We start from the raw sequence: 70,520 nt of genomic DNA, 5'->3' as shown, positions 1-70,520 counted from the left end.
CAATATGTTTATGATTTTTTCGATAATTTTCCATTGAATTTTGTATGTCAGAGAAATGCAAAACGTCTTTTTTTTTTTTTTTTGTCAAAGAAAGAGCATCATTAGAGAGCAATACAACTAGCAAAAATACACAAAAAGCAAAAATTTACTAAAACCTTCCTTTTTTGCTAGCAAATATACTAGAATTTTGTACTCTTTTTAGGCTAGAACGTTAAATGAAGATAATATATGGCTCTGTTTATTTCGCGAAAATGAATGATTTAGAAAGTATCATTCTAAAAATGATCATTTTTTATCATGTCCAAACACTTACTTAGACAATGGAAATATTTTTAGTCTATTCATTTTTAAAGCGATACAAGCAATCATTTTAAAAAAAATATTTTTCAAATCATTTATTTTTGGTAAAACAAACGGCGTTGATATACTTATAGAGCTGTAGAAGATGATTTACTTAGGGAACTCTTAAACGTGTCGGGAACTCTAGATTTGACGATCCGATCCTTTGGGGTTGACCAATATGACCACGTGAAACATTAGATTTGATCAAGCTTGTGAAGCCCCATTGCTGCCTCTTACGCAAAAGCTCTCGTTACTAAGGCTTCATTTGTTTCATGAAAAATGAGTTGTTTCTAGAAAATATTTTTCAAGAAGTTAATTTCCAAGAAATGACTATATTTTTCGGTGTTTGGTTGAAATATGAAAAAGATCAGGGAAATATTTTATGTTGTTTGGAATGGGAAATTGAATTTAATTTTCCTCCATGCACTTCATTTAATAATATATTGTTTTTCCTTTTTTTCCTTTTTTATTTTTTAAAATCAAATTTTAATATTTTTAATTATTTATCTTTTTTTCCTTTTTTTTCTCCTTTCTCTTTTCTTTTTTTCTTTTTAATGTTTTTTTTCTTTTTTCAATTACAGTTTTACGCCGGTCGGCGACCCCGACGACGGCCGGCGACCGGCCATGAGCAAAGCCTGGCCTTGAACAAGGCCCGCGACCGCCGGCCCGGATTCACGTGAGGCGGGTGACGGTTCATTTGGCCTCGCCGGATCCGGCAAGGCCTAGCCTTTGTCCGGGCTGGTGGCCTCGGGCCCGACCTCGTCAGATTTGGCGAGGCCCGGCCTCCATCGAGGTTGGCAACGGCTCGCTTGGCTTCATGCGAGGCGGCCGACGGCCGGCTTGGCCTCGATAGAGGGCGGTGGCGGCTAGGCTAGCCTTGCTCAAGGCCGGAGATGCTTGGTCGGGCCTCACTCGAGGCCGGTGAAGCCAGGCCTCACCTAGTCGCCCACCGGCTATGGTTGTGGCTGGCGACCGATGAAGAAGGAATACTAAAAAAAAATAAAGAAAAAAAGACGAAAAGAGGAAAAAATAAAAAAAATGAAAAATAGAGTTTCGAATTTTGAAAAAATAAATAAAAAAGAAAAGAAAAAAAAATAATTAAAAAGAAAAAATAGTTGAAAGAGAGGAGGAATGAAAAGTGTGAAAAATATTTTCCTCTTCTCAAAATGAGGAAATCATTTTCCTTAATTTTAGAAGGTTTTTTTGTTGACTGGAAAATATTTTCTGTTGACCGTTCATTTTCTGCCCCCCAAACACTAGAAATTGGGGAAATTGTTTTCCGGAAAAATATTTTTCGTGAAACAAATGGAATATAAATGGGAAAAGCATATATCCTTTGCCTTAGTCAACGTTTACATGATGCACGAATTAGCCACCAAACTCAATCAAGTGATACGAGGGGGAACGCAAGTTCCGTGAGCAATTTTATTGAGCTGAGCCGAAGGTGACTATCGCCAATCTAGTTGACTCAATCACAAGATGAATTACCGGAAAAATACATGGAGAGGTTCAGGAAGTTACAAAGGACGTACCAAGATATTATGATTATTAGAAAATGCGTCGTAATTATCCCGAACAGGCTGAATTTCAGGAAGAGAAAGGCTCTTGTTAACGAGGTCCACGGGACACTTGTCAACCATACCTAATAAAGAAATAAAGAAAGGTTACAAGACGCGACACATATAAATTCTCAATTAATACTGCATGATTAGTTATTTAGTTTCATTAGTTATCTATTTTTCTTTGCCATAAAATTAGCCTATGTGAGGGATAAAAAATTTGGAAAAGGCAGATCGTTGGAGAAAAAATAATTCCTCTATCATGTCCTGGTAATATCGAACAATCTATAATTAGTAAAATGTCGTTTCTGAATCAAGAGCTTAAGATAAAATTGTGCAAAGCACGGGTAAGACAACTACTTGGCTCTAAAAAAATCATGTCCTAACGACTAAAACCTCGTATGTTCCGACATAATTATGATGTAAATCGTGCTTAATTTAATAAAAGTATACTTTATTTAATCCGGCAACATGACCAATTAATCCAACGCTTGTCCACAACAAATCAGAAGTTTATCATCCATTGACGATTACTTGCATATAACATTACCATTGCCCTCGTTTAACATCAACAGAGGCAGCCGGGTTTGGCTCCACCTGCACACTTCTTCTCATCCTCCGCACCGGCGTCTCGCTCGAGCCTCCGCCGGTCTCTGATGAACGGCAACAGAGAAGGGTCCTTGCGCCCATCTTCCGTGTCAAGATAGATGCACGAGCATAACTTGAGAGACATGAAAAAGGCAGCGGCGAAGCCACGAACGACCAATGAAGCTACCCCATCAAGCATCTCGCAGGCAGGGGTACAGGCGATGAGGCTCGAGTTCCAGGCCTTGGTCAGTCTGAGCCATTCCGCCAGCGTGCGACGGCCCGGGCAAGAGCAACATCCGCCAGCGTGGCTCCCACTCCCAGGATGAGGACGATGAGAATGAGTACTAATTGAGGTTAATGTTATATGGAGTGCATGATGGCGCTATAAAGGAGAACTAGGGGAATCTGATCGTAATTAGGTTTTAATCCGACATTTTGATTAATTTCGGTATTACCAATGATGTTCTCTCCTTGTATTTTCGAAACCGTCATAAGCATACAAAGTTTGATATTACCAATGCTATTCGTATACGATGATTACCCACGTTCATCCATAGATTAAGACACCTTTCTTAGGTAAACTATAAAGGAAGCTGCTAGCTTGAGATAATACCATCAGTTATTCTTGATCACACGATCTCCTAATCAATGAATGCATTTTGCAAAACACGCGATGATGGTGTGTGAGTCTACGGTTGAGATTGTATCACCTTCGACAGTATTGTCAAGGAAACATTTCCCAACTATAAGTTAGTTCGAAACGAGAACACTATGGTCGGCCCAAATGCTAAAAAGAAAAGATCCTTACTTTGGGCAGTGGCCAATTATTATTCAGAGATATAAGTAAAGGAAGGAATTTTTTTTTTTTAGAAGCTTATGGATAGGGTCCTAACAAATGGCGATTCTAAATCAATACAATAATCAAGCGACACAAATAATATCTTAAAATTTCAGCGCTTACTATGAGAAATTTGGAACAAATTAGATATCATGTAGCAGAAATTATGAATAGCCAGTTTCAAGATGGGTAGGTTTCAGACTATAATTTTGGAAATGCTATCCTTTCAGAGTCGGTTCCCTGCCTAGAGCCAAACCGGCATGTTCCAAGATCAATCTAGGTATAGGTATAAGTCTAAGTAATATAACTATTATTTGGAAAAGTGTCCGTTTGAATGTTTTGTAACATAGCGGTTAAGGTGTTATTCGATTTTTCAGACTTTCCAAATTCAAATCCCTTATCCAACATATCTATTTTTTTTGTCAAACAAATGAAAAAACTTGAAAAAGATTAAGGCCGTTTCCCCTATTTTTCATCCAAGAACACACCCTGTTCCCAGGTGAACCTACCTAGGATCGGTCAGGTAAAGGACGGTTCGGTTCGATTCCCGGATTAGTCCGGCCCACTTGCTAATCCCAATAGAAACCTTTCGAACATCAAATCTGTAATGATTTTAATATGTTAAGCTATGGTAAATCCATTTATCGGAAAGCAAAAAGACATTATTGGCATTAAACACATCATATAGTTTGTGGCATTACTGTTGATAATGAAATGATTAGACCATTAGACCATTAAATAAGTAGGGGACAAAATTCGGGCTCTTCTTTTCTTAAAGGTAATTCTCCAAAAGAAAAGGAACACACCCGCACTCAACGTTTCGCAAGGAACAAAAGATCGAAGAGAGAATCGGGTAAAGAATGGCTTTTCGTCGTCGCAAGGATAAAATAGAGATGTTTGCTTACTAATGGAGCGATGCTTCGCCTGTTTTCCAATGTAGGAATTGGCAAAGATACAATAAAATAGAGAATTTCCTAAAAACTTATAGAGAATTGATTATGTAACAATTTTCGGATGACTCTAAAATTAACAATATGCTTTTGGCCAAAAAAATAAATAAAAATTAATTAACATTTATTGTGGGGCCACTCTTTAAGAATTTATATCTCATAACATATTATTATTCTAAAAAATCATCCAAATACCGCTACGTGAGCAAAGCCCAAATTTATAAAGCAAGAAGTGAAGGAGGAGGCAAAAATACAGGACATGACATCACTGGATGAACAGAAAGTAGGCATATAGAAAGAAAGGCCTTGCCAACTCACATTCCTTACAAGAATAAACAAATGATAGAAGGGGTTGATTGATGGTAGCGGAGCCCTGACCGGCCATTGGTAGAAAGAGAAGGAAAAGAAAAAAGGAAAGGAATAAAAAGAAAAAATTCATCAAAAAAATTATTAAAAAAAGTATGTTCACATTAGCGCCGTGGTCCTAACAGTCATGCTATATAGGGCTGTCGACATTCACATAAATGATTTTCGGCATAAATTGATCATTTAGACTCAATTGGCAAAATATATTGCCAATTTAGTTCTAAATCGAGGTGTCAAATCAATTGCAATTTTGTCAATTCAGTTCTAAACCTTATAATTTCGTCAATTAAGTCCTAAATCTTTTGGTGTTTCACAATTGGGTGCATTCAATCAAGTTTGACGAAAATTGATGATATGGACATCGACCGGCATGGATGTCGACAAGTTTTAATGATATTGTAATAATTTTTTATTTTATTTATTTATTTCCTTTTTTTCTCATCTTTGCTTTTTTTTTTTTTTTTTTTTTTACAACCGTGGCAAGTGAAGTTGATAGCCAACCATTCCAGCCACGGGCGAGGGTCATTAGCCCTCGGCTAGTGCGGGGGAGCGCATCACGGCCTTTGCTGGCCACGAGCGAGGGCCTATGTGCCCTCGACGGCCATAGGCGAGGGAATGGGCCCTCACGTAGATCCAAGTGAAGGCCGAACCCTCGCCTATTGGCTAGTGTTGCTTAGCCATAGGCTAATAGCTAGCGACCCTCGCCCGTGGTTGGCGGGTATTAAAAAAAAACAAAGAAAAGAAAAAAAAATTAAAAATAAAATGAAAATGAAAAGTATTATAATATTATTAAAAATTATCCACGTTAGCGCCGACTTTCCTAAGCCGATCATGCTACGTAAGATGACTAGCATCTATGTTAGTGATTTCGGGTCAATTTTAGTCGGATGGTCTTAATTGACAAAACATGAAAAAATTCAGGACTAAATTGGCAAAAATGCAATAGGTTTAGGACTTTGTGGATAATTTTTTCCTAAATTGATCCAATAAAAGTTTTAGGACTGATTTGGCACCCATGCAATAGTTTTTTATTTTGTTTTTTTTTTTTTTTGTGTGTGCTTCTAATAACAAGTTTCTTCCTGCCTCGACAATGAGTCCTCGACCACAATTTTTCCCGTACTAGTTTCATTTGCTAACAGGGAATCTCTCAAATTGGAATTGCTAAAGAGAAAAGAGAAAGAAGAGGAAAAGCAGGGTGTACGGAAACAAAAACAGAACTTTGTTGACCAGCAGTTTTTGTAATTCTACTTTCTTGCAAGTCTTCAACTCCAGCAAAGCACCATCCTCTTTGCGGTCCGTCCAACGAGGAAATGTCCACCGCATTCCTTTCAAATTTTCGTATAGTCAATCCTTTTCCTAACATAGTAGTACTCAGTCCACACAACCTTTTTTTGAATATGTGGATAGATTGCCATGTAGCCGTGAATAGAAGACGGTCTGAGTTGAGGTCACCATTTTGTTTCGTGAGAGTTGCTATCATGACAGTTTGATAGTACTGTTAGTTATATATGACCACACGATTTTACAATAAGTGAGTGCTTTATGCAAAACACGCGATGATGGTGTGTGAATCTACAGTTGAGATTATACCGTCTTTGACAGTATTGTCGTGGAAGCATTTCCCTTGTTCGTATTACGAAGATTTACCTCAAGTAATGCAGAATCTTATCTCTCACAAGTAGAAGAGGTAATCTAACTCACTTCGAGTTTGTTATAAAAGTAAAACCAAGCAAATTGAAATACTGAAAAAGAAAAAAAAAAAAACAACAGAAAACGAAGTATACAGATATAAGATTTATGTAGTTTGGTCGATGACATGTATATCTACTCCCGGAATGACAGAAAGTGTCATAGAGATAAGTGGTGTGGCAGAGATTAAAGCTAATTGACTGATCAACTGAACGCTACTAGCATCTTCTAGGTCCCAATATTCTCACAAACGAGCCCTTCGAAAGAGTTCTTACAGAAATTCTCTCTAATCACACAAGGAACTCTTACAAACCCTCATAAAACAGCTTTAAAATGAAGTTAAATTAGAGAAAAAAGAGTGGGAAGAGATTGCTGGATCCAGAGATCATCGACCATATGCCTGCGAGCGTCCTGGCAGGAGAATAGGAGCCTTGGGAACATTGGCCTAAGGTCGCTAGACCTTGGCAAGAGGCGACACTAGGCGACCAAAGGTGAGGCAATTACGAGAGGTGACGGGAGGCGAGGCAAGGCGAACCAAGATGAGGCGAGGCGGACGTCGCGTGATCCTAGGCAAGGCAATGCCAGTGTCTCGCGACCCTAGGAGAGGGCCGCCATTGTCATAACCCCAAGCAAGGTGACGGTGAGGTCATGCAATCCTAGGCGACGGTGTGGCAACCCCGGGTGACAAGAGGTGATGCAAGGCGACGTTGAAGTCACGTGACCCTAAACGACGGGCCGCTGAGGTCGTGCGACGCCATGCATAGTCGCTGGTCAGATTTGAGCTAGCTCGAGCCTTTGCGTCAATGCCTTTAGCAGCCGATCAGACCTGTTCAGCTTTTGAGGGTGAGGTCGAAACTCGAATTTACTTAGCTTTTGGGGGGTAAAGTTGGAAGAAAAAATCATTAACCCCCCAAAGAAGCATTTTCAGGTGTAGCCCAAAACCGGTTGCAAATTGCCTTGAACTTTGAGCATTTTCAAAGCTCACTCGAGATATCGTTAGGAAACACCAAAATTTTGGCGCAAGACCCTTTTGGAGGCCCGAAGATCTTTGACTATTTTACGCTAAACACAGTGTTAGATACCTTTAAAAAAATTATATTTGGTATGTTTTTATTTGAGCGACAAGAATATAGCTACCGTATTACCGAAATAGAGACTCAAAGGGACTCTTCTAGGGTCCTCTAATACCCGCATCCACCTCGAGGTGCCTGGATATTAGAGGTGTCAAATAGATGGCTCGAGTCAAAGCTGGTCTCGTTCATATTAACCTATTTTCATATAGCATAAATCTAACGACTCATATTCAATTCATTCCCTACCCGATATGTATTAGTTAAATACTTCCATATTTAACCAAATCAAGGGGTACTTACTTGTTTCTTATAATTTGTTAAAAAAATGATATTGCTAAAATATTTTCGTGTAGTATTAGTTTAGTGGAAAACTTATATAAATTTTTTTAAAAATAATTTTTAATTTTATATTATTCTTTCCTTTTTTTACTTATAAAAATACAAATTAAAAATGCTATTTAATATACCTGAAGTCCCCAAGCCAAGTCCAACCCAACCGATGACTTAGTGGGTTGAAAATGGGTTCAACCGTGAGACCCATTTTATTCAACTTTAACTTTTTAGACTTATTTTCATTGGGCCCTTTAAAAACTCACAATCCATATACAATCCACTTGCACATAATATGAGTCAGAAAACATATCATGAATCCATATTGACGGCTGATAGTGTAAGCTTTTAGAACATGCAGCAATGGTCTCACAAAAGTTCGCATGGTATCAAAGAATGAGGTCTTGAGTACAAATATTTCCCGACCCTATTTGCCTACCTAACTAGAATATTTACACCCTTTATGATAAATTAGTAAGCCTTTAAACTGTAATAAGTATGAGAATAAAATTAAATTTTCACATGATGAAGTGAATGAGGTGAATTTAATGAAGGAAGAATATATTCTACTACTTATATTTCACTCGGGAAACTAATGAATAATTCCAATCATTTTATTTAAATGGCAAAGTGTGCGTGAACGGATACTTACATTTTTCAAGTATGGCTCAAAGTAAGAAGTTAATGAAAAGGGTAATCTCCCTTTTCCTTCCCAAGAAAATCTTCAAAGATATAAAGATTTTGCTGATTATTTTTGCCCTCGACATGTATTTTCCCGACGGTAACGTCCAAAGTTCTCAATTAAGATACCACATGTTTCGTCATTTAGTTTCATTATTTATCTCCTTTTCTTTGTTGTAACAAATTAGCCTACGTGAGAGACCAGAAATTGGAGAAAATGTAGGTTTGATTGGTATAAAACATTCTAGATGATGTCCAGGTGATAAAATGATCTATGATTAGTAACTGAATATCGTTTATTAATCCAGAACTCACGGTGAATTCGTGCAAAGCACGGGTAACTTGGTAAGGCAACTAGTTGGTTCTCATAATCAAGTCATATATAACTAATGATCAAATAAAGTCATTTCATTTCCGACATTATTATGACCTAAATTGTAACAAGTACATGAACAAATATGTACAAATACCGTCGCTAAGATGGCACGCGCCACGAGCATACATCTATGGTAATTGCTCTCGTTCAACATCGACAGAAGTGGCTGTGCATGGCTCCAGCTTAAACTTCTTCTCGTCCTCCGCACCAGCGTCTTGCTTGAGCTTTGCTGGGTCTCCGATCAGTGGCAACAGAGAAGGTTCCTCCGGCTCATCTTTCGTGCCAAGACGGATGCACGAGCATAGCTCGAGAGACATGAAGAAGGCCATGGTGATGCCATTGACGACCCACAAAGCTGCCCCGTCAAGCTTCTTTTTGCATGCAGGGGTACAAGTGACGCGGCTCGAGTTCTGCGCCTTGGCCACTGCAAGCCGCTCGACCGGCTCGTGGCCACCCTTGCAGGAGCACCATCGGGTGACATGGCTCCGCGGAGGAGGAGGATGATGAGAAGGAGGAGGATCCATTCATGTTGCAATGGTATGGGGGTGCATGATGGCTATATAAAGGAGGACCAGGGGGAACTGATTGGAATTATTAGGTTTTCATATGACGTTTTGTAGCGTCTAGATCAAACACCATCAAGTAACAGCACGATAAATATGCTCTCTTCTACGATAAGTTCTCTTTTTCTTGGAGAACAATTGGGCTATAGAGAAAATAAAGATCAAAGATGTGACAAGAAGTAAAATATAAGATATGACTATGAAGCCCGCCTTTTCTTAGGGAAACACTTTCGGACGAGAATATCATGGTCGGCCCGAATTTTGAAAAGAAAAGGTTCTTACTTTAGACGGTGGCTAATTATTATTCGGAGATAAGTAGAGGAAAGAATATTTTTTTGGAAAGCCTATGGACAGAACCCTAATAATGGATTTTAAATGCATACAATAATCAAGCGACACAGATAACGTCTAGCAATACCAACGTTTATTACTAGTACTTTGAAGCAAATTAGATATCACGCAGCAAAAACCGAGGAGGGATCGGTTCCAAAATTGTTGGGTTTCTAACCAAAAATCCAGAACCCTACCCAACTTGGAGCCTACCGTGTGAGAGTCGGCTTCGATAAGAACTAGCGTAGAACTGAACCAACCGGTAGCACTCCAGGCCGGTTCCAAGATCGACCAAGGAACCAAGCCTAACTTTAAGTCGCATAAACATTACCTAATGTGAACAGTTTCTAGCATATCTTTGCCCATAAACATACCTACTCCTTATCTAAACCAGCTTGGAACCGATCGGGTAAGGCCAGTTCGGTTCATCTCCCCAATTGAATTCGCTCGGTTGCTCAACCGTAACAGAAAATTTTTCGAATGCCAAAATCTACGATGATGTTAGTATGTCAAATGGTGGTAAATGCAATTATCAGTAGGAGAAAAGACCTCATCGGCGTTACACACTTGATGTAGTTTGTGGCATTATTTTTCTATAAAATGCGTAGAACATTAGTAAAGTGGTGGATAAAATTCAGGCTCTTCTTTCCATAGCCACACGACTTGATTCAGAATATTGTTTTTAACGCCCTCAACGTTTCGCGAGGAACAAAAAGAGAGAATCGGGTAAAGAATGGCTTTATTGCATCAAGGGGAACATAGGAATGGTTGCTTCTGAACGGGGCGATGCTTTGCCTGTTTTTCAATATAGGAATTCAAAAATTAATAGAGCGGAAGAATTTCATCCTAACAGCTATCGGGGTAAAAAAAAAAAAGAAGAAAGAAATTAATAGAACAGAAGAATTTCATCCTTAAAACTTTTGGGTTATCGATAGGCCGAAGCTGGAGTACAACTCTATTCTATTTCCTCCTCTAAAAAGGACTAGTTCCTAGATCGAATTTGGAGGATCTTCCCAAAGAAAAATATGACCTATATAATAATCTTATTTGGAAAAATTCCCAGAAAAAATTCATAATATATTACATTTGTCCCAATTCAGTTCTTAATCTTTTGACGATTTGTCAATGTAGTTATACCAACCAATTTTGACAGGAAAGCGCCGACGTGGTGGACCAATCAGCATCACCAGTCCTATGTGGTGTGGGTCGCGCTGTAAAAAACTTTTTGTTGGAATATATAAATATTAAACCACGCCTTCTTCTATAAGCTTAAGCTTTTAGAGCAGTTGGCTGTGGTTCCATAAAATCTTTCATGGTCTCAGAGCAGGTGGTCCCGAGTTCAAATCTTTCCAGGCCCCTATTTGCCTCCCCAAATGAATATTTCCACGCTTAGTACTAGGCAAAAAGATCAGACTAAGCGTGAGGGGGAGTGTTGGAATATATAAATATTAAACCACGCCTTCTTCTATAATCTTAAGCTTTTAGAGCGATTAGCTGTGGTTCCATAAAATCTTTCACTTTTGAACTTTCTCTTTTTTTCTTGTTTTCTTTTTTTTCCCTTTTTCTATTTTTTTTCTCTTTGCTTTTCACCATTGGCCTATCTCAAGCGATGGTCGGCGACAACCGGGCGAGTGTGGCATCGCCGGCCGCGAGTGTGGCATCGCCGGCCGCAAGTGAGGCGACCCTCGCCCTCACCTTGTGGCCATGCTAGGGTCATCATACCGCCACTGGCCGCAATAAAGAAAGAAAAGAAAAGAAAGAAGTAAGTAAGTAAATAATATTTAAAAAAGAGATAAATAATTGTAAAAATTGTCAACATCAATGCAGGTGGTGCCATGCGGGATGTCCAGCATTCATATTAGCGATTTTCGGTCAAAATTGACTGGATTGACTACATTAATTAATTGTCAAAAGGTTTAGGACTCGATTGATCAAATTAAATGATATAGGATTGCGTTGGCATAAATGCAGTAGATTTATGACTTTTTTATTAATTTTTTTATTTTATCTTACTCTTTATTGTAGATATTGGATGCAACGTCATTGGGATATTTGAATTCCCTAGCTTCTCTCCCACTTCATACTTCGGAACGCACCCTTATTACAGAAAGAAAGGCGAATTAATGCCTTTGTGGCCCCCCCTCCTTCTTTCCTATCTCATTGATTCTCTGCCGTGGTGGTGATTGGCGGTTAACAGAACCAACCACCATTACAATGATCGCCGTTCACATTAGGGAACCAGGTTCTTTTGTTTTGGCTGTTTTTATAATTTTGTCATCCAATCACAACAATGTCCATCAAACACTTTAAACGCTTAATAAGATAGATAATAGCCATATTCATCATTACATCGGATATTGTTCCGAACTTATGATGATAAGATGTAAGAAATTTGAAGGATTTTGTTTATCCTACCTTATCTTTTATGACCCTTTATCCCAGTCGTTTTTTTTTTTTTTTTTCCTTTTTGGTCAATTATCCCAGCCGTTGAAAAGCAGCCTAATGGAAGAAATTGACGACTCTGGGGTTGTATCCCCGGAATGTGTGTTGATACATAATTTATCTCATAACAAGTTTCGTCTTGCCTTGACAAATAAATCCTCGATCTCTTTTCTCACAATAGTAGTTTCATTGGCTATCAGGGAATCTCTCAGAATTGCTAAAGAGAAAAGAGAAAGAAGAGGAAAAGCACAGTGTATAGAAACAAAAGCACATCTTCATGGACAACCAATTTCTCTTGTAATTAAACTTTCATGTAAGTCTTCAGGTCGAAAAACTACCAAAATAATTCTAAACCTATGGCCGTTGTGCCAATTCAGTCCTAAAGCTTTTCACATTTTGCCAATTAAGTCTATTCGGTCAATTTTAGCAGAAAATTGATGATATGAATGTTGGCTATCCACGGCCGTTCTACGAGGCATTGCCAGTGCCGACGTGAATTTTTTTTAAATTTTTTTATCAACTTTTTCTGACTTTTTTTTTTGTTGTTGTTAAGGCCTGCTAAAGGTCTTATGACCTCCGCTGGCCACTAGGCGAGGACTGTTGTAGGCTTCCTGCCGACCTTAACAATAACAAAAAGAAAAAAAAAAAGAGAGAGAAAAAGATTAATAAAAAATTCATAAAATAAAAATTAAAAAAATCCACCTCAACATCAACAATGCCACGTGGAAGGCTGGCATTCATTTCATCAATTTTCGCCTAAAATTGGCTAGATGAACTCTATTGGTAAAATGTGAAAATGTTTAGGATTCAATTGAAAAATAAAAGTTGATGACTAAATTGACATAATTACAATATGTTTAGACTTTTTTTTTGGTAATTTTCCCTCTTCAAGTCCTCCAAAGAACAATCCTCATCACGGACCATCGGATCGAGGATTAAGGTCACTATACAGCCGTGCATGGGAGTCGGTGTTGAATTGAGGTCACCATTTTGAATTTTTAATCGTATAGTGATGTTTTATCTCAAGCAATAAATCATTAATTGCTTGTAATTCCAATGGATATAAACATGTATCCTGATTCATCTGAGATGGGGCAGAATCTTATCTCGCAGAAGTACAAGAAGCGATCACTGTACTCACTTTCAACATAACTTGAGTATTCGACCCAGCAAAAAAAAAAACATAACTTGAGTACACGTAAAGTTGACTAATCAAGAGCCACGGACACAAAGTCTCAATTTTATATTCTACGGTCGGATTGGTCCAATCTACCATGTGATCACAAATAAAATAAACTCACGGAAGAACTTCCCCGACATCCAATGCTCAAGAACTTTGGACCAAATCATCGGCAAGATGTCCTCTCTTCCTAGCCTCCCAATCTCGCCCCATGAGGACCACCATCCATTGGATTACCATAGACAAAGTCAATGGACAAAAATTCCTAGAACAATCCACTAATTTGCCACCTATGTTTAGGCTGAAGTTTCTCGGCCCCCAAATCAATTATGATTGACGAAATCACATGTTGTGGTGAATTGATTAGGGAACAAAAAAGTCTAATGGGGCTTGAGATGGACGTCTTTTCTTTCTAGGAATTTCTAGAACATTGCTGAATTGATGTTTTTCGGTTGCCCAACGAAGAACAAAAGACAGAGACAACTTAATTTCCCTCTTTCCTCCCTGTGTTTCACAGACAGAGAGGAACAATAAATGGAGGGAGCGCGTTGAAATTCCTTTTTGTTGCGGTGGAATCTTATGTAATATTCTCTGTCTCGTGTTCTTGAAATTCTGTTCACAAGTAACTAATAGATGATACTAATAATTCATGAATATCAATGTCATTCTTTAACTTTTCATTTGTTGCATATGGCTCTTGAACTATCCATAAATGTTCAATGTAGTCCCTAGAGTTTAATTTGTTTAACTTAGTCTCTCAACTTTCCAACAAAGTCAAATTAGCCATTTTGGCTTCGTTTGTTTCGCGCAAAATGAATGATTGGAAAAACATTTTCTAAAAATTGTTTGTTCGTTTCTCTTGAAATAATTAGTCAGTAAAATTTTCTTCATTATCAACATCTATTTATGTCTAAACATTTTTATGGGCGATCAAAATATTTTTGATTCATTCATTTTTGTAAGCGGTACAAGTGATTTTTTTTTTTTTTAAAATGTCTTCCAAGCTATTTATTTTCCACAAAACAAACCACCCTTAGTTCTGTTCTCAATGTTTCATAATCATGGAGACCAAAAAGATAAAATGATAGCATTTTCTTTTATGGATAAGTTCATTGGAAGTCCTAAAATTTGTTATGAAAGTGCAATTAATTCCAAAAACTTTCAAAAAGTGCAATTATGTCTAAAACTTGTCACGGAAGTATAATTGGGTCTTTTAAACTTTCAAAAGTACAATCAAGTCCTAAAACTTATCAAATTGGTCCAATTAAGTCTTTCTATTTATTGTACATTTTGAAAGTTTTAGGACTCCATTAGACTTTCGGGATAAGTTTTTGGACTTGATTGCACTTTTTGAAAATTTAAAAACTGAAGTACACTTTCGCAATAAGCTTTAGGACTTCCAAATCACTTTTTCCTTTTTTTTTTATATATATATATTTAGGAAAATGATTGTAATGAATAGATTTTCTAAAATTTGAGGAATAGTGTAACTAGGAAAACATGTGCATAGTACGAAGGGCTAATTAGACTTTGTTGGAAAGTCGAGTGACTAAATTGAATAAATTGAAATTTTAGAAACTAGATTGAATTTTTAAGAATAGTTCAAATACCATATTGAACGAATTAAAAGTCTAAAGATGACATTGTACATCGAACCAAAATTTAGAATTTATTACAGTCAATTCCTCCTAAGATAGAATCAATGGAGCTATGGTAGCTAGGCGATAAACCTACGGTCAAAGCGAGTTGTTATAGATTAAATATAACATCTAGAGGGATAGGACACTTCTGCTTCAAAAACAAACTTTTGGCCATAAGTTGATTTCTAATAAGAGAAATTTGTTTGTTAACGGTTCAAAATTTCTACTTCCGGAACATTATGAACACAAAATCTTCTATGAAAAACTATTGCCTGCGTCCAAAAAATTTCTACTTCATTTTTAATTTTTTAAATTTATTTAAAAAAAATAATAATTATTAAAAATAATATTTACTTCTTAAAAATAAAAAACTCTTATTTATTTTTTCTCCGGTGTTTGAAGAAGGCAACTCATCGGCGGCGATGGGTTGCGATCGGCAATGGTCACGGCGGAGGTGCAGCGGTGGTCAGCTGGTGGTGGTGGCGGCGGTCATCGAGGGCCAATAGTAACCGGCTGAGGTCAGCGATGGTTAGTAGTTAGTGGTGGGGGGTAGTCGTGGTCGCGGTGTTGGTGCGGTGGTGGTCGGCTATCGGCGGTGGTCAAAAAGGGGCAACAGGCGGTGGCGATTGGCGAAGGTTGATAGTTGGCGGGGGCTGACAACCGTGGCTAGTGGAGGTCGGCGGTGGTTGGCCGAGGGGGTGGGGGCGGCGATTGTGGTTGCGGTGACGATGGGACGGTTGGCGGTGGTCGACGGCCGGCGATGGTCGGCGACGGGCGGCAGCAATCGGCAAAGGTTAGTGATGGTGGAGGCCGTGTTGGGAGAGAGAGGCACCGAAAATAAAAAGTGGCCAAATGAGAGATATTAATGTTGAGAGATTTCTACTACTAAAGAAAAGTAACTTTTTTCAATTTCTGAAATTGGCTAAAAAATTACTTCAGAAGTAGAAATATAATATTATGTAACAAACATATTTCTGCTTCAGAAGTTGCATTACCAAATGGATTTCTGCTTTAGAATCACTTGTGGAGCAGAAATTTTTTTCCACAAATGTTACCATGTGCGCCCATAGTTATTAGTTATGTGGGTCGGCCATTTTTACCCTTGTTCTTTAATATAAAAATAAAACAAAAATTAGAACAACAAAAGTCTACAACAAACGGCAAGATGTTCCAATAGCTCACACACCACAACATTGCTTGCTAAGCTATTTGACAAGAGCATGAGCTCATTCTATGACACATATAAAGATTAGTGAACATAACTAGCTCGTTCGCCAAATCAATGCTACTTTTCTAAAGCTTACTCCCACTTGCCGTGACCTTGACATAAATTCATATAGTATCAGAGATTTTGTTGAAGCATTTCACACTGATATCTGTTAACATTTTTACCAATACTAGGAATATTAATAATGCTTGTTAAGATTTATTTACTGCGTGATTTTGAGAAGTGGTTGATTTTGCCTTTTGGCCAGAAAAGTGGTCTGAATATTTGAAAAACTCAATGGAAGCTTACTAAATCAATTAGAAGAGAAATCTTAATAAAGACATTAATCCAAAACATTCCTACGGTTACTCGCACACGGTCAATACAAGAAAAGCTGATACAAAACACGCCTAAAATCTATGACCATCGGTTCAAGGGATCTTCCTTCATTCAATGCATCATTGACATTAGCCGGAGAAGAAAGAGAAATTCAATTTATCCTATTTGAATTCTCCCTCTTCTTCTTTTTTTTCTCTTCAATCAATTATTTACTTATATTTTCGATATGTGTGAGCTGACCCTGGAATGTCCAGATAAATCATGGCGGAATCAAAGGAACTTCTTTTTTCTTTTCGATAACCCAGGGCCACAAGTGCATAGGTTCAGCTATCAGAAAGCCCATGAACATCACGTAAATCCTATGAATTGGTTAAGTTGAGATCTTTTATTTTGTGCAAGTGATCATGATCCAAATAGTATTAAAGCAGCACACATGCCGAACGTGTTGAAATTAAGTGTTGTGCACCATAAAGTGTTGCGTCGCCAGGACAAGTTCCAAAAATATCTTAACCTATTGCATTTTTATCAATATAGCCTAAATTTTTTCAAATTGATATCAATTCAGACCATCCAATCAATTTAGGCTGGAAAATCACTGACTGGATGTTAGCAATCCTAAATGGGATGATAGATGCTAACATGAAAGTTTTCTTTTTTTACATATTTTTTTGAATTTTGTTCTTTTTCTCTCTTTTTAGCCTTTTTACTTCTTTCCCTTCTCTTTCTATCGGTGGCTAGCCGTCGGCCATAGGTGAAGGCCGGCGAGGGTTGGCGTTGCCGAGCTGCACATAGGCGAAGGCGAGCGCGCGACGAGGCTGGAGATCGGCTACTAGCAAAAAGTGAAGGTAGAGAAAAAGAAAGTAAAAATAAAACAAGAGATAAAGAAAAAAAGAAAAAAATCTTATAAAATTATAAAAATGTCAATATCAGCGCAGGCCATGTCACATAAGACTATCAACATCTATGTTAGCGATTTTCGGCTTAAATTGGATGGATGGTCAGAATTTGTACCAATGTAAAAAGATTTAGAATTAAATTGATCCAATTGAAAGGTTTATGATCAAATTTGTATCATTGCAATAGGTTTATGACTTCTTTTTTTAATACTTTTTGTGTCATGGGGGCCAAGCTCCCTAACTAGTTAGAGATGGAACACTATCCAGTTGTAGTCATTACTTGAATTTGGGAGCCATATCTTTGCAATTCTACCAGCTTGATATGCTCCCGAGCTAAGACCAACATTGATGAGGACCCTAGTGTCATAAGTGGCGGAGTTTGTAACATCTCAATTCCATACCCGACACAAAAATAGTCCACCCCCTAAGATCACCGCTTGTGCACTAGAGCTTAACCCGCGTGGAACGGGCCGACCCATTGATGTGTAGCATTGATAGCTATATTGCTGAACCGATGAGGTGAACATGACGTGTGTATGACACATGCATGAAAATGGCTGTATGGAAAATTCAAGCAGATTGTATGGCCAAAGAGATAAAAGGGGCATATGAGTTACTTGGACTGGTCAGAGAAGTCGCATGCCCTAAGGTATTGGTTTGGTCGACTATAATGTCTTGAAGTTCGACGTTGATCGAGAATGACTTTAAACCCTTGAAGAATGTAGTTAACCTCACGGGGTGGACAAAAGAAATGGTTATCTTATCATGCTCCAACTATGGGAATCAATATCTAGGCACTCAATATACTGTTAGATATTTTTTATCACATGATTTTTCAATCAGTGAGTGAAATATGCAAAACATGCGGTGATGGTATGTGGATTTACAGTTGAGATTATACCATCTCACAATACTGTTAGGGAAGCATTTCCCCCCACGTAATACCATGTGTCATTGATGCAGCCACGTCAAATAATGACAAAACAAGTTTAGATATATGTCTTTTTTCAACAACAAAAAAAAAAATGCTAGATATACTCAATCGATATACAAAACCAATGTGCTAAGTGATGTGGTAATCTGCTATTACGTGGTGGATATGTGTACGATTATCGACTTATTTATACACCCCCTTCAATCTAACACATCTCCTTGAAACTACACCAATCTTAATGTATGTACATAAAAATTACTCTTTCATTTTGCCATCTACAATCTCCTGTCATGCAGGTAGGGACTTAACACCCTCCTCGACCCAAAACCTAACCCTATATCCTTCTTTGCTTTCTCTCTTTGGACTTTGATTCCTTTGGGTCGTTCTCTCATAATTAAACGCCACTAATTTCTCTCCGTATCTTCGATTCGACCCCACCGAAATTCTCTATGCCACGGTCCACGTCAATGATGTCTCAAGCTACTTCGGTTCACACGTACTTTAGTCAACTTTAACTGTATGCTCTATCCACCTCTCCCTATCTATATAAACAGTCACTCCCTGCTGTTCTTCATCAAGAAACACAGCAAAGATGGCCAAGATCACAACCCTTTTCTTGACGTCTCTCCTCCTTCTCTGTGCAATCTCATCCTGCTTTGCTCGGCCCGAGCCAGTGTTTCTTGATGTTACTCCTGTCGAGACTAACCGCGTGGTGGGTTTACTTATTTACATGGGATTTTTCAGTAACCATATTGGCCCGAGTTTTCAATTCTCGGCCTGTCAATGTTTTATTATTCGAGTTATTGCTATTACGTAACAGCTTAAATGTTTCAGAGCAATCAGTCGTATGTGCACTTGAATATATGTGGGCAGATTTCGTCATATGTGTTTGCGTTCTCTATTGTACAGGATGTTGAAACGGAGAGCGGCAATGAGTTGTCGGATGAGAACTGCGAAGGAGTTGGCGAAGAAGATTGCTTGGTGAGGAGGACTCTGGCTGCTCACATCGACTATATCTACACCCAAAAGCATCATCCTTGAACTTAATTTCCTTTTTTGGTGATGCCAAAAAACTTAAAAGGATTGAACAGTTTAGTGGGCTTCTACTAACTTTGTTGTGAATTATGAAGCGTTTACTATTGTGGGAATGTAAAATTGGCTCATCACTCTGAGTGGATATCAAGTGAGTCTGCTTCTTAGAGAATGTTTCTTAGTTTCAAACTTATGTATCTTTTGCCTTACTAATCTCTTTTGAGATTTTTCTATTAAGTGCCCTTGCAATTATGCTTGTTTCTTCTTCTTCTTCTTCTTCTTCTTCTTCTTCTTCTTTTGTTGTACAATAAGGTTATGGAGTTCTAATAGTGAAAGAGTTTAAGGACGAGTGAGTTGAAACCAACAAAGACTTCAGTTCTCAAAAACGAAAGTCATCAAGCTATAACTGAAGGTACAGAAGTACCTTTGCCCATATCAGCATCCATCATGACCCAGCCACACCGCCACCACTTCTCCAGTGCTGATCCAGATAGCCATGCTGAGACGCCAGCCCTCTCCATCTCTCTCTCTCTCTTCTCTCTGCTCGACAATGACCAAGGCAGACGCAGCTCGCTCCTTCGAAGCGGAGCAAGATTTGGATCCACCCTCTTCGAACTAGCCATAGCTGGGTCGCTCCTTGACGGTGATAGCTTCGAGCTAGCGGCAATTGGCCTATGTCAAAGACATGGGAGCCGCTGGCTCCATTGTGATGAGTGTTGGCTCCGTCGTGAGAGATGTTGTAATTGAGCCATAGGAGAAAAGCATAGAGCCCAGATTGCTCGACGTTGGCTTGAGCTTCAGTCATTTATTGCGAGAGGGAGGGAGGGAGGGAGGGAGGATACGAGCTTCAGCAGCGGCGATAGCTTCGACTTAGGATTTGGGTAGTGTGCGTTGACAGAGGAGCAGGATGAAGGAAGAGAAAGAAATTAGGGTGTTTTGAGTGCGTTTGTCAGGGGTATTATAGGTATGGTCGAACATGAAGAACAGACACGTGTGCATCTCACAGTGGAAGTAGATCATGATACCAAGAATTAGGGGAGATGATCCTCATCCGATCAGAATGACCTAAAACTAAGAAGAAAATGAAAATGAAAAAAAGAAGAAGAAAGAAGAACATATCCATCCTTATGTCATCCCATCCAAAGTTAACTAATCTACTTTACATTATATTGTAATCTGAGGTCATATTTGGTAGTCCACGTGAGTCGAACATGATATACTATATCCTATCTGGTACTGGTTTATCACACTTTGGATGACATAGACGAGTATAACACCCATTAAAGTAACAGATAAAGTATTCAAAAACTAAGGCTCCGTTTGTTTCGCAAAAAATGTAATGTTTTTCGAAAATAATTCGATATCTAGGAATTCGAAGCGTATATTTTTCAGGAAGTCGTTTTTCAGGAAAATGACTATATTTTCTGGTGTTAGGCTGAAATCTGAAAAATACTTTCCGTGGTTTGGCATAGAAAATTCAATTTTATTTTCCTTAGAAAAATTATTAAAAATTTTGATTTTTAAATTTATGTGTTATTTTTATTATTTTATTTTTCCTTACTTTTCTTTTCTTTTTCTTTCGTTTCCTTCTTCCTCGGGTGATTGTTAGCCATAGCAATGACCGACGACCGGCCACAAGCGAGGAAGCTGGCCGAAGGCTTGCCGGCGAGGCTCAAGACTCACCGGCCTTGGGCGAGGTCAAGCTCGCCCATGGCCGGCGAGGCTTGAGACGTGCCAAATCTGGTGAGGTCGACCTCTCGTCATGGGCTTCGGCAGATCTAGCAACCTTAAGCACGCCAAGCTCAATGGCCTCCTCCTCAATCCCACCTGACTCACACCCTACAACAACCTCAAAATTGAGTCAAAACCTCCATCAGTACTCGTTGTCACTAATCTCCACGTGGACGAGGTTGAGCGAGAAGAGCTTGAAGGCACACTTGGGAGCGGGCTCCACGATCTTGCTATAGGTAGAGTCAAGGGCAAGGATCAGGGACTTGAAGATGAAATTAACGTCGGAGAGGGAGTGGCCGAGCAGGTTAGAGGGAGGATAGGTTGGGGCGGGGCTGGGTCCTGCGGCGGAGGGGATGGTCTCGAGCTTGTCCATGGCAAATTTGCAGGTGGAGATTCACATCGAGGGCGAGAGGGTAAGAGAGAGCCCTTACAAGAAAGATTGGAAAATGATTTTCATTTTTCCAGATTTAGAAGAATATTTTTCATTTATCAGAAAATATTTTCTTTGATCACATATTTTTCTGCCCCCAAACATCAGAAATTGGGGAAAATATTTTCTGAAAAATATTTTTCGTGAAACAAATAGAGCATTTGGTTTGTGATATTTGTATCCCACTTGGATTGGATAACTAAATGAAACAAAATAATTTTAAATAAAAAAAAAAAACAAGAGCAAAGGTTGGAAAATTTTGCATAAATGCCATGACGTGGCCTCACTCGCAACCGTTACACGGTGGTCACCCTCCTCAAGTAACTACCAAGCAATGGTTGAACTCCTTTGAAGACTGTGACCACAGTGGTTGCCATGACTAGGACTATCAAACAAGTGGGTCGGCTCAATTTTGGGTCGCCCAAAAATGGTTGGATTCATATTGACCCATTTAACCCGCTTTGATCTATTTTCATGCAATACAAATCTAGCGACCCATACCCTACCCGATCTATATTGCTAAAACACGTCAATATTAAATATGCCCGCTAAAACTGAGTCATTAAATGGGTTTCTGACCCATATTGCCACCTCTAGCCATGACATTGCCACTCGCGGTGGTACTGGTGGCCACCCTTCACACCATAGATCTAGCCTTTTCTGATTTAGGTCTTTTTTTTTTTTAATAAATCTTAACCTGAATCGACTAAACATTCTATAAGATAGGTTATATCAATATATTTTTATTTTTTCTTCCATCCTATCACCGTCATATATGACTCTTCATCCTGGCGCTGGAAAGGCGGAAAGTAGCCGCATAGAGAAAATTGATGGCATACGGGTTGTCTCCTCGAAGCTTACCTCCTGCCTTGACAGTAAGTGCTCGTCCTCTTTTCTAGTATCTTCGTGTACTAACGGGGAATCTCTCAGAATTGCTAAAGAGAAAAGAAGATAAAAAAGCAAGAGTGTAATGGAAACAAAAGCAGGAGCTTTATTGACCAGCAATTTTCCCTGTGATTCTACTTTCATGCAAGTCTTCAAGTCCTGGAAAGAACAATCCTCTTTGTGGACCATCCTTTCAATTTTCGTATGGCAATGCTTGTTCCTAACATACTAATACTCAATACATACGACTTTTTTTAGAATATAGTCGTGGATAGTAGTCTGTCTCGAGGTGAGGTCGCCATTTTTCTTCATGTAATGATGGTTACCCCAAGAGGATTGAAATACAAAAAAATGGTGGATACAGACCCGGGATTTGCGTAATTGACCGATGGCGCATACATCTACTCCTAGAATGGCTGAAAACGTCGCTAGAACTGGATATAAGTGATAAGGAAGAGATTATAGCTACTCGATTGATCGATCGAACAACTCTTAGCATTTTCTAAGTCCTGATTATGCGCTAGAGTTCTCGGAGAAACTCTCTGTAATCGCACAAAGAGCTCTTGCAAACCTTCTTGACTGTCCGATCTTAGTGTAATCATCTTTGTAACTTCTCTTCGATACCCAGAGGTACAGTCTATATGTGTTGTAGATGCCCGACAAGACTTCAGCCTGCCGCACCACATAAATACAGACTCAAGAGGACGCCACTCATGGTCCTTGCCAAACTTGGTTGAATGCATGGCTCCACCTCCAGATGCCCCGTCATACACAGTTGGCCGACTAACCAAGGATTCTTGTGGTTCCAAAGGATCCAGCTATAGGAGAATCGGGAACGAGGAGCTTTCCCCCTTTTTTCGCATGACTTTTTGATCTTAAGAATGCTGATTTTAAGAATGAGTGATTGTCATTTTTCGATCTTTACTGCTCAACCTAAATTTATCGTGTGCAATGAGATATAATGCCAAAACAATAAATTTGATTGAGGAGATCTCTAAGGGCTTTCTAAAGGTTAATAACAAAATTAGGTCAAAACACACTCAATTGTGAACCTTGTGTATGTTCGGCATCCGTTAGAAGTGGCCCCATACACTCCACCAAAACTTGGAGAAGCTAGGACATTGGCCGGTTGTGTCAACTTGGGCACCTGCCTCCAGCTTGGATGCCGGCCATCGACATCCAAGTCTGATCTTCTGGATGCTTGCCACTTGCCCTAACTCACTACTTCACATCCTAGGTCGTTCTCGACAAGTCTTGATCAACTGCGTTCAAGTTCAAGACATTAGCTCAATGTACACTTCTATAATTTGAAAACGCTGGGAAGTCTTGAACTTGCTAGCTTGTTACAGGTTGAACACAACTTTGTGTAAACATAAAGTTGACTAATTAAGAGCCATGGACTCAACGTCTTAACCTCACATTCTGCTTTGGCATTGGTCCTGTCTACCATGTGTTCGCGAGAATTTCCCCCACATCAAATGCTGTATAGCAAGCACTTAGACCATATTATCTACAAACTTTCGAATGGCACGGATGTTCTTTTCCAAGCCTTCCAATTGGATTACCAAGAACAAAGTCAATGGACAAACAGTTAACTCATAAGTGGCCAAACAAAAATTCCTCAAACCATCCGTTTATTTGCCGCCAACAAGTGGTGATGATTGATGAAACCACACGTCGTGGTGGACATAAACTATGGGCCGAAAGAGTCGGTGGAACTCGAGGTGGACGTCTTGTCTTTACAGGAAACTCTAGAACATTGCTAAATTGGTTTTCGGTTGCCCAATGATGAACCCAAGACATAACACTCAGAACCACAAAAGTCTAAAATGAACGGAAAGATGTTCCAAAAGTGCACACACCATATGGCAACATGGCTTTTGTTGGTTACACTATTGGACAAGAGCATAAGTTCATTCTATCATACATAAAGAGATTAATTATCATGGCTAACTTGTTCTACAAATCAATGATGCTTTACTAAAGTTTATTCTCCACCGGCCGTGACCTTTAACTTTCATATTGTGTGATCGATTTTGTTAAAGCATTTCACACTGGTTAATGGATCACACAATGACCTATACTATAGATATTCACAATATGCTTATTAAAAACTCTGTGTGAAAACTTGAGAAATCAATTGGAAGGCGAAATTCTTAATGGAAAAATGCTTCCCTAACAATACTGTCAATGACTGTACAATCTCAACCGTAGACCCACATACTATTATCGCATGTTTTGCTTAAAGTACTTATTAATTGAGAGATCGTGTAGTAAAAAATAACCGGCAATACTGTCAGACTACTAGGCTAACAGCTTGACTCTTAATATGAATAGATATTCTTTGATTAACGGAATTTCTCTAATTCTTTTACGCCGTAGAATCCGAAACATTCCTGAGATTCACTTACTTGCACTTGGTCAATGCAAAAAAAACTGATATGAAACAAGCCTAAATCTATGACCGTCGGTTCACATGTTCTTTCGTCATTTGACATTAGAGGCAGGAGAAAGAGAATTCAATTTTGGTATTGTTCCTTTCTTCTACTTCGGTTGATCGCTTAGATTTATTGTTGATAAGTTTGAACTAACCTAGAATTTCCAGATAAGGGACGGTTAAACCAAACAGACTTCTTCTTCTTTTCTTTTTAAAAACTTAAGAGGCATGAGTGCATAGACTAGACTATCTGAAAATTCATAAAATCCTCTGCAAACTCACAATTCGATTAAGTTCATATCTTTGACCCGTGCAGGTGACCCGACTCAGAGCAGTTGGCATGCAGTTTGTGGGATTTGAACAAGTGACTTACGGTTTTTAAATTGAAAATCCGTTGACATTGCAACCAATTGCATCAACCATTTAGTACTTTTCTACTAGTAGGAGCCCCTATATTTTTGCTTGGCTACATTCTATCATCACTCAGGGAGAACGTAGAACTAAAACATTTCCAACTTTTTTTATCCTGAGGAAATTTTATGCTTACCAGGGATGATTATTGCCCGTGGTTTTTGTTATGAAAAAACTATGTGAAGTAATGAAGCTCGGTTTTTTTTTTTTTACCCAAAAAAAAAAAATCCCACGTTCAATGAGGGAGACCCACCTTCAAAGTCATCATCTAAATACTCTTCTCAACGAGCCATGTGAAATGTGTCCGTGCACTTGCTGAAAGTGTTGAAATCTGTTAGAAAGCCCAACGTAAAATCTGATAGGAGAAAAGAGATCATAGTTATATAAAGAGCATATAAACCTCATAACTCAAGCGATGTAGGATATTTCAACGAAATCAAGTGCCGTGCGTTGCGGGAGCCAAGCCCTTAACCCGCTGATATGTTCTAGAAGCTCAAGAGTAACACTGATGAGGACATTAGTATCATGCGTAGCAGGGTTTGTGACACCCCAATTCCGTATACGACACGAGAAATCCTCTTCCAAATCACCGTTTGAGTACTGGCGTTTAACCCACACGGAACGTTTCCATGGCACACATGCATGATAAAGGCTGTATGGAAAATTTAAGCAGATTGTATAGCCCTAGAGATAAAGGGGCACATGGGTTACTTGGACCGGTCGGAGAATGAATTTTAAACCGTAGCAGAATGTAGTTATCTTCAAGAAATCCTCTCTTTCGGCTTCTACAAAGCGAGTGTACTAAGCGACGTGGTAAACTGTTATTATGCGTTGAATATGTTTTTCGACATTTCATTGTTTGGATGATGTGAATCTCGATCCACAGAAAATGTTTTCTATGGACTGAAAACAATAAGGTTAGATTGGAAAAACAACTTTCCCTTTTTCCAAGAAGGAATCGCTTTCCGTAAACCACTAAAGCAAATGAAAACTAACCACTTTCCTTGAAAATGATTTTTCCGAAAAATATTTCCTCTCATCATGAAATTTTCAGTTAAATAAACGCACCCTAAGCCAATCTTTATTCATGCACTGATAAAATTACTCTTTCAATTTGCCATCTACTAACTCCTGCCGTCAAGCAGAGACTTAACGCACTCGTCGACCCAAGACTTAACCCTATATCTTTCTTTGCGTTCCTCTCTTTGTACTTTGATTCCTTTTGGTCTCTTAATTAAACGTGATTGATTTCTCTATGAATCTCGGATTCGGCCCTCATGCCCCAGTCTACGTCAATGATGTCTCAAGCTACGTCGGTTCACACGTACTTTAGTCAACTTTAACCATATGCTCTGTCTTCCTCTCCCTATCTATATAAACCGGCAATGCCTACCATTCATCGTCAAGAAACACGGCAAAGATGGCCAAGATCACAACCCTTTTCTTGACGTCCCTCCTCCTCCTCTCCGCAATCTCATCCTGCTTTGCTCGCCCCGAGCCGGTGCTTCTCGATGTTGCTCCAGTCGAAAGTAACCGTATGGTGGGTTGTTTAGTTACATTGCATTTTAGCAACCATTTTGGCCCGAGTTCTGAAATCTCGGCCTTTCAAAGTTTTTATTCTGAGTCGTTGCTAGTCTGTAAAATCTTAAACTTGAACATTATGTGGGCAAATTTCGTCATAGAAGTTTGTGTTGTCTATCTTACAGGGTGTTACAACAGAGCGCCATGAGTTGTCGGATGAGAACTGCGGAGGACTTGGCGAAGAAGAATGCTTGGTGAGGAGGACTCTGGCTGCTCACATCGACTATATCTACACCCAAGAGCATCATCCTTGAACTTAATTTCCTTTGTTGGCGTTGCGAAAAAAGTTAGAGGCTTGAACAGTTTAGTGAGCCTCTACTAACTTTGCTGTGAATTTCGAAACAAATACTGTGGTGGGAATGTGAAATTTGCTCATCACTGAGAGTGGATTCCAAGTGTGTCAGCATATGAGAGTTCGTTTCTTGATTTCAACTTACGTATCTTTTAGTGAATGCCCCTTGCAATTATGTTTCTTCTTCTTCTTCCGCTTCTTTTTTGCGGTTCAATAAGGTTCTCGAGTTCTAATAGTGAGAGAGGTTAACCAAGAGTGCATTGAGCCCAACCATATGACTTCAGATCCCAAAGACAGAAGTTATCAAGCTGTAACTGAAGGTACATAAGTAAAGAACTGGGATTCTCAGAATTTAGAGGGTGAACCCAATGTAGTTGTATCCGGTGGTGGTACTATTGGGAGCACGCAACGTCCAATACCTTCAACCCGGGAAATCGCCAAGAGAGAACTCAAATCTGAGCATATTAACTCACATTCACTCAAAAGCTTAAGCAAATGAGTTATGGACTAACTAAGATCTATTAACTGCCATACACCAAATCTTTTATTTGACGTGAGATTTCTCTAACAAAACTCACTCACAGGCGCATCCTAACAGGCACCACCACCACGGTGGTGTCCGTAACAATGGCAACTGGGTTGATCGCCGTGAGAATGGTAACTAACGGTGGTTGTCCTTCACATTATAGATTCAGGATTTTTCTTTTGTCAGTTGTGTATTTGATTTATTTTATCCAATCGCAAAATTACGTTCATCAAAAACATTAAACACTTTAGGTACAGGTTATAGCCATGTTCATTAGTATATCCACTATTATCCTAAATAAATGACATAAGATATAAAGATTTTGAAGGGTTTTTTTGTCCAATCTTCTCATATCTTTTTTTATAAGAAAAATTACCAAAAAAATCCTAAATCGATTTATTTTTTTTCTTCTTCTTTTTCCAGTTGGCTATCAAGCCCGGCGATTGGCCAAAGGCTAAGGCTAGCGAAGTTCTCCCCTGCCGACCACCGCGAGTACGAGCCTCACTCGCCCTTGGTGAGGCCGGCCCTTCTGTCGATGGGCAAGGTCCGGCTTCGCCAGCCCTCGCCTCTAGTCGATTTTTTTGGGGGGGGTGGAGAAAGAAGAAGAAAAAAAAGAGAAACAGAAAATAGAAAATGCATAAAAAATTTAAAAAATACATTACAATATTATTAAAAATTTAGCCATGTCGGTGTTGGAGGCCACGTCAGCGATTTGCAGCCAAAATTAACCGAAATGATTGAATTGGTATGAATGCAAAAGGTTTAGGATCAAATTGTCTAAAAAAAATGGTTTGTGATTTAATTGGCATAATTACAATAGGTTTAGGACTTTTTTCGTGATTTTCCATTTTCTATCCGATACAACTATTTATCATGGTGTCGAACGTAGAAAATTGATGACTTCGGGTTATCTCTTTGAAATATATGATTATACAATTTATCTCATGATAAGTTCTTCTTGCCTCGACAATGAGTCCCCGTCTTGTTTTCTCACGAAGCAGATTCATTTACCAACAGGGAATCTCTCAGAATTACTAAAGAGAAAAGAGAAAGAAGAGGAAAAGCAGAGTGTATGGAAGCAAAAGCCCAACTTTATTGAGCACCAATTTCTCCTGTGGTTATACTTTCACGCGAGTCTTCAAGTCTCTGTAAAGCACCATCATCTTTGTGGACCATCCGAGCAGCGAGGCAATGTGCCCACCACATTCATTTCAATTTTCACAGAGTCAATGCTTTTTCCTAACGCGCTAATGCTCGATCCACACAACTTTTACGAATATGTGGATAGATTGCCATAACATAGCCGTGGATAGGAGTCGGTCTTGAGGTGACGTGACCATTTTGGTTCCTATAATGATGTTGTTTGTATCATTCTCAAGTAACCCCTCATTGAGTGCGTGGACTTTCAATGCATGAAACATGTGTTCTGGTCTATCAAATGTGTGACTCTTATCCCGCACAAGGCGAAAAGACAGAGTAAAAGTCAAACCAAACAGATTGAAATATCCAAATGAAAAAACAGGAAACAAGGAATATGGATGAGAGATTAACGAAAGAGAATCGATTATGTAACAGTTTGTAGGCGATAATGAAAATTACAGCCTGTACCAAAGCAAACAATATTTATGTTCGCACATCCGCTAGAAGGGGGCCTATACCAAAGTTTGGAGAAGCTGGGTTTTCGGCCAAATGTGTGGACTTAGGGACCCAGCTCCAGCTTGGATGCCGGCCATTGCATGGCCGACCTCCAAGTAGTGATGGCCGGTTCGACGGAACCGGCCCTTGAAGAGCCGGTTCCGGTTCCGGTTCGGAACCGCCGGTTCCAAAGCCCAAGTGCTCTTTTCACTCAACTTACTTCTTTTTTTTTTTTTATAAAATCGGGTTGGAACCGGCGGTTCCGGGCCGGTTCCAACAATTTACAAATCGGAACCGGCCCTTGAGGGCCGGTTCCGATTCCGGGTTGGAACCGTGGGCCCAGTCAACGGGCCGGTTCCGGGTCTACGGGTCCATTTGGCCACCTCTACCTCCAAGTCTAATCTTCTGGATGCTTGTACTTGTCCTAACTCATTATTTCACATTGTAAGTCATTCTAACATCAATTTGAGTTGGGTCTTCATAAATTACATCCAAATTTGAGACGTTATTTTTTAAAAAAATTGAAAGCATTGGGAAGTCTTTAATATACTAAGTTTTTACAGGTCGAACATAACTTAGTACAAACGTAAACCAGACGGGAAAATTGTCAAAGAAAGTCCCAGACCTTTTACACTTTTGCCAATTCAGTCCTAAACATTATCACCCTTTGCCGGGTCATTCCTATTGGATGAAAGTTGCTGACATGGACGCCGGTAGTCTTACGTGGCACTAACGATGTTGATGTTGATAATTTTTAATGATATTTTAATTTTTTTTTAATTTTCCTTCATCTTTTTATTTTTTATGTTTTACTTTTTCCTTTTCCTTTTGTCTTTTTTCCTTTCCTACTCTGACATTTGAGAGGGCCGTCTCTCGCTCGACGCCAACGGTGGCTACCCTCACCTAGGGCTTCCCTCGCCCGGGGGCTGCCCCTGCCCAATCCGGCGAGGGTGGCCCTCCCCCGATGCTGGAGGAAAAAAGAAAAGAGAAAATGAAAAAAAGAAAAAAGGAAAAAATATTCAAAAAATATTAAAGTATTATTAAAAATTATCCACGTTAGCATTGACGATGCCATGTAGGATGTTTAGCGTTCAAGTTAGTGATTTATGGCCAATAGGATTGAATCGGCAAACTTACAAAGTTTAAAACTGAATTGACAATAATGTAAAAGGTCTAGGCATTTTTTGGACTCAAAGTCTCGACCTCACATTCTAGTTTGGCATTGGTCCAATCTACCCCATGTGATCACAATAATTTCAAGCAAGAATTTCCCCAAAATCAAATGCCATACAGCAGGCACTTAGACCAAACTATCTACAAACTATCTAATGGCATAGATGTTCTCTTCCAAGCCTTCCAATTGGATTGCCAAGAACAAAGTCAATGGGCAAACAGTTCAATCATTAGTGGCCAAACAAAAATTCCTCAATCCATCCGTTAATCACCACCCGACAAGTGAGTTCGATAGATGAAATCACATGTCGGGGTGGACTTAACTATCGGCGGAGAAAGTCTATGGAACTCGAGATGGACTTCCTGTCTCTCTAGGAAGTTCTAGAACAATGCTGAATTGGGTTTAGGTTGCCCAATGAAGAACAAAAGACAGAGACATTTCAGACAGGAAGAATAAATGAAGGGGATGCGTAGAAGTTCTCTTTGTTTTCCTTTTCAATATTCGATTCACATGTAACTAACAATTGATTGAGTTAGGGTTGGTGGGGCTACGGCGTCTGGCTCATAAACCTTCAGGGCTGGCTTGTATAGTTGTGATTTAAACAGAACAATTCGCCACATTTGTGAGACCCTTGTGGTTTATCCCGAGGGTTAGTCGTGCAGGTCGCTCCTTCTCGTCCTTTGTTTATTCATTAGAAAAACCATCAAAACCTCGGAACAGCAGAAGTCTACAATGGACGGAAAGATGTTTTGAAGTTCACACATGCGACGACATGGCTTTCGTTGATTACCCTATTGGAAAAGAGCATAAGTTCATTCCATGATACATGTGAAGATTAGTGATCATAACTTACACGTTCTCCAATTCAACAATACTTTACTAAAGTTTATTCTCCACTGGCCGTGACCTTGACACAAATTGGTATGGTATCTGAGATTTTGTTAGAGCATTTCCGACTTATATCGGATCAATGCATAAATCAATTAGAAGACTAATCTTAATAAATATTCTTAATATGAACAAACATTCTTTGATTAGGCGGATTTCTCTTTAACTCTTTTACGCTGCGGAATCCGAAATATTCCAAAGATTCAGTTAGTCGCAATTGGTCAATGCCAAAAAAGCTGATATAAAACAAACCCGAATCTTTGTCCGTCGGTTCACATGTTCTTTCTTCATTCATGTGCATCTTTGACATTAGAGGCGGAAGAAAGAGAATTCAGTTTTTGATTTTATTCTTTTCTTCTACCTTAGTTCACCGTTCATATTTAGAGGTGGCAATATTGAGTCATTAACCCACTTTTCAACCCACTTTTAGTCACTTGGGTCATATATGGGTTCAGTAGATTTAAAAAATGGATCAAATATGAGTTTAGACTTATAAAGCCTATTCAAATATGGGTTTTAACTCAACCCATTTTGGACTCACTTTTGACCCATTTTATGCCCATGGTTTGGAGCTTCCCAAGCATCACTTGTAAATGATCTCAATTATATTTAATGTATATATATTTTTATTTTTATTTTATCTTTTTAGAAGTAAAATAAAGAAAAAAGTAAAATAAAAAAAAGTAAAAATTGTTTTAGAACGCCACCGGCCACCTTTGCCCCATACCACCTCCACCTGCCGCCACCCTTCACTTTCCACCAACTCTGCCTTCCACCTACCTCCCACCACCACCCTTGCCACTTGCCACCTCTGCCCGCCTTTGCTGCCGAACACCACCCCGTCTCCGCCTGCTGCCGACGACAAAAGCGCTACCAATGCACGCAACAAAACAACTAACTATATTCGAGCTCACATGGTCCTGCTTTGACTCTCTTTCACGACTTGGGTCCCCAAATCGAACGCCATCATTGTTGTCCATCGGACCAACGCGAGACGAGACAAGCCCGGCGATCGTTGAGGACGTCATCGATCAGGTTGTTCCAAGAAACACTGCTCCCCCGCGGCAACGAGAAAACAAAAACCAAGTATCATAAAAAAATAGAGTGGCGCCTCCCTTCGTGACCATGACCGAGACCATGGCGATGACCATGTTTGAAAGGTCCATGCCTGTGTCCTAAAAGACCCCTCAGATGATGCCCACGTCCATGTTCCGCGACCCCCATGTCCACGGCCCCCATGTCCTAACACAGCCCTCAGATGATGCCGATGTCCTCCAAGATCATTCCCGCAGAGAAGTTCTCCTTCGGGGCGACCATGCCTACCGTGATGCCCATGTCGTCCTCCGATACCCATCCCATGACGACGATGTTGACCGTGATAATGCTTTCCCTCGTGAGCCATTATCATTTTCATCCCCTGTTCAGCCAATCGCCCCGACTCTGTTTCGCTCTCGACAGACGAATAGTTCAAAAAACAAAAAATTGACTCCTCGCTTGTACGTCTTAAATGAACAAACCGTGACTTCCTCTGAGCTGGAGGTGAGTAAGTCAACAGCCACGGCTGGCAGGCAGAGGTGGCGGGCGGGCGGTGGCAGCGGCGGCATAGGTGGCTGGTCGGAGGTAGCGGTGGGTGGCTAGCGGGTGGGCGAGTAATAATAAAAAAATTATTTTGTAACAAATTAAAAAAAGGTTTAAGTTTTGTTAGAAAAATTTAAAAAATTTAATTGCATGAAGGTTTTTACCAATATTATTTTCATTAAATTATAAAAAAATTAATATTTCATGATTTGGTTAAATAGATAAGTATCTAGGTAATACGGGTTGGGTTGGGTTGGGTATAGGTCAAGTATGGATCGTTAAATTTATATTATATGAAAATGGGTTAAATTGGGTTAATATGGATTGGACCATATCCGATCCGATCCAAACCTAACCCGATCTACCCATTTGACACATCTATTCAGATTTATTGTTGATAAGTTTGAACTGGATAAGGGATGGTTGAACCAAACAAACTATTTTTTTTTTCTTTTAGAAACTAAGAGGCATGAGGGCATAGACTCGACTATCCGAAAAACACTATGCAAACTCACAATTCAATTAAGTTTAGATCTTTGACGTGTGCAGGTGGCCTCACCAGAGCAATTGGCATATGGTTTGTGGGATTTGAATGAGTGACTTTCAATTTTAAGGAAATCCTCCGAAACCGCAACCAATCGCATACATCTATGAACTCACATGATACATGACAAAACAAGCGTAGCTATATATGTCTCTTAAAAAGTTGTCAAATATACTGTAATCGAGATACAAAACTAGTGTACTAAGTGATGTGGTGAACTGTTATTATGTGTTGAATATGTTTTCTCGACTTTTTGTTGTTTGAATGATAGAAAACTCCATCTTTGGAAAACGTTTTCTATGGATTGAAAACAACAAGCTTAGAACCGAGAAAATGACTTTCCTTTTTTACAAGAAGAAAATCGCTTAATTTAAAATGCCAAACAAATGAAAATAACCACTTTCCTTGAAAATGAAAATATTTTCTCTCATCATGAAGTTTTCAGTTAAACATACGCACCCTAAATCAATTTTTATATATAATGATAAAATTACTCTTTCAATCTGTCATCTACAATCTCCTGCCATGCAAGCAAAGACGTAATGCTCTCTTCGACCCAGGACCTAACCCTATATTTTTTCTTCGCGTTCCTCTCTTTGTACTTTGATTTCTTTTGGTAGCTCTCTCTTAATAAAACGCCATTGATTTCTCTATGAATCTTGGATTCGACCCCACCGAAATTCTCTATGCCATAGTCTTCGTCAATGATGTCTCAAGCTACTTCGGTTCACGCGTACTTTAGTCAACTTTAACTATATGCTGTATCCACCTCTCCCTATCTATATAAACCGGCAATGCCTCCTGTTCTTCATCAAGAAACGCGGCAAAGATGGCCAAGATCACAACCCTTTTCTTGACGTGTCTCCTCCTCCTCTGCGCACTCTCATCCTCCTTTGCTCTCCCCGAGCCGGTGTCTCTCGATGTTACTCCAGTCGAGACTAACCGTGTGGTGGGTTATTTATTTAGAATGGATTTTGGTAACCATTTTGGCCTGAACTCTGAAGTATCGGCCTTTGAAAGTTCTCATTTGAGTTGTTTCCATTTCTTTAACAGCTCAAACTTTTAAAGTGATCAATCATGCGTGCACTTGGAACATATATGTGGGTAAGTTTCGTCATAGACGCTTGTGTTCTCTATCTTACAGGGTGTTGCAACGGAGCGCGGCGATGAGTTGTTGGATGAGAGCTGCAAAGGAGTTGGCGAAGAAGAATGCTTGGTGAGGAGGACTCTGGCTGCTCACCTCGACTATATCTACACCCAAAAGCATCATCCTTGAACTTGATTTCCTTTGTTGGCGATGGGAGAAAAAAACTTAAAGAGGCTTGAACAGTTTAGTGGGCCTCTACTAACTCTGTTGTAATTTTGAAACATATATATATGGTGGGAATGTGAAATTTGCTCATACTGAGAGTTGATTCCAAGTGAGTCTGCTTCCAAGAGTTCGTTTCCTAATTTTTAAACTGATGTATCCATCTTGACACAGGCCACACTGCCGCCGCTTCTCAGCCGGTGATGGAGATGGCTGCCATAAGACACCACCCTATCTCTCTCTCTCTCTCTCTCTCTCTCTCTCTCTCTGCCCAACGATGATTGTGATCACTCCGTCGAAGCGGAGCAAGATTTGGCTCCGCGCTCTTCGGACTAGCCAGATGCTATTTTGGAGCTAGGGACAATCGGCTGTCGTCAAAGACAAGCGCAGGCTCCGCAGTGAGAGATGTAGAAACTGAGTCATTGATGAACGCATGGAGCAATAACTCCCAAAGAAGGAGATGGTACGGTGGACTTCCGTGGTGGCGGCAACCTGGTGAAAATCCTTTTACTTTTCCCTTTTTCCTTACCTAGTGGGTTTGCTTTGCTAACGGGGGGGACCTATGAGGAACACAAACGTGATAAGTAAAGCAAAAGGCTGAATACATTGAAGATGAAAAAGAGAACACAACTTTAACTCAATGACCTGCATTTTCTTGGGATTCAAAAGGTCCACCAAAACGACGGTACATGACGTATGGGTCTCCACCATTTTCGGTTCAATTTCGTCAAAATGCTCTTTCTCCAGAACCCTAGCTAGAGCGTTGTTTCCGCAACGCTGTCACGATTATAGTGGTAATCTCTAGACCTTGTGAGATAGAAAGATTTCTGATTCAAAGTAATTGAGTGCATTCGGGTGAGAATTTTCCCAAAGTATTTTGTGTTGCGGAATCGCGAATGAGATGCCGATCACTTTGCGCCGTGTGATCGCTATCCTCAAAGTTATGTTTGCACAAACCACCCCCCCCACCGGATTACTTTCGGGTTGAGGCAAAGTCACTTCTCAGATACAGCAAAGCCACCATAACCACAAGACAAAGTATACACTTGGGCTTCCCTCCTGCACTTCCCTTGAATTTCATGAGAGGTCCAGGATGGGAGGATTCCATGAAGATAGATGAACGATAGGATTGTTCATGATGTTGATTATTTGGTATAGGGACACCTACACAAATGGTTTATGAATTTTGATTCAATATGTAATGTCGTCCCTATTTTATCCACTAAGCACATGGCCTAATAGCAAGGGAATTGGGTGGCGTGGGGATGTTATGTTTCAAGTGTGAGGTTTGACTCTCATGCTTTTATAAAGAAATATGGAAAAAGTCAAAAAGAAAGAGAGTTAGAGTAGGATAGACAAAAACAAAAGTTGAGCTTTTGAATTGTACCCAACTAAAAACAACATAAGAGAGACTCGATATTGATGGCGATTGCTTAACGCTCGTGCTCTGTGAAGACGTACTTTTGTCGAGGGTCATGTGATCCGATTAATGCCTCGCGGAAGGTCGGGTGCGACCCTTGACATGACCCTTTGCACGATGACTTTAGTTCTCACTTAGAGAACCACTTTACACTAAGTCATCCATTAATTTTGACCATTTGTTTGGATCATATGTATCATTGTCTAGCTTTGTCAATGCGTTTGGGCTGAACAACTTGTTGTCCGTTGGAGGTGGCCCGACCCATAATATAGGTTCTTGTACGGTCTAGCCTTGTTTTTCCACAGGCATTGCATAGAATAATGGACGGGCCTAAAGAACCGATTTGTCTTCGAAAAGGAGACAAATCGGTGAAGTGAATGATCGTGGTGGAGGAATTGTCAAGGGTAAATTGGTCCAATCGAAATAAGAATAGTGGAAGAAGAGTTTTTGGCCGTTTATACCCTGAATAAACCCTAATCCGACTTTCTTTTCGCCAATCTGCTTCCTGTTTGAAAATCTGAAAGTCCCTCTCCTGTTATCCCTCGGCCCTCCAGCATCAACCGCCTACAGCCGTCCCAAGCTCGACGGTCACAACCCTCATCTCGGCCGCCGCCGCCCCGGCCCCGGCCCCCGCCCAAGGTCAGCATCGACCGAAACTCAAGGTTGCTGTCGAGTAGCTCAGACCACAGGCGCTTCCGCCGTGCCGTCGTCGTCTGTGCCGCCCCCCTTAGCGCTCGCACCCCCACGCTCGGACTCTGGCAGTGCTCGCCTCAGTCCCCGCCCGGTCCACCCCGTCGGCATCCTCTTCTGGTGGCCCTAATTTATGCTCGTGAAGCATGGAGCAGAGACTGGCGAATACATGGAGAATGACCGTTAACGAGAAGAAATTCATAGAAAGCGCTTTGCTTTCTGGTCTGAGAGTCGATGGTCGGAACGTCTACGACTATCGCAAGCTAAGCATTAACTTTGGCAAGTAAGTTCCAGCCTCTCTTCTCTGCAGTTTTATGTCTGCCCTTTTTGGCGTATCGAAGCAATGTGAGCGGGATGTTAGCAAAGTATTTGCCAACTCGCAATGGACCTTTTTTCCCGTCGTAGAGAAGTGTGCTTTGTCTATCGATGTTAGCATGCTGTGTCAATTTTTCTGTATGAATGCACACAAGTTGACACATTTACGCGACCAAATATCGATGAACTTAAAAGTGATACGAAATGAGAGGAATGATCATCTTTTTAGCACACGTATTCTATACCAAAAAGATGTTTTGCAACGACAAGATTTCATAAACTCAAATTTGACAAGTGAACACGAATTGACAGACCTTAATATGTATACATGGTTTATACTCGTGACTCGCTTCTCTGTTTGTGGTTTACTGGGGGAACTTGATGCATTGCTGCGGTGTATCTTTTTTAAGGTACGAGCATGGCTGCTGTGTTTACTGCTTACATGCGGAGACTATTGTTATGGATATGATGCTGATTATGGATAGACAAGTACACTCTTCCTTTGGCTAGAAATCTGTAACATTTGTTTGTTTGGAGTCCATGTAGCACTGGTCTATATTTGTTTTCACCTTCAAGTTTCTTTGTCTATGACGTGTTTGTTTTGCTTTGATTTTCCTTTTCCATGTTGCTATTTCTATTGCTCAATAGAATTGACTCTAATCTAGCTTTTATTCTACCAAACCTGCAGAGAAGATGGCTCGGCAGAGGTGCATCTGGGTCAGACGCGTGTAATGGGATTTGTGACTTCTCAACTAGTTCAACCATATAGAGATAGGCCTAACGAAGGGTCCCTTTCAATATTTACCGAGTTCTCTCCGATGGCCGATCCCTCGTTTGAACCTGGTCGTCCTGGGGAGTTCGCAGTTGAGTTAGGCAGGGTGATAGACCGTGGTTTAAGGTGATTAGTTGTTGTCTTAATCACTTTTTCCTCGGGAGACTTAGTTTTAATCTATGTTTTGTATTACCATATTTAAATTGTCTATCTATATAGTTTATTATACATAAGCATTGTACTATGATATTCTAGAAGAGTGTATGCTACAAACATTTACTGTTATGCTGGATTTACTGATAGGAATATTGAGAATATCGATGGATGGATGTGCTCTCTCAATTTGAAGAGCTTACACATTAGTAGATAAGATAACATGTTTGTATTATATCCATCTTCACTTATATTCATCCCAACTTAAATGGTATAGGATTCTAGAAGTCCATTTACCACCAACTTTAACATGCATGCACAGTATGTGCTTGCCTTACTGAGAACACTACGAATAACAATGGACAGTTGGTGTGCACCTTTTAAAATCTTGTGCCATCAAAATTGAACAAATATTCATACATTTGACCTGGAGGTCATCCATGCGTTGAGTGGAAATTTTCTTACAAACTTCTTTGAGGAAATTTTCTTGTCGAGAGTTCTGGATTGGAGATGGCTCATTTTGTTACAAAGTCGTTTTGCAGGGAAAGCAGGGCCGTGGATACAGAATCTCTTTGCATTCTTGCTGGGAAGTTGGTATGGGCCATCCGTATTGATATCCATATCTTAGATAATGGAGGGTAAGGAATTCTGGGTTTTCTCCTCCACAAAGCAGATGTCAAATACTTATTATTCTCATCCAAAAAATCTGCCAATTTGAAAACAGTAATCTGGTCGATGCTGCTAATGTTGCTGCTTTGGCTGCTCTGTTAACATTCCGTCGGCCTGAATGCTCATTAGGTGGAGAAAATGGTCAAGAAGTAATAGTTCATCCACCAGAGGTTAGCATTACTGAAATTTTTGGTACCACTGTAGTGGAATACTCATTTGCTAGTAGTACAATCTGGATTTGGATCTTGTTCGAGTATGTCATGCATTTTTTAAAACTTGTGATGATTGAGAGCACTGCAACTTCTGGATGCATGATCATTTTGTTATAGTATTTTGTCATCAGTTGTAATCATTTTGGGTGCATTAGATAACTTTTCTCGAGTCAAATTTTTGCTATGCAACTGACTATTGCTATTATGGATTGCTGTAGGAGGTTCCTGCTTGGATTTTAAGGTTCTCTATAAAATCTGGGTTTTATTTCATCATTTTCCATGGCCAGTAGCTATATTTCTTAGTTAAAATATATAAAACAATGTTTGACTTGCCATAGGTGGTTCAGTAGAGGATGTGTGGATCGATGCTACTCATTGTGATCAGGAGTTATTCTTTTCACATGGACTATTTAACCCTTTTTTATTTAATCTGCTCATGTTAAATTCTGCATGTTTTTGTCCCTAGAACGGAGAAATCATTTTTTTCCATGTCATAGCTGGTAAAAAACTTTATCTTGATATTTCTAGGTTGATGAGATAGTTTATTTGGGTTTGTCCTTGATCAAGTTTCTATACTGAATTTCTCACTCATGTTGTGAAAGGTTTTTGCTTTAATTTCCTGGTGCAACCTCTTAGAGATGGGTGTCTGCAATAACTCTTTACCATTTTTGTGCCTTGATGTAAATAATATGCAATTGATTGATTTTGCTGATTGTTCAGGAAGGGCTTGTGACATTCTGTTTCGTATAAACCACCATATAATTCTGCTTGGCTCACATATAAGAATTAACCCAAACTGAAGATTGCACTTCCCATTAAGTGATACAACATTTCTCACTGTCAGAAAGTTTTTCTACCAAAGAAGAAAAGCTGACACTTTAATTATAGTACTCAGCTTTTCTTCATTATCCTACCAAAATAGTTGTGTTTTGGTTGTAGAACTGAGTAATGTTTACTGCATTTTGACAGGCTAGGGAGCCACTACCTCTTATAATTCATCATTTACCTATAGCAGTCACCTTCGCATTTTTCAGTGACGAAAGCACTCTGGTAGGGAAGATATCTGTGTTGCTGTTTACCTGGAAATTGCAGAGCCAAAACTAAAAGTCATTTATTGGGCTGTCTTTCTATCCAATATCTGGATGTACACTAAATTCCAGGTGGTAGATCCTACCCACCAGGAGGAAGCAGTTATGGCTGGTAGAATGACAGCTACTCTGAATACAAATGGTGATATTTGTGCTATCCAGAAAGCGGGAGGAGAAGGTGTTCCTCAGAGTGTAATAATGCATTGCCTACGGATTGCTGCTACAAAAGCTGCTGATATAACAGTGAAGATACGAGACACTGTGAGTTTATTCTTCTTTAACGTTTATGAACTTTTAAGACTTGTCTCTGCAATTTTTTGTTCAACTTCATACCTTTATCCTTCAAACCCTGAGTTAGGGTTGGTTGCTGGAGTTTACCCATTTATTAGTGCAAATAGCTCGAATTCAAATTTCCATCCTGCTCTTGTTTCAGGTAGTAAATACAGAACAGTTTTGTTTACGGTGATCTATGTGATTTTAGATCTTCAAATTTTCACATTGCTTCTTTACATGGATATATGTACTCTGAGTTGATCACCTCCATTCGATACCTTTTTTCAGTGCTATACATATCTTTGTGAATGATCATCTGAGTTCTATATTGATGTAGGTAGAGGCATACAATACTGAAAGAGCTCTGCGGAAGATAAAGCGCCACTCAGCTCCTGTTGCCTTGGATGTTAGTGGGACTGGTCCTAATGTAAGGAAAAATCAGGTCAAGTCTCAGGATCAGAGGAAAGTCAGTGGGTCAGTGGGATCTCAAGTGGACAAATTGAAGCCAAGTAATGAGAGAAACGATTCTGATCAGAGTAATGACATCGAAGGTAAAATGGTCACAAAATCATTTGAACAAGGAGGAACTAACAGTAAAGATGGCAAGCCTAGGAGTTTCATTGGAGGTCCATCAAGTTGGTATGGTGCCATCCTCTGCATGTAGTAATATGATTATAGACCTCACTCTTAAAGTACATACACTTTAAAAAAAAAATTCACGAAACGCGTTGGATAAAAGATTTTTAAATCCAAGAAATTTACATTCTATAATGAAGATAAGAAGGCATTTAAGGAAAAACTTAATTTGATTTTGGAGAACGTCTAATTTTAAAAATGATGCCTGATTTTCTGTGTACTGCAGCACTGATAATTAAAGTTAATATTTTTAATCACATTTCAATTCATCAATCAATATGAAATTGCGTCACAGTTTGCTATTCAATTCTTTGGGGGCAATTTAAAGGCCTCAGCCACCTAGCAATTGGTAATCATGAAACAAGTGGAGATCTTTGCTGTTGTTATTCATGAGTGGATCATGGCGTTCTTGATGCTGGATAGTGCGTATTGAACTTTACTATGACAGGCTACATGTTTTCTGGTGAATCTAAAAAAAGTGCTCCTTGAGTTCTACTCCTGGCATAATTTGTGCTCAGTTTATTTTCCAAATGATGAACAATAACGGGGATTATGCAATCCTTTTTCTCATCATAACATTCCTTCATTCGATATCCCCCATTCTTGAATGCCTATTTGCCCCGTCTCAAGCACTTTTCTTCTTGTTTAACTCCATCCAATCTAATTTCAACTTAACCTTAAAATGTCCTCTTTTATCAGGGATCCTTACTCGAGGGGTGTTGACTCGGATTTCCTGAAATTATCTCTTGCTTCACGTGGTACTGTTTGTATATATGTTTATGAAAATTTTCACTGGAACTGCATATACTAAGTGCTAATAGCTACTCTGTCATACCATTATTGGTTGCTTATGGGAATATTGGATTTTCTATTGATCTACTGATGCAGTAGTTTGAATCGTGTCATTTTGTGAAGTCTCTTATTGAAGTCATTATTGATAATTTTGCTCAGAGAGTTGCTCACAGGATTCTTCATCTAGTTGTCCTTTTCTTCATATGATGGAAGTAGTTGTTTGAAGTTGGCCTCTGACACAATCCACCGCATCCAGTTTTTTACGGTTTTGCCCGAGTTCCCAGCTTCATTTTGGCATTGGCAAATGGGTATGCCATTTGTTGACTGCTGCATTGCAAAATTGGAGAGTAAATTTTAGAGGAAGAAGCACGTTCTTGGGTATGGGATCTGGGTGTTCTTGGTGGTTTCCTTGTTTTCCGCCTTTTCTTAACATGATAGCTACCCTACCCAAAAAAGGAGCTTCTTTTTTCCTGTCTGATTTGATTACAATGGGATTTGATTTCAGGTCTTGGGCTTGGCTAGTTGCGCAACCTAGCCTAGTGGATTAGGGTATTACCTATTACCAAATTGCTAAGTAGTGACAAAATCATTCTGTTAAAGAAGAGTTAGACTTATTTTAGATTCGTAATGATGAAAATGCTGTTGGAGCTGCTGTCCTGCTAGTTTGGATGGCTGATTCAATGTTAAGTGGAACAAAATTTTAAGATTTTCTTTTGTACTTGCATCAAATAATTATGGTGCACATGCAATTGTTAATGCGTTTTGGGCGCTGCATGTGCTTTGTATGGGGCATATCGAGGCATGAAAGTTGCATCTGTTTTCTTAATCTACCATCACTCCGGACATTGCTGCATGGAGTGATTGCTTTAACTTTGTGCTCAAGATAGAATGAAGGAAATGATGGAGTTATTGGTTTTTTGCCTATTAAATTTGCAGAAACTTCAAAACCCTCTAAAAAGCAAAGAGACTTGCAAAATGAGAAACCACCCCAACAGGGGGCCAGTCCAAAGGGATCACCGGAAGATATAAAAGCAACAGCTCCATCAACTGAGACATCTAACATTTCCACTCAAACCCATGGGGAGAAAACGCTGAAGGATGCTGTTAAGCCTAGACATAAGAGGAAAAAGAAAGCACCCTCTGCAGTGGATGGAACTTAGACACATCAGCAGGTCTTAACTGGTTTCGATTGTGTGATCTCTTCTTATTTGCTTTGTTATGGTTATTGTTCTTTCTTATTGTTTTTAGTTACACTGGAAAGAACCCATTGCTAATATGTTAGGTCAGAACATTTACTGAATAGTTTGTCTCTCAAATTTGGAATTGAATCCTCCATGAGGTCTGTTAAATTATGTAGGATTTCCTTCTTTAGATTTTCTTAAGGATCAATCTGTGAATCATTTTCTTATATATTGTTGAGAGTGATTAAGCCCTTGTTCATTGCTTTTATCTTTTCAGATTTTTGGAAACCCAGCTTTCCAGAGTGTTAGGTGAAAGTTGAGCTAGAAAGCAGATCTGTGCTATGAACAAGGAGGAGTACTAACTCTGAACGGGTTGTTGGCGGGCCTAATTGAGGGCACAACATAGTTAGAAGTTTAGCATAGGTGATCGTTTGTTTGATAATGTCTTGGTTTTGTTATGTTTCTCAATTCCTAGTTTAGTTGGACTTTGGGTGCCTACCTCTCATAGGCACCTTATAGCAGAAGCCCTCAGTGTAACATATATGAAATCTGATATTTATTCCATACAACCATCAAAGTTATTTCAATCCTAGCTCTCCTAAATTTCTCTGGGTCTGTCGTTTTATTTGTAAGCTGAAACAGCAATGATTTGAAAACTGGTGGTATGGCTGCATTTGCTCTCGGTTGCTAAGTGGCAGTTCAATAGTTATCGATCTATCTCATGATATATGTTCTCGGTTGCTACAGTGGGATCAATCTTTTTGCCTCTGCAGTTTTTAATCTTGCTACCTTTCTGCGCTCTTCTTTTCTGGATGAGACCACAGCTAGTTTCTTGTCAATTATTTCTCCTCAATGCATGTGAATAAGCGGGTGCTTCAGAATAGTAGTGAGTGTAAGGAAATAGAACGTTGCATTTGTGTTGGATTTGCTCTCCCAGAGTTCTCCCCTTTTTTGAAGAGAAAAATGTAGAGGGAACCAAATGATAAGCACCAAGAAACGAAGCACGGGTTCAACTCTTCCCATTTGCTTGTTCTCCCTGTTAGTTAATTGGAGAATGAAGTTAGAATCTATTGTGAACTTGAGTCATGATCCTTGTACTCTCTTTCCATGCTCAGTGGCCTGATATTCTCTTCGAAACCGATGTTTCTTCTGAACTTAAGCCTGTTCGCCGGATGGGACGGTAATGTATATTTCCGGTCCAGGCAAATAAGTCCAGAAGCACACTCATGAAGCCTGAAGAAGGAACAAACTTTTGAAACTCTCAGTTGTAATGCCAGGTCTATAGCCTGAAGAAGTCCTGAGCGAACTGCACTCCTGAGGAGAAATCTCCCTGCATAATTAACTATGAACAAGCCACATCTTCACGACCCGATGACCACCCAAAACCAGCAACCTGTGACGCTTGGCAGTAAGCACGCCTTTGCTCAACCGAACTTGATGGAGTTTCCATTTACTCATTGCTAGAGATTGATTTGGGGTTAGTCTGGCTGATAAAGCCGTGCTATTACTTCCTGCTACTTTCCATTTACTCGATGGCTAGGGGTTCTATATAAAGCTTTAGTCCCATGAAAAGAGTTATCGCATGGTCTATATATACCATACAAACGAATACATTTTAACCATTGATCATGTACCCGCTGTTGTCGTACTAAAATGTATTAAAATTTGGCGGAGATAAGATTGCTCCACATGATCTATAGATCATTGGATATTTTTCCCAATGGTGTTCTAGAATGTACAATCACAAGCCGGTCTCATGATCATCAGACGAACGCCCGTGATCACTTTCGCAGCCATTTGGACCACCCAACAACAATTGTTTTAGGGCCTCAACTCCTTTGCTTTCGGCCTTTTTCTTATCGGTGAAAAGGGTGGGAATGATCGACCCTCTAATGATTACCAAAAGAGTTGTATACCTTTTTGCTTCCGAACGAGCAATAGGTACACATTGCTCTTGCTCCACAGTCCGTGATTTGGATTTTTGCCTTTTGGCAGTTTGGTCATTTTCCTGTAACCCGAGGGCGAAACTGAAAAATCACCCAAAATTTAGGGGTTACAAGTGCAAAATCAGGTAAATGAAGACCCGCTTTTCCTAAAACTAAAACCTCTGCAACTGACGGGAATGACAAAACCCTGGAGTTGCAGCTAATCACGAAAATTCGCAGATCAAGGGGAAGACGCGCTGATCCAAATCCGAATTGCGAAAGAGATCTCGCGAGACCATGTTTGGCCGAAGCCGGTTCTTGTCATTCCCGACGGTGATCGGAGCTGTCGTGTGAGTTCCTCTATCATCCTGCCCTCCTCTTTGCGATCCCATAGTCTGTGCGCCCAAATGAGCTTCAAGCGTCCTGATGTTGCTTCTTTAATAATCAGAAGGGTTTGGCAATGCCTTACGCGTTCTTCGAGCTAGAAATCTTATTGGTGATCTCTCTCTGTGCTTGACAATTGCTGCCGATATCCTGTACTGACAGTTTCAAATCTTGGGAATACGGGGAAATTTGTGACTGGTTAGTTGATGCATTGAATTATGGCCTCATAGGTTCAATTGGGAAAGTGGTGGTGTCATGACAGTTTTAGCAGGGCAAAATTCTGTATGGGTACTATAGGAAGGGTTAATCCTCTGATTTTGGAGCTACTTTGTATGTATTAAAATTTGGTGGAAACAAGTGCTTTCTCATTGTGGGGGAATGTTCTTCGATCAGGAACTGGTTGTGGGGCTCTGGGAGAAACATTTCCGCATTAGAAAGAAGGAAAATGCCCCAACTAAATTCACTAAGCTGCTGATGCAGTAACTAGTAGAAAGCGGTTGTGTGATGTCAATCATGGACGTTTCAAGATAGGAGCTTGTTGTGCGGTGGACTGTTGTAATTTGTTCAGGGAAAAGTATGATGAGCGAGTTGGCAGCGTGAGACTCTTGCTGGTGCTTCCTTTGAGAAATATGCAGCAGAACTGTAATGTTAGCGCACTTGCTGTTACATTTTCTGCAGCTGTTAGGTTACAATGACTCATCCATCTTAGATACTACTCTAAAACACGGGCATTCTGCTCTTACAGTCTACTTGGTCAGTTCAATTCAGAAAATTTTATATGAAAGGTGGAGTATTCATTGAGCATACAAAACATTACGAATACTCTTAACAGCTTTGTGACAGAAGTCCCGATATATCATTTTCTACAAATATCTTACATGAAGAAGGCAGATTATTCTGCATGATTAGTGGAAGAGCATTGGCCGAGTATGGGGAGGACCTTCTTATAAGTTGTGTCTACCTCAATTAGATGTCTTCCCTTACAATATGTGCATGCCCTTCAACTAGATTACCACCTACGTGCATGAGAAGTATTAGAACATTTCCTTGCAAGTTCAACTTCCTAAATTCATAGTTTCAAGTCTTCAACTCATCGTGATTACTATGTCATATGCAAGGAGCATTCTTGTATCGAGTCTGTAGACACCCCAAAAAAATCTCGTGCCTTAGTCCATTATGTAGACAGAGATAATGGTACAAAACTAAACATCTATAGTCCTCTTGCCATTTGGCATTCTTTTGCTTCTCGCGAGGCAGCTTTCCATTGAGTCCTCACGGAGCATTTGTTGTGCAACTTTGTTCCTTTCTTTCACACCCTTCTACATGTATAAGCCTAGTGCTGATTTGGCATTAAAGGACCGTTTCTCTGCTCCTCTGGCTTTCGCTTGGTCCTGCATCTTCTATACCCTTCTACTCTTTAGTTGTGATAGGATAGCATGAGGTTGTACTAGATTAAGCATTGCGGTACCATTGAGTAAATGACCTTAGGAGCTTCTTTACTTACAAAAGATCCATTATTATCATAACTATCGATCAAATAGCTTCTGAAATTACATTTCCCTTTATTCTTATGGTGGATCATGGCTTATAGATACTATTAGGATCTTGTATTGTAGTGTGCTATAACCTATGTTACACCGTAACTATTTTCAATTTTTTCCGTGTCGGACGCGTGTTGGACTCTTCTCCCCCCGTCAACGTGTCCAAGTCCGGACTCAGCAACCAAACGGACTCATGTCACGAGTTAAAATAGCCAAAATACCCAATTTTGACCTAATTTCTAATTCACCCCTCTGAGTCGCCCGACTCACCTCTCCCTCTCCCTCTCCCTCTCCCTCTCCCTCTCGCAATTATCCGCCCCCCCGCTCGCGACTCGCCACAATATCCCCTAACTTTAATGCTATTTTTCAGTTACTTCTCTCATAGTGCCGCGTCAAGGGCCCACATGAAACACTCCCCTCCTCGCTCGCGCCCGCTTCGAGACGGGGCTTTGGATCTCCCTCCCCCTCCTTTGCTCGCGCCTCGCTCAAGACGAGGTTTTAGATTTCCTCCTCCCCCTCTGCTCACACCATCATCTTGGCTGCGAATCGCGCGCCCATCTCTCTCCCCACTTAATTTTTTTCTATGCTTTTTTGATTCCACCATTTCTTGAATTTCTTTTTATAACATACTGGTTTTGTCCGCATGTAGCAATTTTATTGAGATTTGATTCCCTTGATTTTGTCGTTACGCAGCTTTTGTACTATAATTCTTCATTGTTTGTGCAACTCGGTTTATTCTAACCTACATTAATTAGATCTTTGTCAAAGACCCAAGTGGTTGCTGGTCATAACCTACGTTAATTTCTTCGAGCTCATTTTGTATTTGCTGGTTATATTTGATATCTATTTTGGGGGCCTCTTTGGTCATGATATGTTTTTTGATCACAAGGTATGGTTTTGCTTTGCTTACACATTATATCATGTGAGACCTTTCTAAGGAGAAGATTAATAATAGTTTCGGCATCATGATATATTATTGTTGAAATTATAAAAACAATAATTTATCGTGCATATTTAAAAATATACATATAATATAAAACGTGTCCCAACGTGTCGGAATTTTCTACTTTTTGAGAATTCACGTGTCGGCGTGTCATGTCGTGTCGCGTGTCATGTCCCGTGTCCGTGTAACATAGGCTATAACTACAATATCCTAACTTTAATGTATTTTTCAGTTACTTCTTCATAGTCACTAAGGGTCCGCGTGAAAACACTTCTATATCTGAGAATGGCTTCTAGCAAGAAGGTGGTTTTTCTACTTTTGCTTTTGAGAAAAAGTTGATTTTTTTATTTCTGCTAGAAGTCAAAATTTTTTACCGAGAGAAGTGAAAATTTTTTACTTCTCGGATGAGACTCAAAATCTGATCAGGCAAAGATTTTTTATTGTAGAATTGAAAAACACAACCGAAGTCAAACTTTTTATCAAACGGTTTTCTACTTCGATCAGGTTTTTATCAAACACATTTTTCTACCGGATGGGCTTCCGGTAAAGAAATGAAAATTTTGAAGTGTTTTTATGCGGGCCCTAAAGTGCCAGAGATGGACAGGGAGTTACTCTCTTCAGTGTGTCTACCAGATCAACCACATATCTGACTCTGGATTGTTCTAGCACCTCTGCTATCTTTGGCTATTCTAAATTATTCAAATATCACGTATTTCCTGGATCCTTTTAATTAATTAGTCTCCTAGTCTCATTGACTGATGATATAAACTTGTATGGCCTGGCTTCCTTATCCACTTTCATCCTTTCCTTTGCTTTTCTCTATTGTTTGTTAGATGGCTAATTGTTCTTTGCTTTGCTTTTCTTAATAGCGTGCACTTATTGTGCATCATTAGTATGTTTTTTTTTTCCTTCTTTTCTTTGCTTTGCTTTGGCCAGCATCATCAGGAAGTTACTATGGATAACTGAGGGGTTAGTGAGATGACTCGTAGATGTTTCAGTTGGATGATAATAAGTAGACCTAATTTTGATGTCCTAGTGATTATATGCTTATGTGCAAGGCTTCATGTGGCGACTAACTGGAAGTCAATTTTGCCCTACAGATTCTGCAAATCTTCTATGATTATGAGTAGAAATGTATCTGTAGGTGAGAATGAGTTTTGTCTAATTTAGGTTGTTTGGGAGAATGCTTGGGTTTAGGCTATAATGTTGATTGGAAGGATGAGAGTGCACATCATTATGGTACTAATTTCTGTTTTCTAATTTTCTTCCCTATTAACATATTGTCGGTGTAGTATTGATGATGGACTATTCTCACCCATTGACAAATATGAAAAGTGGAGAATAGTGTCCTTAACATCCACTGTCCCCATTGCTGAAAAATTTCTCTTCCTGCTGTTAAAGTGATATTACCCAATGTCAAATATGAAATACCTCATTTTTTCATGGCTAATAGTATGCAAATGCTATGGCTCTACAGGATTGGAGTTGTCTCTGGCAAAGCAATATTTGGACCTCCTATTGATGAGTACTGGAAAAAGAAGCTCGAGGAAGAGGCAGCTGCGAAGGGAACTGATCGCAGCTCATCTTAGCTTGCACCATGTCATATTGCTTCCAGAAAAGCTGAGCTACTAGGGGTTGAACGAGCTTTTCAGGTGCTGCCTGACCTTTTAGTTCGCTGGATTATCGGACGACTCTTCAGCAAGGCACGGAAAAAGAACTGGAGCTGAGAACGAGTAGAGGATGTGTACCTCCGTTTAATCTTAACCCGTAGCAAGCGTTCTGAAGATTTTTTCAATTCTTGAGGATAGCAGTTGTTGGTGCTATTTTGCATTGATGCACTTCCTAAGCCACATTGGGGGGACTTACTGAACTGATGGTGGTGGCAGTGTAAAGTTTCTATGTTGATTGGTCTTTAAATGAATTGACTCAAGCTGTGTAACGAAAAGCACCTCTCAACAGGTATTATCTGAATAGTGGAGGTTGGCTCCAGTGATTGTAGTTACATATTTTGGTGATAAAGCAAGCGGGTGCAGGTTCAGCCAAACTGTTAGCAAGTTGTGAGATATGTCACGTGCCAGTCAGTGAAACTGACAATTTAAGCAATGAAGAGATGCAAGAAAATCCAAGCACCAGTACAGTGGAAAGAATTGGTATTTCACGTTGAACAGTAACTTTTTACAGTAAGGAAGTTGGTCCCAGTGATCAACCCCGGGGCAAAATCTCCAAAAAGTTATGATACAACAACATACGATTAGGAATAGCCCCTAATCAAACAATACAATCTGTTCTTAAAAAACTAATCATTGAAAAAAAAAATCTGAAAGCAAAGTGACCCGAGAAAGATGGAACTGTCCGAGCCACCCAGCTGCACAGGAGTGTCGATGAACTCGTTTTCCATCCGTGACAGACCCTAATCAAATAGCGAGCCTTTATTCACCCGAAGAGACTTCGTATGCAGAGAGGGCAGAGCAACAAAAACTGAATGAACAGACTAGTAGCACCATGGCGGTTAAGAGGACACTCCTGGGCACTTCCTGGCCGCTCTTGCAAGGTTCAAACTTCAGAAGAAATATACCGGATGACCGAGGTGATCAAGAGAAATAGATTTGTCCGGTCAAAATGGTGCCAAAATAGAAGCACCATCCAGCACATGCAAGCACAAAGAGAGACAAATGGTGGTGATGGTGGATGACTTAGCCGTGACATATCTCACAACTTCGACACCCCTATCCAGAACTTCCTCGTGAACAGCATTAACGCCCTGCCTCATACCATCGTAGAGTTTCTCTGTCAAATACTCCAAGAGAGATCTCACGGTTTCGGATGTAACCCTACCGGTCACATCGAGAACGAGCCTCCGATTGCTGGGGACAGCCAAAGTTGATGACACTTTACTGACCCAACCACTGTCCTTAGCAAGACCATACGAGTCTCTTGAACTCTTGTGACTCAACACCCCTTGCTTCCAATCCACTCCATTGAATCTCAATCCTTTGCTTCCCTCTATAGCCAAACGAGGAGAACCCGGACACGAATTAGCATTCGATTTTGAACTTTTCAGCACATTGTGAGATGTTTTCACCAGAGTCTCGACCGTACCATTGCAAACAGACACCAACATCTCTTTCACTTTCTTCTCATGCTTCGGATTTGTCAACCCGGAGAAAAGATCGTCATAGGTGTTAACCTCCATCGTCTTCTCCAAATAAACAGTGACTGCAGTGCTCACAAGTAGCTGAATGCAATCACCAACTAAATCCTTGACCTTGTCATCGCACAGCACATTTAGCCATCTCAGAACAGTACTCCCTTCTGTGGTAGAATGATCGCTACCATCTGGATTGCCGAATTGTGATTGCTGACTAGAAGGCTTGGCGGCATGAATAGCCATGACCAAGTTCCTGGCTAGACTGCCTACCACAACAGATGCGAAACCAGACCCTGCAGGCGTAAAAAGCTTATCCAGAACCTGATCCGCGAAACCCGAATTCCCACCATTTCCATGGACATTGTTCTTAGACTCAGACCTATAACCGCGCAGAGCACCCACAGTCAAAGCCCTGGATACCTCAGTTATGGACTTCAACAACTCCGTTGACCTTGCGATCTTTGAAATTTGCTTCAAGCTGTTTGGGACCTCATCGGAGTCAGACCTCAGGAACTCCTTCAGATCTTTTGAGACGAGTGCGATGGTCTCGGATGATTCGGACACAGCCTCGGCCAATGAAACCAAAGCCCCCACGAGCTTCAAGAACCTCCTCCTCTTCCGAGCAACCAGGGGCGAGTTATACACCCTGTACGCGCCGTAACCAGAACACGCTAGAGCCGCAACCGCGAGAATCCACCTCTTCCTCCTCCGCGTGAAAGCGATGCCCGACTTCACCAATCTGGCATCCATGACGCACGGGATCGAATGACCGCCCTGGGCTGCTAATTAGAACCTCAATTCCCCCCACGAAAACAGAGCACCCCTAATCAACACACCAAACAGAACGAATCCGGACTCCACCCAAGAGGGTATCCTTCGTTGTTCAATTGGGGGCCCAAAACTGTAGGAATCACTTCGAAAAAGAAACCTTTTTGTAACCTACTCGCTCGGGCTTTCCTTGTCTATTCACACGAACTTTCCAGAAAATTTCTCCTCCAGGGAACAAAAAGGCGAACTGGGAGTTCGCAATCTATATATAAGTATGACTAAAACAACTCATACAAAAGAGGGCGTGTTCAAGAACAAAGCGAGAAGGGATAAGGCGTGGATAAGAACGAATGAGAGAGAGAACCTGTTCAACGAAAAAGAGTGAGAGAAAACAGGGGTGACGTAGAAGAGAAGGGAGGTGCGCGCGCCTGCTGTGCTGGGGACTTGGGAGGTGGCGGGGAAGTCGCCGAGCGTCGGCTGCGAAAAGGCAAAGCCAAAAGCGTTCGGTTTCTGCAGATCAGCTTCGGTTTCGTCGAACTCTTTCTTCTTTGGGAACGGAAATAAAGGGTCGGGGTGTGGGGGACCCGGAGATTTTAATGCACGCCAACGACTTCCAGGAATGGGGAACAGGATAGGGTATTAAAATGAGGGGGACCCACCCCCTAAGGCCAGTAGGGCCGACAAGATCCCGTTTGCAATTCGTATCTATTCGCATAGATATCTGAAATATTACGGCCTTAGTTTAACACCACCAAGTAAGTGACCGTGCGACGAGGATGTATTAATTCCTGTTATGTGCGAGTTAGGCCTAACAAAATCGGGTCGGATTTGAGATAACACTCTTGTATTTCGAATACATTATTTGTCGTGTTCTCGTTATGTAAATAAGTCATGCGTATCATCGAATGTCATGCAAAGAAAAATAACTTGTGCGACGGATATACCATATATACTTGTTTCGTAAATATTAGCGAAAACTAGAATCATTTAGAGTCCGTGTTTTTTTTTACAAAAGAATCCATGCTTTTGGTCAAATAATCCGTGCTTCATTGGTGGTGTTTATATAAAGCTTTGTTTTCTTTTTGACCATATGATGTATGCAACGTGACATAGTCATATTGATGTTCTCGTATTGACTACAAGTAACCGAATGCTTCATTTTGTCGTATAGTAAATCAAAAATAACCTTGGTCATCTCCGTATTTATACGGGGTAGCACCTTAATTGTAAAATAGCTTACTAGATCTGTCTGAATCGGGTTATGTTCAACTTCATTCGATGTAAGACTTCATTCGTGAAAAATGAATAACTGCACTCCTCTAAAACAAAGGACGGTCATATGTTTTGCTTGATGTAATTGTAGGGCAACTTCCTCACTCCCACACAAAGAAACCCTAGCAAAGCAAATTGCTCTTGACCCTTTCTACGCCGCCTTATAAATTAATCTCTTCAATGGCTTATAGGTCATCTTACAATATTCTATGTTTTTCCGACCGACATCTTGTGATAATTGATGACCAACTTGTGAGTCAACAATGCTACGTTGCTCATCTATAATGTGTTGGAAGTGTCATGAGCACGTTGTACCCTATGAACGAAAAATTTGACGCTTTTACTCGAATTTCAAAGGTAAAAAGTAGGTCATTTGCAACTTTCAAGAGGCAGGACGATGATCTGGAAATGCCATTGTTAGATATATTTAGATTATGATAGTATGAATATTTGCAAACTTGAGAATAATGCAAAAAAGCGAATAAGAAAATTTTGTATATTTTGATATATCATAATATAGATTATATTAACATATTTATAGGCTTTATGAGATCACTTTCATACGTACAATTAAAGGCGACGCGTGGTTGTGCGTGAGACGCCATCCGACAGTTGTTTGTGGTGTAAGTTCTATATCTAGATGGTTTGAGGGCAGCTAGTTTGATGGTGGTATTGGCTTCTCGAAACGATGCTTGAAAGGTCGAGAATTAGAGGGAGAACCAACGAGCGGCCGATGAGGCTGACACACAGCTCGGATACTCCTTGTCGCAAGTGCTTGACACACCCTCCCATCTTCGTCGAAAGAGCCATTCACAACCGCCATGGCCGTTACCACTACATGCTCTCTCTCTCATTCTCGTTCAGGTAGTCGGGTTTCTGCGCTCGTGCTCATGGGTTGTACAAATCGAGCTGCTCTGCTTTACTCAGACCATTCATTCTCCACCGCCTTGCGGGTCCCGTGGTCATTACGGAGCTATGATCTTGATGATATGATGAGGCAATCCTCTTGGATTTGATTCGGAGGAGAGGAGGGGCAAATCCATCTTTCAACTATGGATCAACAACAAGTTCCGAGGAAGGAATCTGAGGAAAAAATATATATATATAGTTGTGCACCAGATGCAATATGCGACCCGCAAGATCTAATAATATATGCAACTGGGCTAGCATGATCCAACACACCTAGACGTGGCAAAATTGGTCTAGAACTCATATTTGACCCATATTTCATGTGGTGGGTCATATATGGATTCCTTAAGTTTTAAAAGTAAGTCATAAACGGTTAACTTAGAAACCTAACAAATCCTAAATGGATTTTAATTAGGTGATCAATGGGTTAGCTAAGAAAACCATATAAAAAAAATTGGCAATATATATATTTTAAAAATATATAAGAAACAGTTTTCTCTAAATTGGATTTTAATGTTGAAGTGTTTTAATAATATAGGTCGGATTGGGTATGGGTCACTAGATTTGTATTGTATAACATGAAAATGGGTAAAAATAGGTTAAATTAGTCAATATGGGTTGGACCATATTCGACCCAACCCAAACCCAACCCGACCCATCCATTTGATACCTCTAAATGCATCCAATGCTTGCTTAGAGTTTGAACAATGTGCCAGTAGGGCATGAAGTAAACCATCAAAAATACTTTTCATCATTCACGAAAATATTTAAACATAAATTATTGTCAATAGTGAAAAGCATTTTTGATCAATTGATTAATTTAAACAATCATTTTTAGGATGATATTTTCCAAATCATTCATTTTTTAGCAAAACAAATGCAGCCTTAATGATCTACTCATTGTCTCCCCCACCCCCCAACTCCGAACGAACATTCCGATCAATTTTGGGTGGAACTTAGTGCATATGATATGCCCAATTGAGGCTCAAAATTTGTTGCATTTTCGATTCCAAATGCACCAATCGTAGTTGGGACATGGCGTCCATGTTGGTGAGGACTTACATTCTTCGTTTGTCTTTGTCTTTGTTATGCATGAACAATAAAGAACCACAAAGATTCTTATGGCACTCAAACGATAATCAGACATACCAGGTTCTGGTCACAAGGTCAGTTTTTAGATCAATTTCGATTGACAATTATTTTAAGGAGAGTAAAAAAACGAGTTGTTGGACGATTCAACCCTCAATATGTTGAATCAGGAGAGTCATGTGCTCTGGTTTCTGGCCAAAATCGATTGGAATGTTTGTGGGAGGGGGGTGAAATTGAGTTGATTAGGAAAAGTTTGGAGATATTTATGATCTATCTTTTATGTTTAATTTAGAGCGTCGCATAATCGTTCTTTTTTTTTTTTTGGGCACTACACATCATTCCATTGCAACTGACTAAACAACCGTCAATCCACCGATTTCCTGTTCGATTGCATGTCGTGAAGCATACAGTTTCATCGCTAGCAAATTTGACGTATCTTTTTTTTTTTTGTCCTTTTTTGGAGAGTTTTACCTTTATTATTTGATTTATGGTGCACTATGATGGGCTGGTTAAGAGTTCTTTTGGATTTATATGTTGACCGGCTTTCTCGGGTTTTCAAATTCTCATAGGTTAAGGGCGCGCATGACAATATTTCTAGAGTAGAATTTCTACTTCTCAAGTGCTTCTGGAGGGGAAATCCATGTGATTATGCAGCTTCATTTTTCAATTTAGAAGCAGTTTTGGAGCCATTTGAAGAAATAAAAAAAAAAAGAATTTCTTCTCTCCAAAAGTAAAAGAATTAACTTATGCTTAGAAGCAGAAGTAGAAAAATTAATTTATAGTCAGAAGTTGATTTTTAAAATAGAAATGTTGCCATGCATGCCCTAAATCCGTTGCGCTTTCACTTCAAGTTCACGGTACAACATAATTTTCGAGAAGAAAATCGCTATCCTGATTGACTTGCTAATCGTGAAATTGATAAATGCTAGTACATTAGATTCTTTTGATTACTTCCTAGAGAGTTATTTCATGGTTTACTAGATGATAAAATAGATATATCAAATTTATGACGTTGAGTTTTTGTATTGGACTTTAGCTTTTTTTCACAACCCATTAAATCCAAGGACTAATTGGACGAAAGTATATTTTTGTTTTAGTAGGGAGGCAAAGTGCTGCTATCCCGACACGCGGCGTTCAACATTATTAAATCACTAGACCCGATGGATGAGGAAAATACAGGCCACAAAGACCCCCTAGCCCACTTCACTCCATCTATCTATTCTCCTCCGCCCTCTGCCGCCACCATCCAGCGGCCACGACGGCAAGTCGCTTCCTTCCGCCGCACCACCACGCCTACCGGGGCAAAATGCGGAGTAGTCTCTTCTGCTTCCATTGTCTTGCGACCTTCTCTCTCTCTCGCCAACTCGGTCTCCACCATCCAAAAGGGAGTCAGATCTAGCATCGTCAAAGGCTAGCTCAATTGATGACGATGAAGCCATAGACAAGCTCAACCATCAACGACGGAGCCCCGCCATTGTCGAGGCGAATAGAGAGAGATAAGGCAGCATCTTGCCATGGCGAATTGGGCCGATGACAAAGCAAATGCACAGGATCGATTAGATTTACTCATCGATGCATACCAAGATCAGAATGTGTATCAAGAGTAGAAAAAGCGACTCATGAAATACATTATTGATTTGACAAAAAAGAAAGAAACACATTATTGAATTTTGACCCCCAAAAAAAAAAATACATTATTGAACATATGGTCAGAACATGAGGAAATACGAAAAAGCAATGAATCAAAATCATGAATAACACTTGCGTGATGTACAATGAAGTTTTATTTTTGTGAATGTTGAAATCAGTAATTTTCCATTTCTATTTCACTTATATTGATCAATAAGCATGCATACTTAACCAATTAAATTTCTATTCATGCTGCACCTTTCTAAATACTACCATAATTAATATCAGATTACAAATGAGAATAAAATTATAAAGCAAAGTGTGGATTTTGAGGAAAACTTTAAATTCTCGAGCACTCACATCATCCTTCAATTCGAAGTATCAACGCAACTTTTTGTTTTCAAAAAATCTTTTTAGGAATATCCATATTCTCAAATTAGAACGATATGGACTGTCGGATCCGAATCGTGAGTTTCCTTTGTCGGTATATGTCCATAGCAATCCTACTCCAAGGTCCCCTGCTTGAATCAATCCCCCATATGGACTGCCTGAAAATACTTTCTTTCCTAGCTTAATTATCGATCAAACTTTAGCCAAATTTCAATCCGCAATCGGCTCCTCGAATCAGATCCTTTAATTCAAAGTATGAACGCACCTTTTTCAATTCCATTAAAAAAAAGATATACGAATAATCATATTCTCAAATTAGAGTGACATGAACCGTCGAGATTTGACCAACCTCTCTGTCAATTTCACTTATCGGTGCGCCGTATCGATCCTGCTCCAACAAGTTCCCTCATCTGGATCAATCCTCTATGTCACGGATTTGACTTGGTAAAAAGTCTAAAGCGTGGCTCCCCAAAATTAAGGTAAGAAAGAAAGAATTTTCCACAAAAAGATAATCTAACTCCCTTAGGAACGAAGGGATACTTCGCGACCACAAAACCCACTGTCCCGTAGGCCACACGTGTCCCGCGAGGCGCCAGCATAGCGAGAGCCGCCGCACGGCCGACAGCGTGCGCCATCGAGCTGTCCCTCGCCACGTGTCGCCCCCGCCTGACGTGGCAACCGGATCGACACCCCAGCCATCTGGAAGGACGGAAAACCCCTAAAATCTCGTCCTCCTCTGTGCGACCCCACGTTGGAAACGACCTTAAAAAAGGTTTAATCGAACAGACAGATTACGCAGAAAAGCGTTACGCCCTCATTCATCATCTTCTTCTTCTTCTGCGTCCCCCCCACCACATATATAAATATCAGCAGACGGCAATAATATTTTTAAATCTCGCAAATCCCCGTCCTCCTCGTTCTCACTCGCCCTTTCTGTCTTTCTTTCTTCTTCATTGTTTTTTTTTTTTCTGTGGGGGCTATAAAAGAAGAGCGATGAATGCGAGCTGGGTTTGGGTTGTCTTGGCGCTGCGAGGAAAGCTCGTGCCGCGCGATCAGGCCCCTTCCTTTCGCTCCCTCTGTTGCTGTTCCGCCTCTCGTCGCCGATCCGATCGGGGAACCGATGCGACCGGGATCTGAAAACCGATAGGAGCACCGCGGAGAGACAGGCTTCCGTTTCCGACACTGTTTTCGCGAGCGTCACCGGTCCTTCTCTGAGCTTCGGATTTCCACGTAAGGTGCTAAGCCTTTGTATGATTTGATCTGGGTTTTTTTCTGTCGGTTTTTTTATACGAAAGGGTGATATAAATTCGTTCTTTGATAAAAACAATGGGCGGCGGTATCCTGCCTGAATAGTTAGACGCTGATCAGTTCCAATGATTCGAGCTGTAGAATAGTCCCGTGGACTTGTGGAAAACGATTCGTGTCGCGTTTCGCGTGTTCGGTTTTTCGATTTCGGAATAGGTTTTTCAGGGTGAATTTTTCAGGCACTGTTCGTGTTCGGCTGCAAAATCTATGTTCAGACCTCTTGCATGAATTTTCCAATGGATTTTGACTTTTTTTTTGTTTTCCAATTTCTTTTTCCATTGTTTTTTTCTCTAATTTTTATTTGATCCCGGAAAGACATCGAATTAGTCTTCCCGGATATTATTTGTTTAGAACTGGGTCGGGCAATTTCCTTGAAAAAACATGGCTCGTTGTCTTTAATCACGAAGGAAGAAGCTGTACAAACCCTAATTTAGTAGAAAATGTCTGTGTTGATAAGCTTGAACCAGATTTTATTTCCCATTCTAGCATCAATCACATCTGAAACTTAAGACAAAAGCTACACATCGCTTGCACATTTGCAAGAGAAATTTAATTATGCTGATCAAAGATTTGTGTTCAACGGACTTGCAGTGGCGTAACAATTTCCATGTGAGTGAACGGTTGTGACGACGAAACCCCGAGGGCATTGGCAAAGACAAAATGGAGGTCGCTTCTTATCAACCATACATCGATCCCGACTACGATACCCTCATTGAAAGGATTTATCCCGCTCGGTAATTCGTCGTCTAACTTATCGTGATTTAATTCATTCCAATTTAACGTTTGTTTGTAAATCTTGATTATCGAAAGGATTGGTTCGTTTATAAGTGTGTCCATCTGGGTTTTGCAGGGTTTGCATCGACAACGAGACCTGCCGAGACTGCACGCTCGTGAAGGTCAGATTGACAAATACATTTCTCTTCATCTAGATTTAACTTTTCCGCGAAAGGGTAGTGATTATAAAATTAATCCAACTTGGGTTATTTTTTAATTCAATTCTGCAAAGATCCCAAGACGGTGGGGTCCAAGTGGGGTAAATATCCTACCCACAGACGTGAAAGCAACTGAGGAAGATACCGCGACATCGCCCACGATTTAGGATTAGTCTCGTGGATTAGTTTAACGGATTGTTAATTAAAGATTCGAGCGTGCTGGCCGTGGGGTAATCTGCTTCTTGGTCGCTCCTCCATTAACGTTGTTAATTAACAAGATTCCGATCTTAATCGAACTCCTCAAGAGAAAGTCGATGAAAACATTAGATTAGATTCCCCAATTCAGTATAGACCCGAATTGATAATTTGCCATTAACGTGTGACGTGTAAAAGACATAGCTTTCAATTTTCTTTTTGTTGGTTTTGTAATTTAGTGTTTTCTTTGTTTATTTTGGGTTGGATTTGCAGGTGGACAGCGCGAACAAGCACGGGATCCTGCTGGAGATGGTCCAAGTCCTGACAGATCTCGACCTCGTCATCTCCAAGTCGTACATCTCCTCGGACGGCGGATGGTTCATGGACGGTCCGTAACACCCACCCCTCCGACCATCTTTTTCTTACGTCATCAACACCTATTTCTTTCTCCTTTTTTTTTAATGTATTTTCAGAAAAAAAAAATTAGATTGATATACGACTAAATAATTAGCTGTGCCCCACAACAATACGAACTCGTCAATCAGATGATTGGTGAAAGCTGGCTTTTATCTTGTCATGCGTGAGTAAAGTCTCACCGAGTCTGAAACTTTTCCATGTGGGGGGGTAGCAAATTGGCTTTAATTTGCATGGCGTGGCACGTGCAGTGTTCCACGTGACGGACCAGCTCGGCAGCAAGCTCACCGACGAAAGCCTCATCCTTTACATTCAACAGGTGATTAATTACGTCATAATTCCCTATTTGCACTTTGCCACGTGTATAACATAAGTTCAAAAAATTGAGACTGTATTTAGGGAATAATGTGGTATAGGTAGTGGAATTAGTAGGAGTTTCTTGTGATAACTAAATAAAATGGTACAATCGACAGGCTTTGTGTGCGACGAGGAGAGGGGGTCTCTCCAAGGAACTACAAGCGTCGTCGCAGAGGAAACATTTCGGGCCTCGCCACGTGTCCTCCGAGCACACGGTGCTGGAGATGACAGGGACGGACCGGCCTGGCTTGCTGTCCGAGATGTCGGCCGCCTTGGCTGAGATGGCATGCCACATCGCCTCAGCGGTGGCATGGACCCACCATGCGCGGGCCGCGTGCATATTCTATGTGGAGGACGAGGCGAGGGGCGGGCCCATCGTGGACCCCTGGCGCCTGGCCCAGATAAAGGAGAGGCTGGAGAACGTGGTCGAGGCCCACCACGACGAGGGGGAGAGGAGGAGCGTGAGGTTGACAGCTCCCGTGGCCGGGCGGATGCACGCCGAGCGGCGGCTCCACCAGCTGATGTTCGCCGATAGGGACTACGAGCAGTGCCGCTGCTGCGGGCGCAGCGGTTGTGTGGGCAGTGGCAGCCGAGGAGGCGGGTGCGAGGGGGCCCACGTGTCGATCGAGAGTTGGAAAGACAAAGGGTACTCGGTGGTGAACATGCGGAGCAGGGACAGGCCGAAGCTGCTGTTCGACACCGTGTGCGCCCTAACGGACATGCAGTATGTTGTGTTCCATGCATCAGTTAGCTCAGAGGGCTCTTTGGCTAATCAGGTATTTTATGCTAAAATCAAACCTCAAAAAGCTTTTAAGCTATTACTTTGAGAAAAAATACATGTTGGGTATTACCAATTTGATCCGAATTGTGATAAGGTCATAAGGTATTAATGTGGCCGCAGGTTGAATTCTAGCATTGTATGAGAATGTGCCTTGACATAACAAAGAGATTGTATGGTTTGCGGGTGTCATACAGGAGTATTTCATAAGGCAACAGGATGGATGCACCCTGGATTCCGAGACCAAGAAGCACAAACTCACTCAATGCCTCCTGGCCGCAGTCGAGCGCCGAGGGTCGCATGTATTGTCCCGAACGATTCATCTTTCTCATGTATGTGTCCTGTGCGATTGGATCCTGACATATTGTTTCGATTTCTTTCGCAGGGATTGAGGTTAGAAGTGAGCACTCAGGACAGGCCGGGCCTGCTCTCGGATGTGACCAGGGTGTTCCGGGAGAACGGCCTATCGATCACGAGGGCCGAGGTGAGGGTCCACGGAGAGCGAGCCATTGGGTCGTTCCACGTGACGGAAGCTTCTGGGAACGATGTGAACCTGAGCACGGTGGAACTGGTGAGGAAGGAGATCGGGGGATCGGTCGTGATCGTAAACAAGTCCTCAGGAGCGAGCACTCCTCAGGGTCCAATGTCAGCATTGTCGGCGGGTCTCATCAGCAGAAGCGGGGATGAAAAGCCGAGGCTGTCGCTCGGAAGCCTTATCTGGTCTCAGCTCGAGCGTTTCTCCAGCAACTTTGGACCAATAAGGTTGTAATGTGAAGGTAATGTTTGCTGTAGACGAGTGTCCTTAGACATGTATTTTGTATATAAGGCTTGCAAGCACCTTGTCACTTGGTCAAAGTAGCCTTTAAGGGTAGCGCTTCCATCTCCAGATCTGTAAAATGTCAATGAAGTTAGTCTCTCCAGTTCAAAGTTAAGTTTCTGGTGGTTTCTGCAGTTCCGCAACTTACTTGCAGCGTTGCCATAGGAGTTTTCGCACTAACTGCGTTTGGTAAAATCCGCTAATTGAAATGTGCGACACAAGTAGTCGGCAAGTGATAGCGACACAAGTAATCGGCAAGTGTCGAGGTTTCACCGGTTGGCGATGAAAGGATTATATTCGATGACGGTGATGAGTGACTGACTGACGATTATCACTTTGGACGAGGAATGACGCACCAGATTCGGTCTCTTGTGCCTGCACGCCTTCTTGATTTCTCCAAGTGAGGACGCTTTGTCTTAGTTCATCAGTCGAGGTACTCTTCGTTTGGCGCTTGTTGCTAAAGAAGCTTTAACAGATGTCCCATGTCGGACGTAAACATTCTAAGGGCAAGTTTTACTCAGATGGAGATCTGTTTTGGGATCTTATTTCGAACATTTTTATCGGTGGAGACAAGCCTTCCTCGTGGTTCGATAGTTGCACCTACGTTGAGTTTGAGTGCTAGTATTCTCCGAGAAGAATGATTCTACATTGGACATAGACATGCTGAGGTCCTCCAGCCAGTGTAGCGTCCGCTGTGGTTAATCAAGCTACTTTTTATGTAGATCTTTGTTGACTATGGCTTGAAGTTAGGTCTACCGACAAGATTCGATTTGAGGACATTTGTAGGGAGCGAGATACTTCAAACCGTGCAAAGAGGCATTTTTGGATGCCCTTGATCATGTATGGACATACGACTTTCATCGAGTACAGCTTTTCATAGAATTCGATATGTATCCATGAGATCGAGCATGGAAATCTGTGAAGACGCAAACTATCTACAACTGGACAGACAGACTCTATGAAGCTTTATTGATTTATGGGATTGGCTTTGGGGAGTAAAACAAAGTTTGGATGCTATCGTGAGTTCGAAACGAGAAGAATGGATGTTTGCAAGTAAGATCGGACGTCCACAAACACTTGTGAGCTATGTAATAGTTTAGCGATTTCCGATCAAAACTAATCGAAAAACTCAAGTAACAAAACGTGAAAAGGTTTAACTCTCCACCTTTACCTAGCACCTGCACAGTTGCTTCTCCCTTGATGTGAATTGCTGCATACGACAGCATCTTGAGAAACTAATCTCCTCTAGCCTCAAATATCTTCCTCACCTCTGTCGGATCGATCCGCCATGCTTGGGGTTTATGTCTCATCTCCTTAAAGATAAAGATTCAAAGCTTCTTTAATGAAGCGGGGTTTTTGGACACAGAATTCCCTATTTGCAAACGTCCACTCGCCATTCTTCCGACCAGCACATAGTTCGGCGATCTCATAAATTTGACGAAAACAAGAGAGAACATTATCAGCCATACGGAACGGAAAACAACAGATATTACAAAAAGCAATGATGTCCCAAAGGCCGATCACGCTTTATGTCCTTTTCGAGCTCTCTCGAAAGCACGTAGATAAAAGGTTGCAAGCAAAGACGGGACTCTGAACGCCTTTGAAAATGGATTGGAGCACTCGAATCCGACAATAGTCCAATCGTAAAAAATGAGCATGAATGGAGTTCTCACATCAAGAGCAATTCTTCCAAAAAGAAGGAAATAAGTAATTTTCATATTGAGTTTGAGGAACCAATGCTTGTTCAAGTGATTGAACAGGACGAAAGCTATCACTCAATCAGTAAAGAGTATAATTCGAAAAATGCAACTCCGTTTGAAATGTATAATCAATGATTTTGTGTAGAGCACCTCATGCACGAAATGGAGTTCAACTGATATCACCCTCAACTCATCCATCGCATAAACTTTGTAGAATGTCCATAGCTCACTCACGTTGTTGACATCTAAACAAGATATCTCCGATGAATACCTTAAAGATTTGAAAGAAGAAGTAAGCATGCCTCGCCACAATGCTCCTGGTCCTGGCAAGCTCTTTTTCTTGATCAGAATGTTCATCTCCCCTAGAATGTTGAGTTCTTTACCCTATTTATATATGCATTAACAGACTTGTGCCATAAGAGCATCGATTTCCTTCCCTGAGCCTCGGTAAGCTCGATAGATGAAGTGCTAGTAACTTCTCTGCATTATTTATGACACCCAGCAAGAAACGCCAGCATCGTTAGGATCACAAGAGGATGCAATAGTGTTATCTAGATTGCCAGGGTGTAACAAGAGAAATGAAGCCCAAAATGCCTGAAGCTTTCCATTTGCTTCTACTGCACGAGCGAGTGAATTGCCTTGGTTACGAGAGATGAACCTACCTACTAATGCAGGTACCCAGTTAACCAATCAAATTGGCCAATCACAAGAGGAAAACTATGTGGTGGACCCTTTGTTTTCTTTCTAAGGGGGTGCAAATTGCCTTTTGTCTCTTTCTCCGACAAGGACTTCTCTGCCCACATAAACTGAACATAAGTATTTATAAAATGTGTGTGACCCTTACTTTGTCCTGTAGTGACCGAGTCCATTGGAGCTTTTTCTCACCCTTCTCTTTCTTGATCAAACCTTGGAGAATTTTATCCAACAAGCAACAACGCACAAGAAAATCCATATTTACTTTGGATTAACGGCCACATCTGATTTTGAACGAACCAAAACAATCCTCCAGCATTTCATAAGCAGCTCAAACTCGTGACGCAATTCAAAAGATTCCTTGCTTTATTATAAAATATAGAGAATGACGATTCGATGAACACAATCAAGATATCTCATGTATTAAATGGCAAAAGAAAAGCATCTCAAGAAAGGAGAATGATTATTGCTTTTATGTGCTGGGTCGATGTTTCATCATCAAATCGGTCCCTATCTCGATTCTACTTTCACGTCCCATCCGTAACTACCCGAGCTTCGACCTAACTTTGGCTGTTGAAATTCCGAACAAGACTGTCAGGAGTTCATGGCACCAAGGAGAGGCGGAGAACTCCAAAACTAAAAGTCGAAGATTCCTCACAAGAATGCTTATCTTACGTGGTTCCTCGTTCATCAAATCCAGCCAATGACAGCCAATTTTCTAAGGGAGAGCTTGCTAAATTCGCCAAACATGTAAGCCCGTTTGAATTCAATTCATACCATCGGTTCAGTCAAAGATAAATTATTCACAAGGAGACTAAAAAGTTCAGAAGTTATTACATTCTATAGGATCATAGATCAGATCTGCCAGGCAATATTGACTGCATTCTCACAGGGCGTTCATTATTTCTTAGCACGGGAATTACATGTAAACATAGTTCACAAACTTAAAATTTCGAATGTACTACCAAATCTTGTATCCATTATTGTGTAGCTATCGGAATACAGCTTCCATCCCAAAATACAAACGAGATTCCCATCGTTTTATTCAAAAGCATACGAAAAAAAAATTATGAATTGATTGAGTCGTTAGCGCCTTGCCACATAGTCAATACGCTCGTTAAGGCTTGTGATTTAGAAGATTATGGAAATAGAAAGACTTTGATGGTGATGAAATATGTCATCCTACTATTCATAATAGGAGCCCCATTCAGGTTGTCATCAATAACCAAACAAAGGCAAGAAGCTCTCCCTCTCCCCTAATGGGAATTAATGCATGTGACCACATCTCGATGCCCAAGAAAATATTCAGTGGTTGCAAAGCGCCACGTCAATCATTGATGTAGCACGCAATTTTTACTCATACCCAATAATAGATTGACATGTGTCAGCTAAATATATGTATGATTTTTCTCTTCTTCCTCCACCATCTACTTTCTTCGATCTGGTCGTCGTCCATGACTGTTGGCATCGCATACAGCCATCATTTAGGTTGGCTATTCAGATCTGTCCATCCATGGCCACCGGCTGCCAAATAGACCGTTGTCACTCACCACCAAGGCTCTAGATCTAAAAGTTCAGCCGGGCCAAATCGGGATGCACAGGCCATGGATGCGTAAGGACAACGGAGGAGCCCTCAGCTTGGACGCAGCAACGTCGGCTTGGACTGCATTACTCATAGTCCTTAGGTCCGGAATCGTGGCTTTCCTGAGGCGTTCCATACTCCGCTCATGACCTTTCACTTCATTTAGTTATTTATTGCATAAGAAAATGAGAGATCGAACCAGACCCTGACCCCTAAACCAAAAATATTGACGCCGGGTAAAATTTGCATTTTGACAGCAGGGACATCAAGGGCAAACAGGGACTTTGTTGTGATTCTTTCGATCTACGGCCGAGTGAGCACATGCGAACTTAAAGAACAAGGCAAGGACACCAAAGGAGGATAAGCCGGCCAATTCTTTCCAATAAGGAAGAAGGAGGTTTCTAAAAGAAAAGAAGGAAGAATTGACCATTTGGTCTCGACGATTTTGGCTCGCCAAACCTGCTGCTGCTCCTGCAACACTACCGACGCATCTCGTGACGAGCCGTCATCGCTGCCCCAACATCCTCAACGTTCCACCTGCACTGGTCCAGCCACAATTGCAGCTCTTCCAGGTGTGCTGGGTGAACTCCCGCAGAGGTTTGCGGCAGCTTTCCGACGTATCCTCGCTCTCCCAGCCAGCTATAAAGGACATACCAATGAGATCTCTGGTCCCAGACGTTCGTTGAGCGAAACTGCAGTCAACCAACGCCGAGCCACCACCTTGCTGCCCGACCATCGCCAGCACTCCCTGCAGACCCTCCATCGCGCTTCACCAATAGCCATCGTGTCACTGCTCTGTCCAAATCTCTCTTTGCAGGCTCCTCAGTGTTTCTGCGAACAATTAGCAGCGCCTGCAGCGGATTCTGGACGTGTTCAATACGCTCCTGTGGTGGTTTTCAGTGATCTAATATCCTTGCTATGTCGTCTGACCCGACCACATAGCTCCATTGCGCTCCCACAGCCTCTATTGCGTCCAAAGCTTGCCTTACTGTTTACCGGAACACATCCCCGCTCCTTCGCAGGTCACAGAGGATAGATTGCACGGCATAGAGGATAGATTGGATGCGTTAGGATACTTGTGCCGTGAGAGCATCGATTCCCTGAGCCTTGGGAAGGTCGAGAGATGGAGATAAAGTGCTACTAGCCCCTCAGCATATTTCATTTGAGAGTTGAAACTTATTAACTCTGACCAATCCCGTGAAAGAAGTCTCTTGGCCAGCATCCAAGAAGAGGCTCCTCAAGAAGAATTCAAAAGCATCGAACAGCTTGAGTTCTTTCATTCCAATGTGGTCGGACATATCAAACCTCCATCATTAGGCAGCAACAGCTGCTTCTTGCGTTTAATCGATGCTTTTGCTAGAAAAGATATGGTTTTAATTATTTCTCCTGCTAAAACAACACAATGCTTGTTCTGCAAAACTCTTTAGGGGGTTCAAATGCTCAAACTCTACTGTCCCACTAGTCCCTTGACGAACACTGTATGTACCGCTTGATTGATACGAGTGAACAGAACGTTCACTCACGACCCGTCTCCACGCTTGCTTTCTTGCAAACTATCTTGCAAGCTGAGCCTGTGCCATAGTATTGGGGCATTGTGACTGAAGGTAGCTCGGCGAAGATTTCAAATTCTAGAGGGAGCGCCCTTTGCCCCGAAGAAATTGGGCGGACTTCCCATTGTTAGACGGACGCAATGTTCAGCGAATAACGCAAGAAAATCCTTGCTAAAGGAGAGAAATCTCGAAAATTCTATGAATATTATTGATGATGTACTTCAAAAAACGTGATAAACACCTTTTATAGGGTGTTCTCCTAACCCTAGTCCAATTAGGAATCAAAATATCAAAAAAAGGGAAAATTACAAAAGTGCCACTGAAATAAAATTAATCCCGAAAAATACTAAAAAAATAGGAAAACCCATCTAGACATTCTCGAATGGCCAAAATTCATCGTTAGTCACGGCCAAAGGCCGTGAGTATTAATCAGGACGCCGTTTCGCTTCACCCTACCGAATTTGAGCTCAATCCGACGTCGTCGACTTGATCCGCCGGTTCTAGCTGCAGCATCGTTTCGCCTTCCGATTAGATTTGTGTTGATCCAATCGATCCAGAAACGTATTACTAATGACTTCTGCATCATTCTCCTCTACTTGAGAAAAACTCGTCCTCGAGTTAGAATCAGAATCCGGATACATCGGCTCGGTTGACTCATGGAATGGCGACAAATCAAGAACATTAAAAGTGTTGGATATGCCCATGCTATGTGGAAGGTCTATAACATAAGCATTATCATTGATTCTTCTACCGACAGTAAAAGGCCCGTACTTCTTCTGCTGCAATTTGTTGTAAGATCCAGCTGGTAACCGCTCCTTACGAAGAAACACCATGACCTGATCACCTACCTCAAACACCTGCTTTACTTTGTGCTTATCTGCGGCTGCCTTATATTTCTTATTAGCTTCCTCTAGATTCTGTCCGACTTCTTGATGCACCTCTACAATCTGTTTAGCCATATGATCCGCCGCAACACTCTTGTCTGTTTGCTTAGGCAACTGTATTAAATCTAGAGCATGTTGAGGCGCCTTTGTATAAACAACAGAAAAAGGCGATCCGCCAATAGAACTATGGATTGCATTATTATAAGCAAACTCTGCCTGAGATAAAGCAATATCCCACTGTTTCGGTTTGTCTCCACGGATGCTTCGAATCAAATTGCCCGCAGTTCTATTGACCACCTCTGTCTGACCATCGATCTGCGGGGTGTGTTGTGCTACTAAAATTCAAAGAAGCGTCAAAGAGCTTCCACAAAGTCCTCCAAAAATGCCCCAGAAACTTGCTGTCTCTATCAGAAGTAATAGATTTAGGCACTCCATGCAAGCGTACCACTTCTTTGAAAAATAATCTGTCCACACTTACTGCATCAAACGTTTTCCTACAAGGAATGAAGTGTGTCATCTTGGAAAATCTGTCTACCACAACAAAAACAGAATCTACGCCTCTTTGGGTTTGTGGCAAACCAAGCACAAAATCCATAGACAGATCTTCCCATATATTGTCAGGAATAGGTAAAGGCATGTATAGACCTGTATTCTTAGATTGCCCCTTAACAGTTTGACAGACATAACATTTTTGCACGTACCTGCTGATGTCTCTACTCAACTGGGGCCGGTAAAATCGCTCCCTAACGGCAGCAATAGTTTTGTCACGTCCCGGATGTGCAGCTAAACCTCCTTCATGTAAATCACGAATTACCTTCTCTCGTAATGAGGTCCGAGGAAGGCAAAGCTGATTACCTCGCATCAGATAACCATCCATGGCATAGAATTCTTGCACAGGTTGCCCAGAAAGACATGACCCCCAAATCTGCCCAAAGTCATCATCGCCCGCATAACAGTCTTTCAACTGCTCGAATCCCGGAATGTTTTGGCTTAACGTAATTAGTAAGCCAGCCCTTCCGCTCAACGCATCGGCTACTACATTCCGCACACCTAACTTGTGTTGTAATCCGAAAGGAAATTTTTGTAAGAATTGACACCAACGCGCGTGCATGTCTTTGCTAATTCTCTTCTGACTATTCGGATACTTCAAAGTTTCATGATCAGAATATAGCACGAATTCTTTTCCAATCAAATAATGCTCCCAGGTCTTCAAAGCCCTTACGACAGAATAAAATTCTTTGTCATAAGTACTCCACTTCTGTCTCGCGTCGCTAAGCTTCTCACTGAAATAGCAAACTGGTTTGCGCTCTTGAGATAAAATAGCTCCTATGCCTACTCAACTAGCATCACAGTCCACTTCAAACAGTTTATCAAAATCGGGTAAAGCCAGAACAGGCGCGGTACATAACTTTTCCTTCAGAACAAAGAAACTACTCTCGGCTTCCTCCCCCCATACAAATTTACCTTTCTTCATACACTCTGTAATTGGGGCCGCAATAGTACTGAAATTTTTAATAAAACGCCCGTAAAAGGTAGCCAACCCATGGAAACTCCTAACTTCGTAAATGGTTTTAGGAGCTGGCCACTCTCTTATTGGTCTAACTTTCGCCTCATCCACCTCTATTCCCTCGGCGGTGATAATAAATCCCAATAATAACAACTTATTAGTCAGAAAACCGCACTTCTTAAGATTTACATACAGCTTATTGATCCGCAAAGCTGTCAACACCTCCCTCAAATGCATCAAATGCTCCTCCTCAGTTCTACTATAAATCGGGATATCATCAAAATAAACTACGACAAATTTGCCAACAAAAGATTTCAAAACCTGATTCATAAGCCTCATGAAAGTGCTTGGAGCATTAGAAAGCCCGAACGGCATCACCAACCACTCGTACAGCCCCTCTTTTGTCTTGAAAGCTGTCTTCCACTCATCGCCAGGCCGAATACGAATCTGATGATATCCGTTCTTCAAATCCAGCTTCGAGAACCATTTAGCGACATGTAACATATCCAGCATGTCATCCAATCTTGGAATAGGAAACTTGTAGCCCACGGTTATCTTGTTGATGGCTCCGCTATCTACACACATCCTCTAACTCCCATCTTTCTTAGGAGTTAACAGGCAGGGAACAAAGACATGGGCTCATACTATTCCGAATATGCTCCTTTCGCAAGAACTCCTCCACCTTCTCCTTTAGAATCTCGCTCTCCTTTGGACTCATCCCGTAGTGCGGTAGGTTAGGCAGACTAGCACCAGGAATTAAGTCTATATGGTGCTGAATATCACGCATAGGAGGCAACCCGTCCGGAATCTCCTCGGGCATCAACTCGCTAA

General features: G+C 40.8%; 6 protein-coding genes across 22 annotated transcripts; 5 read left to right on the top strand and 1 right to left on the bottom strand.

Moving 5' to 3' along the window:
- Positions 1-18,875: 18,875 nt before the first annotated feature.
- Positions 18,876-19,622, top strand: LOC115747009 (phytosulfokines 3-like). The gene is made up of 2 exons (XM_030683025.2): positions 18,876-19,035; positions 19,233-19,622. The coding sequence occupies exons 1-2, from the start codon at positions 18,916-18,918 to the stop codon at positions 19,362-19,364; spliced, it is 252 nt and encodes an 83-aa protein (XP_030538885.1). The 5' UTR covers positions 18,876-18,915; the 3' UTR covers positions 19,365-19,622.
- A 7,009-nt stretch (positions 19,623-26,631) lies between these two features.
- On the top strand, positions 26,632-27,310 carry LOC115747010 (phytosulfokines-like). Its single transcript, XM_030683026.2, has 2 exons — positions 26,632-26,789; positions 26,956-27,310. The coding sequence occupies exons 1-2, from the start codon at positions 26,670-26,672 to the stop codon at positions 27,082-27,084; spliced, it is 249 nt and encodes an 82-aa protein (XP_030538886.1). The 5' UTR covers positions 26,632-26,669; the 3' UTR covers positions 27,085-27,310.
- A 6,981-nt stretch (positions 27,311-34,291) lies between these two features.
- LOC115747008 (phytosulfokines 3-like) lies at positions 34,292-34,784 on the top strand. The gene is made up of 2 exons (XM_030683024.2): positions 34,292-34,416; positions 34,612-34,784. Exons 1-2 carry the CDS (start codon positions 34,297-34,299, stop codon positions 34,741-34,743), a joined length of 252 nt encoding a protein of 83 aa, XP_030538884.2. The 5' UTR covers positions 34,292-34,296; the 3' UTR covers positions 34,744-34,784.
- Positions 34,785-36,675: 1,891 nt separating this feature from the next.
- Positions 36,676-49,821, top strand: LOC115747005 (exosome complex component RRP45A-like). Of its 14 annotated transcripts, none has more exons than XR_007197767.1 (11): positions 36,676-37,169; positions 37,890-38,099; positions 38,669-38,764; positions 38,851-38,965; positions 39,977-40,057; positions 40,168-40,356; positions 40,706-41,007; positions 41,704-41,762; positions 42,733-42,960; positions 43,073-43,135; positions 43,255-43,564. XR_007197767.1 is itself a non-coding variant. In XM_048275828.1 (10 exons), the coding sequence occupies exons 1-9, from the start codon at positions 37,033-37,035 to the stop codon at positions 42,954-42,956; spliced, it is 1,413 nt and encodes a 470-aa protein (XP_048131785.1). In that variant the 5' UTR covers positions 36,676-37,032; the 3' UTR covers positions 42,957-42,960; positions 43,249-43,564. The 14 variants fall into 14 exon arrangements, 5 of the variants coding, with proteins under 5 accessions (XP_048131785.1, XP_030538877.2, XP_030538881.1 ...); XR_007197772.1 differs by having other exon boundaries at positions 43,073-43,149; XR_007197766.1 differs by having other exon boundaries at positions 36,677-37,169; positions 42,733-42,968; positions 43,084-43,135.
- Positions 49,822-50,207: 386 nt separating this feature from the next.
- On the bottom strand, positions 50,208-52,280 carry LOC115747006 (protein PHLOEM PROTEIN 2-LIKE A10-like). 2 transcript variants are annotated; one of them, XM_048275812.1, is made up of 2 exons: positions 50,745-52,280; positions 50,208-50,660 (listed from the first exon to the last, which is right to left on the bottom strand). In XM_048275812.1, the coding sequence occupies exons 1-2, from the start codon at positions 51,666-51,668 to the stop codon at positions 50,385-50,387; spliced, it is 1,200 nt and encodes a 399-aa protein (XP_048131769.1). In that variant the 5' UTR covers positions 51,669-52,280; the 3' UTR covers positions 50,208-50,384. The 2 variants fall into 2 exon arrangements, with proteins under 2 accessions (XP_048131769.1, XP_048131765.1); XM_048275808.1 differs by having other exon boundaries at positions 50,208-51,948; positions 52,051-52,278.
- A 5,494-nt stretch (positions 52,281-57,774) lies between these two features.
- LOC115747004 (ACT domain-containing protein ACR1) lies at positions 57,775-61,886 on the top strand. 3 transcript variants are annotated; one of them, XM_030683015.2, is made up of 8 exons: positions 57,775-58,205; positions 58,872-59,014; positions 59,131-59,176; positions 59,681-59,795; positions 60,073-60,140; positions 60,295-60,954; positions 61,154-61,258; positions 61,342-61,886. In XM_030683015.2, exons 2-8 carry the CDS (start codon positions 58,941-58,943, stop codon positions 61,723-61,725), a joined length of 1,452 nt encoding a protein of 483 aa, XP_030538875.2. In that variant the 5' UTR covers positions 57,775-58,205; positions 58,872-58,940; the 3' UTR covers positions 61,726-61,886. The 3 variants fall into 3 exon arrangements, with proteins under 3 accessions (XP_030538875.2, XP_030538873.2, XP_048127541.1); XM_030683013.2 differs by having other exon boundaries at positions 57,775-58,210; XM_048271584.1 differs by having other exon boundaries at positions 57,777-58,207; positions 58,862-59,014.
- Positions 61,887-70,520: the final 8,634 nt, after the last annotated feature.

The sequence above is a fragment of the Rhodamnia argentea genome, chromosome 1, assembly GCF_020921035.1.
Source record: "Rhodamnia argentea isolate NSW1041297 chromosome 1, ASM2092103v1, whole genome shotgun sequence".
Lineage (NCBI taxonomy): Eukaryota > Viridiplantae > Streptophyta > Magnoliopsida > Myrtales > Myrtaceae > Rhodamnia > Rhodamnia argentea.
Note: the sequence above shows the minus strand (reverse complement) of the source record. Positions and strands in the feature narration are given on the sequence as shown.

Bases quoted from the DNA above. Each gene is read 5' to 3' on its own strand.
- LOC115747005 (XM_048275828.1), top strand. From the start codon at position 37,033: ATGGAGCAGAGACTGGCGAATACATGGAGAATGACCGTTAACGAGAAG. The intron at 38,765-38,850 runs GTAAGGAATTCT...ATTTGAAAACAG, and splicing joins CATATCTTAGATAATGGAGG to TAATCTGGTCGATGCTGCTA. The intron at 40,058-40,167 runs GTAGGGAAGATA...ACTAAATTCCAG, and splicing joins TCAGTGACGAAAGCACTCTG to GTGGTAGATCCTACCCACCA.
- LOC115747010 (XM_030683026.2), top strand. From the start codon at position 26,670: ATGGCCAAGATCACAACCCTTTTCTTGACGTCCCTCCTCCTCCTCTCC. The intron at 26,790-26,955 runs GTGGGTTGTTTA...TCTATCTTACAG, and splicing joins CAGTCGAAAGTAACCGTATG to GGTGTTACAACAGAGCGCCA.
- LOC115747009 (XM_030683025.2), top strand. From the start codon at position 18,916: ATGGCCAAGATCACAACCCTTTTCTTGACGTCTCTCCTCCTTCTCTGT. The intron at 19,036-19,232 runs GTGGGTTTACTT...TCTATTGTACAG, and splicing joins CTGTCGAGACTAACCGCGTG to GATGTTGAAACGGAGAGCGG.
- LOC115747004 (XM_030683015.2), top strand. From the start codon at position 58,941: ATGGAGGTCGCTTCTTATCAACCATACATCGATCCCGACTACGATACC. The intron at 59,796-60,072 runs GTCCGTAACACC...TGGCACGTGCAG, and splicing joins CGGCGGATGGTTCATGGACG to TGTTCCACGTGACGGACCAG. The intron at 60,955-61,153 runs GTATTTTATGCT...GGTGTCATACAG, and splicing joins AGGGCTCTTTGGCTAATCAG to GAGTATTTCATAAGGCAACA.
- LOC115747006 (XM_048275808.1), bottom strand. From the start codon at position 51,668: ATGGATGCCAGATTGGTGAAGTCGGGCATCGCTTTCACGCGGAGGAGG.
- LOC115747008 (XM_030683024.2), top strand. From the start codon at position 34,297: ATGGCCAAGATCACAACCCTTTTCTTGACGTGTCTCCTCCTCCTCTGC. The intron at 34,417-34,611 runs GTGGGTTATTTA...TCTATCTTACAG, and splicing joins CAGTCGAGACTAACCGTGTG to GGTGTTGCAACGGAGCGCGG.